We start from the raw sequence: 72,089 nt of genomic DNA, 5'->3' as shown, positions 1-72,089 counted from the left end.
CCTAAAAAACAATCGACAATTGAATTTTCTACTGGACAGGGTGGGGAAGCGTCTAGCCTGCACATAAGAGCAAGAAGCTATTAGATTACAAAAAAAGTGAATTGCATGTGTTCTACTGATAATAAACAGATTTTAGGCCGCATACAGATGAGATCAACAAATTAAAAATAAGGAATTGTGTTCTTGTTAATAACAAGATTTAGGCCTTATTTTCATAACTCGTTTGTTTTCTTTGTTTTTATAAAATTTTAAAGTTTAATTGGTTTTATTAGTTTTTAGTTTTCATTATTTATTTCTAATTGTATTTGTACTTCTATTATAATTATAATTATTATTATTATTATTATTATTATTATTATTATTATTATTATAATTATAATTATAATTATTATTATTTTTATTATTATTACTATTATTATTACTATTATTATTATTATTATTATTAATTTTTATTTTTATTTTTATTATTATTATTATATATAATTTTGATTTGTATTATTATTATTATTTTTATGCAATACACCACTGACCACCTCCCACGTACCACCACCTCCCTCCCACGTACCACCACCAATGACCACCTCCCTCCCACACTGCCCACCACCACCTCCCACCACCACCAATACAACTCCCTCCCACTGACCACCTCCCCCACTCCCACCACCACCGAATCAACCAACGCACTACCACCACAAGAACAAAACCGATCGACAAAGCAATTTCATATTAAATAAGGGTGTAATGTAACTGAATTATGCAATTAAACCATACCTAGGAACATCAACCACCTAATATGGAGAGAATTGAGTGGTGAGTGCAGAGAATTGCCGCCGGTACGTGAGAAGGAGCAGATCGAGGAGGCGCCGCGTAGGGCTTTGTCGCCAGTGAACATGAAAGCCTCAGAGGAGGCCGGTGAATAGGAGGCACCGGTGAAGAGCCTTGTCGCTAGGCCGTGAGAAGAACGTGTAACAGAATTGGAGGCCAGCTGCGCGCGAAGAATGACGGTGAGGATGGTGCACGGTGATGGTGGCCGGAGTTTGAGTGCGCGGTAAAGAAGAAGGCCCGAACGTCGTTGGTGATGGTGGCCGGAGTTTGAGTGTGGACGAGAGAGGAAGCGTGAGTAGTACGGAAGGGGTTGAAGGCTGTTGTACGTATTGCGTGAAAATGAAATAGTTAGGTTTAAGTTGCCCTTGTTTCAAATTGGAGGGAAAGTAATATTCATTTTTTTTCTAAATCATTATAAGTTGCTCTTGTTGTATAAGGGCAACTTATGTTGAGCAATTTATAAGCTTTATTCCTCTAGTGTACTATGTTGGTTAGATTTTAAGTGAACTAAAATCCTTAATCATGCAACATAATCAAGCCACAATCTCATGCATAATTAAGACATATTTAAAGCAATAAATAACTTAAAGCATGCATAAGATAAATGTGATCTAGTATGGCCCGACTTCATCTTGAAGCTTCAACTTCAAAGTCCGTCTCGAAAATGGAAACTTCGTCATGAATTTCACCGTGGGAGGCGCCATTTTCTTCAAATAGGATAAGCTATAATTAAACTAATTGCAACTATTTGATGGTACGCAGACCATATTTGAATTGAAAAACAAATTTAACCATGTTTATGCAATTTAGATTATGAAAATAATAAGAGGCTCGTGATACCACTGTTAGGTTATGATACATATGAATAAACATAAATCATGAGGAAAAACCATAAAGCCAGGAAACATATTATTAACACATAATCATTTAGCATAATTCAGATGCATACACTTTGTAGCGTGCCCTCCCTAGCTGCGCCCGAACCGAACAAGAACAAGTCTTTAGGACTCCAAGTGTCGTCCCTCCATAGATAGTCCACAGCACGTCCGGATCCGCCTTAAGCTTGGCTTGCTGGGCGACGGCCTGGCTTCGTGCTGGGCCTTCGTCTAGCAAGCCTCGTCCGATGCTAATTCGTACGATACGCTTCCGATTAAATTCCCGATTCCGGAATTCATTTCCGATACGAACAATATTTAATATTTCCGATTCCGGAATTAATTTCCGTTTCGAACAAATATTTAATATTTTCGTTTCCGGAATTATTTTCCGATTCCGATAATATTTCCGATTCTGACAATATTTCCGTTTCCGGCAATATTTCCGATTCCGGTAATATTTCCATTTCCAATAATATTTTCCGATATGTACCATGTTTCCGTTTTCGGCAACATCTACGACTTGGATAATATTTATATTTCCGATACGATCCATATTTCCGTTTCCGGCAATATCATCGTTTCCGGAGTATTCATTTCTTGCTTGTGACGATCTCAGCACCCACTGAAACCAAGATCCGTCGATTCTGAATATCCATAGATGGAGTATTTAATGCCATTAAATACTTGATCCGTTTACGTACTATTTGTGTGACCCTACGGGTTCAGTCAAGAGTAAGCTGTGGATTAATATCATTAATTCCACTTGAACTGAAGCGGCCTCTAGCTAGGCATTCGGCTCACTTGATCTCACTGAATTATTAACTTGTTAATTAATACTGAACCGCATTTATTAAACTTAACATTAAATGCATACTTGGACCAAGGGCATTATTTCCTCCAGTCTCCCACTTGTCCTTAGGGACAAGTGTGCATTTCCTAATTCCTTTGTCGCTCGATGCTTGCTCTAGAACATAAGGTAAGAGTTGTCATCCTTATTATGTCCAGAGGTGTTTCTCGGTTTCAGAGTTCAACTGATCAAATAAACAAGTATTCATAACCTATGATTCATCTGAGCACGGCCATGCATTTTACATCTTCTAGTTCTCCGAGTGGCCTTGTACAACTTGTAGCATCTCATCCCGATTTATGGGAGGACAATCCCAATCTTGCGATCTTCAGATTAGACTTCGTTTGATAGGTGATTACCTGAGAGTTGCCTTTATAGCCTCCTTTTACGGTGCGACGGTTGGTCAACGTCAAAGTAACCAGTTCTCAAACAAGTAATCTCAAATCACTCAGGTATTGAGGATTTAGTGTCTAATAATTTTGATGAAATTTACTTATGAAAGATTTTCATCTCTTACAGTAAAGTTTCATAGGTCTGTCCGATACTAGTCTTCCCAAAGTAAGTATCTATGCAAATGATTATGATATTGCCATGTCCACATAGTTCAAGAAACAGAACTACTAGTCATCTTGCATTCTAGTCGTCTAGGGTTTTCTATGCGTCCAATTTTATAGAAAACTCCGACCAGGGACCATTTTCAATTTTTGACATTCAAGTTCACTTCATAGACATTTCTTAGTCACAGGACTGGTCCTGACAGTCTATCTTGAATATATCGTCAAATTGAAGGGACTCATCATTTAATAATCCACAAATTAAATGGAAAAATGAATTCTATTCATTTATTGTGAATGATTAACCAATAATGTTTTACAAAGAATTAAACTCTAAAACTTTTAAAACATTAAACAAGGACATAAAAGCCATTCTCCAATATGCTTGATTCACATAGCTGCAGTGTGCGAGTTGTGCTTCGCCTACGGCAGAGGTTTAGTCAATGGATATGAGATGTTGTCATCAGTTCCAATTTTGCTTATCTCGACTTCTTTTCTTTAAACGAACTCTCGTAGAAGGTGAAATCTACGAAGTATATGCTTGACTCTTTGGTGGTGTCTAGGCTCCTTTGCCTGTGCAATAGCTCCGTTATTATCATAATATAGGGCTATTGGTCCTTTAATGGAGGGGAATACACCAAGTTTGCCTATGAACTTCCTTAGCCATATAGCTTCCTTTGCTGCTTCATGTGCAGCAATGTACTCCGCATCAGTTGTAGAATCCGCAATGGTGCTTTGGTTAGCACTTTTCCAGCTTACTGCACCTCCGTTGAGGCAGAAGACAAACCCAGACTGTGATCTGAAATCATCCTTGTCGGTTTGGAAACTTGGGTCCGTATAGCCTTTAACAATTAATTCATCATCTCCAACATAGACCAGGAAGTCATCTTTGTGCCTTTTCAGGTACTTCAGAATGTTCTTGGCAGCAGTCCAATGTGTCTCTCCTGGGTCTGACTGGTATTTGCTCGTAGCACTGAGTGCGTACGCAACAATCGGGCTTGTACATATCATAGCATACATTATTGAACCAATCAATGATGCATATGGAATCCCATTCATTTGTCTACGCTCATCAAGTGTTTTTGGGCACTGTGTCTTGTTTAGAGTCATTCCATGAGACATGGGTAGGTAGCCTCGCTTGGAATCTGCCATCTTGAACCTTTCCAGCACCTTATTGATATAAGTGCTTTGACTAAGTCCAATCACCCTTTCAGATCTATCTTTGTAAATCTTGATGCCCAATATGTACTGTGCTTCTCCTAGATCCTTCATCGAAAAACATTTCCCAAGCCAAATCTTGACAGAGTTCAACATAGGAATGTCATTTCCGATAAGTAATATGTCGTCGACATATAATACTAGAAAAGCAATTTTGCTCCCACTGACCTTCTTGTATACATAATATTCGTCAGCGTTCTTGATGAAACCAAAGTCACTGACTGCTTCATCAAAACGTATATTCCAGCTCCTTGATGCCTGCTTCAATCCGTAGATTGATTTCTTTAGCTTGCATACCTTTTTAGCATTCTTTGGATCCTCAAAACCTTCAGGCTGTGTCATCAACACAGTTTCTGTTAAAACGCCGTTTAAGAAAGAGGTTTTGACATTCATCTGCCATATTTCGTAATCGTAATATGCAGCGATTTCTAACATTATCTGAATAGACTTTAGCATTGCAACTGGTGAAAAGGTTTCATCGTAATCCACACCGTGGACTTGCCTGTAACCTTTTGCAACCAATCTAGCTTGAAAACTTCAAGTTTTCAATCCTTGTCCTTTTTCAGTTTGAAAACCCATTTGCTTCCTATGGCTTGGTAGCCATCTGGCAAATCGACCAAATCCATACTTGGTTTTCTGACATGGAGTCTAATTCAGATTGCATGGCTTCTTGCCATTGCTTGGAGCTAGGGCTCGTCATAGCTTGTTTGTAAGTCGCAGGTTCATCACTTTCAAGTAATAGAACGTCATAGCTCTTGTTCGTCAAAATACCTAAGTACCTTTCCGGTTGAGATCTATATCTCTGCGATCTACGCGGGGTTATATTTCTAGATTGACCATGATTCTCACCAGATACTTCTAAAGATCTATGAGTTTCATCCTGAATGTCATCTTGAGCATTCTCTAGAGTTTGTTGTTCGACTCGAATTTCTTCGTGGTCTACTTTTTTCCCACTTGTCATTTTGGAAATGTGATCCTTTTCCAAAAAGATACCATCTCGAGCAAAAAACACCTTGTTCTCAGATGTATTGTTGAAGTAATACCCCTTTGTTTTCTTTGGATAGCCCACTAGGATACATTTGTCAGATTTTGGATGAAGTTTGTCTGAAATTAATCGTTTGATGTATACTTCACATCCCCAAATCTTAAGAAAAGACACTTTTGGAGGCTTTCCAAACCATAACTCATATGGAGTCTTTTCGACAGCTTTAGACGGAGCTCTATTTATAGTGAGTGCAGCTGTATTTAGTGCATGTCCCCAAAATTCTATTGGAAGTTCGGCCTGACCCATCATTGATCTAACCATGTCTAGCAAGGTTCTGTTCCTCTATTCCGAGACACTATTCCATTGTGGTGTTCCAGGAGGAGTCAATTCTGATAGAATTCCACATTCTTTCAGATGGTCATCAAATTCATAGCTCAGATATTCACCGCCTCTATTAGACCGTAGTGCCTTAATCTTCTTGCCTAATTGATTCTCTACTTCACTCTGAAATTCCTTGAATTTGTTAAAGGTTTCAGACTTATGCTTCATCAGGTAGACATAACCATATCTACTGAAGTCATCAGTGAAAGTGATAAAGTAGCTGAAACCACCTCTAGCATTTGTACTCATTGGTCCACATACATCTGTATGGATTAAACCCAATAGTTCAGTTGCTCTTTCTCCAACTTTAGAGAAAGGTTGCTTTGTCATTTTGCCAAGTAAACATTGATAGAAAACCACCTATGCAAACAATATTTATAAAACCACTTCAACTACCGGCAAGCGGTAAGCAAAGGGATCGTCCCAAAGAAACGGTGAATTATTGAGTTGGAAGTCAATCTAGTTCGATCAAGGATTTGTTTTGAGTTGTCACTTTTTAAGAGTCCAAAAACAAATAAAGAACTATGTAAAATTGAATCAAGAAAGGGAAACGTTAGGTAGTCGGGGATAGCCTAGGGAAACCGGGGGAAATCAATTCAACTATTTAGCAATGGTGATCATGCAATGAAATGGTGATTAGGCAAATGGCATCTAAAGACGAACCCGCCACCTCTCCGATAGGGAACGCTAAGCGTCTATTCCATGGAAGAGCTTTCGCCTAATCCTAGACTAAACTAACTAGCATATAATAGGTACCGCCATTTGATCAACACAAGATAGGCCCACAATGTCTTGCCAAACCTATCCTATGGTTCCACGGAACTCTAATCGAATAGCATTTGCAACTACCACTCAACTAGCATGGATTTCCTATCATCAAATCTTATTTAATCACATGAATTAACCAACAATCAATAATCTATTTCCCCTAATTCATCCCCTAGTTTCTCCCCTTTCCCTAACCTAAAACTACTCACTAATCATCCTAACAATCAAGCTATCCATTAGTTCAAAACTAGCTAACATGAAATTAAAGGAGAAGAAGTAGAGAATTGGAAACTCAATTGCACAATCAAATCAAAAACTGAAAATCGAAGTAACAAGCAAAATTGAAATCAAGAACTCAAGGTATTGAGGAATTGCAAAACAATTATCAACTAAGCAAGTGCAAGAATTAAAGAAATAAGAATTCACTTGCATAAAGAAGAGAAGAGTTGAAGATAATTACTGAATTGATGCTTGGAATTAAAGAGTTTCTCTCTCTAGCTTGAAGAACAAAATCACAAAACCTCTAAAATGTATTTCTGAAAATGAAAGCGTAAATTGAAAATAATGAAAATCCTATTTATACTAAACCCCAAAAATAAGAGATTTAAACTCGAAAACTGAATCCCGCGCAGCCGTGCGAACGGGCAGACCCAGGTGCGATCGCATCGGTGCGATCGTGCTGTGCATCTATGCGAATGGGCCCTGCGACGATTCTTCTCCTTCGTGCCGTGCGAACGTGCCCAACAACCGTGCGATCGCACGGCTGTAACTTTGCTAATTCTCAGAAAATCCTCGTGTACTCGCACAGGAAATCCGTGCGAGCACACGGAAATTCCGTGCGAGCACACGCTTCTGCGGTGCGAATGGGCTACATCCCTTGGAGTTCCTGCCTCCTTTTTGCGGATTCGTGCGAACACACACATTTGGGGCACGGGCACACCCATTGCCTTGGAGTTCCTGCCTCCTTTTTGCGGATTCGTGCGAACACACACATTTGGGGCACGAGCGCACACACTGCCTTGACTTTGGAGCCAACTTTGTAGACCCGTGCGAGCGCACGTAAATTCCGTGCGATCGCACTGGACCTGCTCGAGCAACTCTCAGCTATTTTCCATCATTTTCAACATTATTACCTGAAAAGCACAAAGATGGAAAAGGGAATAAAAATGCAGCAAAACTATATAAAACCATCAAAAAAACATAATAAAACTCTATAAAATCCTAGCCTAGAGCGACATAAATGCCGCTCATCAAACTCCCCCAAGCTAAGCGTTTGCTAGTCTCTAGCAAACAAAACTCAACTAGGGAAGAATGAGCAACCTATCAAGTTGTAAAAATTTACCGAAATCGAAATCTAGCAAATCTAATCAAGGCAAGACTAAAAATGGAAAACGCAACCAAGAAAAGAAAGAAAGAAAGGAAGAAGAAAAGAAGAAGAAAAGAAAAGAAAAGAAAAGAAATTAAACTACAAAATCCAAGATGGGGGCTTTATTATGGAACAAGTATAGAAGAACACTAATATTACTAATCAAATAAATGAGTACACGCTAACTAATGTCCTAAATCGAGTGAAAGATTCGAGCCTCAAGCAAAGCGAACTAAGGGAAAACACTAGTCAATCCCCCTACATCCGGGCATACCACGTCAAAACTCTAGATCTTATTCACCTTTGAGAATAGCGTCTCAAGACACCGCGAAGGCGCCAGAAAATCAATATTAGGCTACCCGACATCTTAGCATGACAACCTTGTTCCTTAAGCTTGACCAAATCCTCCCTCCACTGACAATGACTCAACTCTAAAGGGTCAAGAGGGCTTTTAGGGCGTAACGTAGGCTAGGGGTAAGGTGTGGAATAAATTTGGCAATTTGGTGCTCATACCTAAAGTGAAGCGCAATGAGAACTCAACTCAAGCATAATCAACCAAAAACAAACTTTTCCACTTATTTGGGGTACCCCCAAGCTTATTCAACAACAATTCTAAACTACAACTCTTTTTGCATTTTTTTCTTGATTTGATTTTCCTCTTTTTTGCGTTTCAAATGAAACTTGTCATGCCTTGTTTTTCTCTATTTTTGGCTTTTTCAAAATTTAATTCTATATTTTTTTTTGCTTTTTGCATCATTTATTCACTATGTACAATATTCTTCCAAAACTTTGCCATTCACACCAAACAACATTCATTCCTCAACTTTGCATATTCAATCCAAAACATCAAGCATCATAACTCTAAGCTTCACTATCACTTCTAAGGGTGAAAACAAAACAAAGGCTATTAGGTTTGTATTTTGCTCATAAGAAATGAAGGGTCAAGGCTCAAATGGCTAGCAATGGGTGTGAGGGGGTCGAAAAAGCACGAGGCTAATGCGTGACCTCGTCCCTCGTGGGTGTGACGATTCTTTTTATTCAATCAAGTGTAATTGGATTTCCTGTGAGTTTACACCCAATTGACTAGTAATATAGGAGTCGTCATTCAGTTTTTAACGACAATGAGAAAAACTGACAAAACCCGGTTATCGTGACATAAAGGGAGTGCAATTATGTTTGACCACGACGGCCGTAGGTTCCCTTGTGATCCCTGGTGTGGGGATCTCTCAACATACACCCGCAAGGTAGAGATTGAGGGTTCGGGGGACTGTAACTACCGAGAGGAGTACTTCGCTCGTCGATAACTCCAGAGGCAGGATATCCTTACTAGCTCAGCATAAATAATTGAAGGGACATGCGTTAACTATTAAACTAATCTGAGTTGATTTTAGCAATATGCAACATATAATACTAGATCGATCGTGATTATCTGATTTAAATAGTATTAAGGGACCTAGCATGATAATCCAATTTCCGAAAAATATTATATTTGTTAGGCGTGATAGAACAATCAGATTTAGTTAGTTTAACAGTTCATAAAAAGGGCGAGGAAAGCAATTAAATCATCGAAAAGGGACACATTACGACGCACCCTTGAGAGGTGCATCACGGTTCTCAGAAAACTAACCACTTTGACTTTGCTATTTCTCCTTTTTATTTAACGAATCTCAATTATGGGACAGGATACGTTCTGTTCGATTTATGGATCGATTGCGACAGAACGCGTGAACAATTTTGCAGCGAGAGGCTTAGGCTAAGGGTTGGAGTCAATACTCAGAATGTGAATTGTGTGTTGTTGTTGTTCTTTTCACATCGAATTTGGGGCTGTATTTATAGGGAAGAGTTCGTGGAAAGATAGAATTGCAGAGTTCTAATCCACAAAGAATTAGGAAAAAACACGTCCCAGGTATTTTCAGCGCCCAGGGCTGGGCGTCAAAGATTTCGGCGCCCAGCTCTGGGCGTTGAAAATAGGATCCAGGCAATTTCAGCGTCTAGGGCTGGGCGTTGAAATTGCTGTTTGGGCCGTGTCTTTGTCAGATTCGGATTCCTAGAATCCGGAGTGTTTGAGACTTAATCGAGTATTTTAGTGCGTATCAATTTCATGACGGAATGCGTCTGGGCCCGTTACGAACTCTAGGCTCGTTAGGATTTTAATTAATACGTAACTCTTAGTTCCGAATCATATTAGGAATAGGATTCTTGCAGTTTTCTATCTCATTTAGGATTTAAGTTGGAGTGCAACACCTAATTCTGACAGGTTTCTATCTTTTATTACTTGCCACTTTTCGAAGCTACCCTTTACGGCAGTTACTATTTTTAGCGGGTTTCCATAAATAGCAGGTTTCTATAAATAGCAGGTTTTGGGTGAAATGAAAAGGGGAATTGAGATTCGTTATTTTATAGGAGATGCGTTGTCAAGTGGAGATTTACGCTTTCATCATCGAACCTTTCCCTTTCGGGAATGGGGACAAAAGTAGGTGTCTACAGTTAGCCCCCACTTTGACTGAGTCTCGGGATGAGACGATGGTCAAAGTATTAGACGGAGTGCGTCACACAAGGCATGGTGTATGTGACCCGTTTTGCGAGGGTCTCACGAGCCCCCGAGTGATAACATTTGACTTAAGGGTCATCACTTGAAATGTCGACATATCCCTCACGTGTCATTGGGATTTGTCAACGGATAGTATAGAAACTTCCTCACTTTGTCATTGGAAGGATCTAAAGAAGTGTAAAAACTCCCTCACTTTGTCATTGGGAATAGCTACAGATGTTTTCGAAATCAAAGCTGTAAAGTGTAATTGGGCCTGGCCAAGCCTAACCACGAGGTAAAAATGTTTTTAAAGATTCTCATTTTCAGGGCTAGCTAAACGAGAAAACCCCCTTTGTTTTTATGGGACGTAAAACGAAGGAAAATCCAGCACATCGCTCTTTTTTGGAAAAAACGGAAAACCAATCCTTTTAATTTTTGGAAAAGGGAAAACCAGAAAAAGTTATCGGTGCAGCGACTAAGGCCCTGCGCGGTTAGTGGCGCAGACCCCGCCGGCTAAAGATGGTGAGCTTGTCCGCTAAGGGTGGACACCCCGTCCGATAGAAGTGGACGAATCTGTTTTTGAATTTTGAAAATAAGGACCTACGCGGTTTGTGACGTAGACCCCGCCGGCTAAAGATGGCGAGCATGTCCGCTAAGGGTGGACACCCCGTCCGATAGAAGTGGACGAATCTATTTTGAAATTTGTTTGTGCTTTTTGAAAATAAGGACCTACGCGGTTTATGACGTAGACCCCGCCGGCTAAAGATGGCGAGCCTGTCCGCTAAGGGTGGACACCCCGTCCGATAGAAGTGGACGAGTCTGTTTTGAAGTTCGTTTGTTTGTTTTTTAAAATAAGGACCTACGCGGTTTGTGACGTAGACCCCGCCGGCTGAAGATGGCGAGCCTGTTTCATTTTGTCTTTGAAGATTCCATTTTTCGAAAACTGAGGACCTGCGCGGCTAGTGACGCAGACCCCGCCCGCTGAAGGTGGGCGAGCCCTGTCCGCTAAGGGTGGACGTCCCTGAATTCGTTTTTTCGATTTGGGAACTCGCGCGGTTTGTGACGCGATCTTGCCCACTGAAGATGGGCAAGTTCCTATTTTTTTGTTCTTTGTGATTTCTTTTGAGAATTTCTTTTTATTTATTCTTGCAAGAGCGAATTCTTTCGAGCGATGCTCGAATTTAGTTGTAACTTGAACGTGGGTTGACAACGTGTTTAGACGGACCATTGTCTTGTGGTCATCATCTTTCACGGTTTTGAGCTAGTCTTTATGGCTCAATTTTTCCACTACCAAGGTCCTTGATTAGGGGACTATGTGTAAGTATCAACGGCGACCTTTGTCTTTGAGGTCGTAATCCGGTTTTATTTTTTGAGGTTATCCAAACACGGGACTTCGTACAGTGTAGTCTAGGAATACCGTTTTAACTTTGCACACTTTTGTTTGAAATATATATTTTCTTTCGAGCCCCCAAGCACTCGTGCTTGACGGTCATTTTTTGTCAAAGAGGTTCCTACGCATTTTGTAATGTCTCTGATCGTGTTTGGGATCGTGCTCGTAAGTGCGAGCGATCTTTGTAGTGGTGTGCTACTTTGACAAAGTCGTGAGGTGCGACTTTTGGCAATTTTCAAGTCGAATGAGTATGGCAGGGCCCACTAGAAGTTAGGGCCTTTTTTGAGCCTGGGTACATTTTCGGCGCCCAGGCCTGGGCGTTGAAATAATTCACGCCCAGGTGGGGCGTTGAAAGTGTTGTTTGGGCTAGTCTTTTGACGACACAGTTGGCCTCTTGTTCATTCGTTTATTTCACTTGGAAGTTCTATGTATTCTCTTTTCTTTTGTTTTTTTTTTCTTTGTTTTTAGAACGTGATGATTTTCTTGAGAAGCCGTAGCCGATTGGTGGACTACGGTGCTTGTCGCTTTGGGGCGATTATTTTAAGGAATTGTTGCTCTTAAGGCGTACAGTTATTTCGATAGTTGGGCGAGTCTATATGGCCCGAGTAACATACCTTGAGGCGTAAGACTTTGACCCCCCTTGTTGTTGTATATTTTTCCTTTTAAACGCGTTCGTGAATGTTCGATACTTAGAATGATGATATGTACGTGCGAACGAGCGTTCATAGAATGGTCGTTGTGTGCGGTTCCATTAATCAGTTTGCTTGAATTATATATTTTTTTTTTTGAGCAATGACTGATTTCGAATACTTTGCTTAGAAGCTTAGTAGGGTTCAGGCCCATTCATGAAGTGGGCTCAAACATCGTGCCCTTTCGATTGTTCAAACATTTGCTTCGAGATATTTTTTTTATTTTGCTATGGTTGTTTCGTAGCATGGAGCCCCCAAGTATGCATGTTGGGATGCTTCCTTTTGGCGTACGATTTTTGTAGGTTCTTTCGAGAAAGATGCCCTGGGGTTCCGCTCGTGTAGGTGCGAGCTATCCCTTTTGTGGTAGGTAATATTTTGCTACCTTTAATCCTTAATGTAGAAGTCGTGTGGCTTGCATTTTGAATTTGGGCGATAAGTAGTCTTTCCCTCTTTTACACGTGCTCTTGGTCGTGCCTACATTAGTGCAATATGCCTTACTCTTTTTTAGACTTGTACCGTGGGATGGTTGAACTTATGGTGCGACGTAGGCTTGTGTGGCCTAACGGCGTGTATTAGAACATTTCTCCAGGTGCTGGGATATCACTATTATTTTTTGGATTGGAGTACTTCATCACGCCTCGTTCAGGTGCTCGAACAAGTGTAGCACCTTCTGCGTGGGTTTGCACGGCTTATTACTTCGTTCGATGCGAGGATTCATAGATGTTTATTTCTTGTTTTTATATCTGGGCAAAATATGGCTAGCAGAAAGATTCAGCGCCCAGGCTGGGGCGTCAAAGATATCGGCGCCCAGCTCTGGGCGTTAAAAAAGGATTTCTGGGTATATTTTGACGGTTCTTATCCTTGAATTTTTTTCTTTCGCATTTGCTTTGGAACGAGGTAGGCTGTGTAACGGGCGCTTATAGGGCGAGCGTTAGGTGCAGTAGTTTGATCGGAGTTTTGGTGACTCGCGATTTTCAGTTACCCTTGTTATTGGGTGACTTTATATATTCTAAGTAGCGCTTAGAACTTGGGAGGGGTTGTAGCCATTCTAAGGTTCGTTTTACACGATCAAAGCTTACGATTGTGCCACTATGATGTATGTATAGCATTAGCGTCGAAAATTTGCGATAAAATCGTCATTTCGAGCATTTTTAGAGTGTTTTTCTCAAGCCTCCAATTGTAGCTACGGGATTGGCTTGGTGCTATAATGCTTGGCATACGTTTTTATGCATTCATGGTGACATGGATCATGAATAGTTTTAACCAGACTCGTTTAGTGCGAGGTACGTTCGAATAGTGACCTGCTACTTCTCTTGTAAATGTAGTATTATGCGACATCGCCATGGTCAAGGTAGTAACATGTGGAAGTGTGCCTTGACCAAAAGTTAGGTGCCTTTCTTTACCCATAATCATATTTAGAAATTTTGTGACTCACTTGCAACATCGAGATAAACGCATACTTAGCTTAAACCAACGACACTTTATTATGTTCGAAGAAGTCTTTGAAAATTATTTGAAAATTATTTAAAATCCGAGTCCTACTGTGTACAATCCGAAGTGTCCTAAGTAAGTTTGACTTATAGAAGGGTTCGTATAGGATTACATGAGTGAATCAAAATACTGTTACGATTTTTGGAATGCTGTCTAAGGATTTGCTGGAAGCCAGGGTGCAGGCGTCAAGATATTACTTGTGCCCGTGCGGCACGTGCTTTGGGCTTTTTAGGGCCATCTTTTCCAGAATTGCGGGAATATAAACCGTTTTCAAATTGACTTAGATTTACTTGGTGTATGTCTGTACAAAAGGTCAAGGTATACTTAGTTCTTTCCCTAGCTCTTTCATTCCAATTTTTTAGCCCCCAGTTGCTATTATGTCTTCCCATTAACGATGTTTTTAGATTTCGATCTTAGATGCCCGTGTCATATGTCTGAGTAGGGTGAGCCTTGGTTAAGTGCCGAGTCCTATTGACAATGTCTGATTTTTTTTTTTTTAAAGGAGATTCGCAAGCATTTGAATTACCACGAACGGATACCCTGAGTTCGAAGGAACGATGGGGCGATGCCGTAGAACAATCCTCTTTATTGCAAGCTTACTGCCTTTACTACTTGTTGGCGATTATGACTGTGTCTAGTGAAAGAAGGTCTTTAAGCGAACGACTATGTCTAGTGGTGAAAGAAAGTCTTTAAGTGAGTTAGTTCTCTTTAGGGAGGGTCAAGTCGAGTACTTTTAGAGGTCATGGGCGCTTGCGCTAGCCCCCATTCAATTGAGGCAAAGCGATCTTTTGAGTCTTGGCTAAGTGCCTAGGAGTGTGAGTGCTCCTTCTGGCAAGGGTACGTGCCCTTATCATTTTTCGATGTGTGCTCATTTTGGCATCTTGATGACTTGGATTCTTCTCCGTGCTTTCAATTTTTCTTTCGACTTGGATAGCAAGTAACTAAGTTTCAATAAGGGACTTCTATTTTTTATTCTTTTTTTTCTATAGGCTTTAATATTTTTGCAAATTGGTTGGACCGAATCATGGATTGCCTACGTATCCGCCTTAAATAGATTTGATTTGGAATCAGGTCTTGCGTAGTTCTTAGCCTAGAAAATGGTTTCTTAGGATGCCGATTCTAAACAAGTAAGTTCTGAGGTGGAAACATATTATTTGAAACGGTAGAATAAGTGAAGTGTATTATTATTTTAATCTGCTGCCTTGCTGTAAGCCAAAAATTTGTTTTATATATATTTTTTTTGAGTACATGTATTTTTTGGTGGTACGTATATCTGAATACGTGCTGTACCCCCCAAGTGTTCGTTATTTTTCCGTGTATGTGCGGATAAAATGATGAGCACTTCTGGACAAATTTTAGCAAGCAGAGAAATTCAGCGCCCAGGCTGGGGCGCTAAAGATTTCGGCGCCCAGCTGTGGGCGCTAAAAATAATTTCTGGGCGGATCTTTTTTGATGCGCTAAATGCTTATTTTTCTATTCATACTAACTTTAGAGGCGCTTTGCAAAGTATTTTTTTTTTATTATTATTTTTGTTAAGCGTTAAGTGTAGAATGTACTTTTCATTTGTCTTTTTTTTTAATTCGTGACTCAAGACGGTTTGAAAGATGGGTTGAATGAGATAGGATAATTTGTATAGGTATTGGTTAAGCATGAGGATTATATCTGCTAGGACTCACCATTTGCAGCCTCAAACTAGTGTCATGAGTTTATATCAACCAAGTCCAATGAGTAGCATGGGGATGGCTCACAGGATGTATCCACACAAATTATATGGTCATTATGCTAATGGTGGTATAAGAGCAGGTTTTGGAAATAATGGGTATGACGCACTTGTCAATGGCCGTGCGTGGTTTGCGGTTGACAACGAGTTCAAGAACAAGAGTCGAGGTAATGGTTTCTTGGGTCATGGCAATGAGAACATGGATGGGTTAAATGAGCTGAACAGGGACCCCAGAGCGAAGGCGTCTAAGAGCATAAGGATTGGAAAGGGTAGACATCGTAGAATTTTATGATTTGGATTGGTTGACTCAATTCTCTTCCTTCGTTTACTTGGGTAAATTTCGCACTTTGGGAGGTACGGGCTAAGTATTTCATGGCTCGCTCTTTTCGCTCTCCCTTTTCTCTTTCTATTTTTTTCTTTTTGCTTGGGATTTCTCCCCAACATAAATCCTTCAATCAATTTGGGCTAAAAGGTAGATGGTTGTGGTCTTTGAGTCACGAGGCGAGACTGAGTGAGCCTCGTTTGGTAGGCCTATAGTGGACCTCTAATTTTAGTAGGCCTAGGTTGGACCTTTAAATTGTCTTACTTTGCAAGCGTATTTAGTCGTTTCTTAAAATGTGCAAATAGCGTAGATTCAAAATGTTGTTTTTACCTTATTGAATTTTAACGAAAGAATTACATCGAAAGTAATTTTTTGTTTCTTTTCAGATTCCAGTTTCTGGGATTTAATTGGAAGTTGTGATTTAGACTCAAACTTTCATTAATCTTTCTGATTATAACCCGTGTATGAATACAAGGAGGTGGCCTAGACTCAAAATAATGACGTGGCGTAAGCCTATAATACTTTACCAAGCAACTTTCGGGTTTAGATTTATTGGACCATAACTTTTGTTGGTTGACACTTTAGATTTTAACCCTTGGGTGTTCATTTGTCATGCGCCATTTGCTTAATATTGGCAAGGTAGTCAGTTGAGGAGATCGAATTTTTATTTTTGCAAGACTAGAATCATTAGTGCGGCTTCTCTCTTAGTGTGTATTGCTTTACCCCAATGGTAGCCTCATGGTATGCCGATTTGGGTATTTTCATGGTTGGTCATGTTGCATTCATGGAAAATCTTTTAGTCCGTACTTAGGAGTATTTAAAGGAGCGAGTGGCTCGAGAGGACTATGATAGTCGTGACCCAATGTGATCATAAGCCTTGAGGCCATTAATTTTTTTTGCTAACGGTATTGACACCTTAGGTTCACTTTGGGGTTGTGCGACTATGGGGGAATGATTTCCAGAATGTGACCGTTTCCATTTTGCAAATACTATAATATATTCTTTTTATTGGTGAGAGAGTATTGAGGCCGTAGACTCTTAGCAAGGGATGACAATTACATATGGGTGCTTATTGATTTAAATGTTAGGAAGGGAGACTCAATATGGTTTAACCTTTTAACTTGCAGAACGACACCAAGCATTAGGACCGATTCTATGGATAAGACAACTAAGACTTAGGATTTAGATTGTACTTTGGCATAGCCTAGTCTAGACTCGGATTTATTTTTTATTCGAACATTATTTTTCTTTGAAAACTTCATTTGAACATTATTTTTTGAATACTTTGCCCATGTGACATTAAAGGTTTAATTAGCATGCTCGGTTTTGGTGCCGAACATCGTCGTCGTAGGAGGTCTAACAACGACACAAAGAGTTATTTATTTTTTTATAAGTCGCTTTTAGAATCGAGTGCTTTTCATACGCCCTCGTAGCAAAAAAAAATTCACGAAAAGTTTTTTTTGCTATGTATTTTCTTCATTCGTGGGCACCGAGGCTGCTGTGCCTGACCAGAAGGCCAGGCAGCAACTTCAGCGCCCAATAGTGGGCGTTAGAAACATTGGCGCCCAGACAGGGGCGCTGAAAATGCGTCCCTGACTGGTGCTCGATTTCTGTTTGAGTATATTTCTTGTTTATGCGACTTGATTTTGCGCGCTTGCCTTATAACGTCCTTTACGCGTTGTGCAGCGTTTGTGGGATTCGTTACGGGCCATCCCAAGCGTCGCTTATTTTTGTGGCGATCGTTCGGGTTTGCGGAACGCCTATTTCAGTATAACTCTTTGGCAAATTGGTTTATGAATGTTTGGGCAATTTTTTAAGGTCGTTGGTTTTCTAGGATAGTTTGTCACACACAATCACATATTTCGCTACACATAACTACATTACAAACATGGATTTGAAAATTAAATATGTCACGTAGTTTATGATAGGCTTCTATCGGTAGTTTATTTGCGCCTGGCTTGGTACCGCTTCTATCGTAGATCCAACACATGCCCCGGTCGAGGTAGTGTCTTCAACAGACGAATTTCGCCCAAGAGGCCAACCCGCAAGTGCAAGCCAAGGGGGCATGCAGGCGAGAGGGGCCTAATGAGCGAGCGATTGGGTTCGGGATAGGTGTACTACCTGCACAAGTACCGAGTGGGCAACATGCGCGGCGTATGCACCCCCCTATTGGCGAAAAAGGTATCCTTAGTCCCAACTCCCGAGGGAGCCGAGATTCGTTATGCGGTTCTGCCCGTTCACATTAATATGCTGATTTTCAGGTCGTCCCAACTTGATGGGGAAATAAACGCGGGGTAGGATCGTTTCACCCTTCGGCTATTTTGATTACCTACAAGCACGAGTATTTCCTTCACTATCCCCAGTGGAGTCGCCACTGTAAGGGGGTCGAAAAAGCACGAGGCTAATGCGTGACCTCGTCCCTCGTGGGTGTGACGATTCTTTTTATTCAATCAAGTGTAATTGGATTTCCTGTGAGTTTACACCCAATTGACTAGTAATATAGGAGTCGTCATTCAGTTTTTAACGACAATGAGAAAAACTTACAAAACCCGGTTATCGTGACATAAAGGGAGTGCAATTATGTTTGACCACGACGGCCGTAGGTTCCCTTGTGATCCCTGGTGTGGGGATCTCTCAACATACACCCGCAAGGTAGAGATTGAGGGTTCGGGGGACTGTAACTACCGAGAGGAGTACTTCGCTCGTCGATAACTCCAGAGGCAGGATATCCTTACTAGCTCAGCATAAATAATTGAAGGGACATGCGTTAACTATTAAACTAATCTGAGTTGATTTTAGCAATATGCAACATATAATACTAGATCGATCGTGATTATCTGATTTAAATAGTATTAAGGGACCTAGCATGATAATACAATTTCCCAAAAATATTATATTTGTTAGGCGTGATAGAACAATCAGATTTAGTTAGTTTAACAGTTCATAAAAAGGGCGAGGAAAGCAATTAAATCATCGAAAAGGGACACATTACGACGCACCCTTGAGAGGTGCGTCACGGTTCTCAGAAAACTAACCACTTTGACTTTGCTATTTCTCCTTTTTATTTAACGAATCTCAATTATGGGACAGGATACGTTCTGTTCGATTTATGGATCGATTGCGACAGAACGCGTGAACAATTTTGCAGCGAGAGGCTTAGGCTAAGGGTTGGAGTCAATACTCAGAATGTGAATTGTGTGTTGTTGTTGTTCTTTTCACGTCAAATTTGGGGCTGTATTTATAGGGAAGAGTTCGTGGAAAGATAGAATTGCAGAGTTCTAATCCACAAAGAATTAGGAAAAAACACGTCCCAGGTATTTTCAGCGCCCAGGGCTGGGCGTCAAAGATTTCGGCGCCCAGCTGTGGGCGTTGAAAATAGGATCCAGGCAATTTCAGCGCCCAGGGCTGGGCGTTGAAATTGCTGTTTGGGCCGTTTCTTTGTCAGATTCGGATTCCTAGAATCCGGAGTGTTTGAGACTTAATCGAGTCTTTTAGTGCGTATCAATTTCATGACGGAATGCGTCTGGGCCCGTTACGAACTCTAGGCTCGTTAGGATTTTAATTAATACGTAACTCTTATTTCCGAATCATATTAGGAATAGGATTCTTGCAGTTTTCTATCTCATTTAGGATTTTTGTTGGAGTGCAACACCTAATTCTGACAGGTTTCTATCTTTTATGACTTGCCACTTTTAGAAGCTACCCTTTACGGCAGTTACTATTTTTAGCGGGTTTCTATAAATAGCAGGTTTTGGGTGAAATGAAAAGGGGAATTGAGATTCGTTATTTTATAGGAGATGCGTTGTCAAGTGGAGATTTACGCTTTCATCATCGAACCTTTCCCTTTCGGGAATGGGGACAAAAGTAGGTGTCTACAATGGGGCAAATGCAAACAAAAACAAATGAGAAAAATAGAAAATAAAGTTCTAAACTAAAAAGAAAAATAGTCACCGAAAGAAATGCCTCTATCGTCCCCTAAAGTAGTTCGGTCGCGGTCTCGGGAAGGAAATGGTCAAACTCGGGAGACAAGAAAGTCAATGCTAAGGATCCATGCCACTCAAATGAATATATATGTGTTTGGGCTTATTTTTGAACATGAATCTCACAAGGGAGCAAATACCATTCTCTCCGGCTTCAAATCACTAGAGAATTCAACACCATCTTACCACAAGCCAAGAGTTCATGACGCATGCTACCCAAAGTTCAACCAACTTTCTTGACACCAAATCCTAGACTCGACCCAAGACATTAAGAACCGTGTAAAAATCTACCAACTAGGAATAAAAGCATTCTAATCTACAAGTTCCAATTTTATATGCCCCAATCAAGAATATTGCCTAAGAAAACCTAGAAAAACTTGCCTTGACGAAAAAGAAATTAAAACAAAAAGAAAAGGAAGAAAATAAGAAAACACACCAAAAAGGAAACAAAAAGAAACAAACACAAAGAAAAATAAGAGAAACTAAAAATCAAGCTAAATCAAACTAAAAACAAAGAAACAAGCATGTAATGGTATGATTTCAAAGCAATGAGCATCAACAAGTAGGCATCCACAAACAAAACTCCCCCCAACCTAGAATTAGGCCATGACCTCAAGGCCGAAAACTAAGCAAGGAGGGGCACAACTACCCATCCAACCAAATGCCCCAACATGATGTATGCCCGTCCCCTAAAGAATGCAATAGAGTTAGAAGGATGTTACCGGAAGTATCGTGGGAGCAAGTCCGGCAAAGAACCGTTAAAACCCGAAAAACTCACCGAAAATGGACGGACAAGGCACAAGGTGGAAAGTGAGAACCCACCACAAAGAATCATACCAAAATAATGCTCAAAAACAAGCAAGAAAAATTGTTAGTAGACAAGGGCCAAATGGCCAAAACACACCAAAAACATCATCAAAAACTCATCCTCATCATATATACAACCACATGAAGTGGCAAGAAGACCAACAACACCCACAAGCTGCAAAAGATCCCAAGCAAAACCCCCACTCCGCAATTCTCCCCCAAGCTAATCGCAAACATACCATCACATCAAGATGGGGGAGAAACGGAGGGAACCCTAAGAAGAAGGACCCGGGGCATGCGCCTTACCCTTTGTATCATAAATCCTCCAAAAGTCATCCCTCTCAAGGCGATGGGCACGAGCCGCATCGTCGGTGAAAGGGGTGACATTGTAGGTGGGGTCCACGTCGGGCCCTGAAGCATCGGTGTAAGGCGGCCAACCATATTCGGGCCGAAGGGGGTAGTTGCCATAGGGTGGCTCTCCTCGGGGACCATCCCAACCTCCCATGTACCCCCTAGGCCACCCGGTGAAATCCTCGGGCCAACCATCTTGTCGATCAACCGGTGGAGGAGTGGGATACATGGGGTCACCTCGGTAGTCACTCCCGCCCATCATGGTATAATCATAAGGTGGAAAAGAGGGAGGAGTGACTCCGGGTTGGGATGGGCCCGTCCAATACGGGTAGGTGGGTGTACGCTCCTCATTCCAACTAGGGATGGGCCCTTGTTGGGGAGGGTGATAGGGATAGTTGACATAGGGGGAAAAATCCCCTTTTTCAACATGGAAATCATACACCCGCCTACTGTAGTAGGACGAGTCAAAATCGGGATAAGAATCCCCCGTGCGGCTTCCTTGTGAAGCAAGAGAAGCCAAGGTGTTAGCTTGGTTCTCTTGTCCTTGCAAGATAGCCGCAAGGGTGGATTGCAAGCCATGGAAATCAAAAGGAGAGGAGGAAGAGGACAAACCACCCTCATTAGGGGAAGGCTCCAAGATAGGAGGACTACGGGGAGGACCATGGGGAGGAGACTCCGGATTGGGTTGAGGAGGAGGAAGCCGTTGTTCTTGGGCAATGAATCGCGGGTCACGGGGAAGCAAGTACCGGACATTAGGAGTCCAAGAAGTGATGGCGGGATTGGGGAGGATGCACCAATCTCGCTGCTTTACCGTCCAAATATACTTGTCGTCCTTGGTGGCCTTGATCCACTTGGCATTGGAGAGTGTCCTCAAGGAAAGGAACTCCCCTCCGGGAACCTCATCCAACTTATCTAGGGTGTGCTGATAGGGATCACCGGGGAGTGCCCTCAAGAGAAGAGTGAGCATCCCTCCTAAGAGAATATCCCCACTAGTCGACTTCCCGTCCCGATGCTCAATGATTCGGGTGATCAACAACTGCCCAAAATCCAAGATCCCCTCATCCTTTTCCGTGGCTAACCATAGGGCGCCAAGTTCCCCACTTGACAAGGATCCGGTGGCCCCCTTTGCAAAGACCGCATATAGGAGCATGCGGTTCAAGTAACGGACAGCGGGGTGATGAAAAGAATAAGATTTGGCCGAGGAGGAAATGAACTTCCTCTCCTCTCCCGTTAGCTCTCCCCACCAAATATTCTCATCATAGGAGTCCACACACTCCGCCACCGGATTAATGATCAAGCCCCGGTTCGGGTAGATGGTAAAGAAATCATTGATCGCCTCGTCGGTGAGCACGTGTTGATTATTGAAAGCTTGGAAATGAAGCTCGACCGACTCCTTTCAGTTGTCATGGACTCGGCGCCTCCTAGCCGAGGAAAGAACCTCGAGAGTGACCCTCCTATAAGTCTTGGCATTCATGGTCACAAAATCCTCAAGATCGAGCCCCGCAATCAAAGCGTTTAGCTCCTTCTCAAACCCCAAGTCCTGAACGGTCTTCTTGTGATAGAACTTTGTCGGGCGGATGTTCCGCTTAGACAATTCCTCATAGTAACTCCAAGACCGTTGCTCCGGAAAAACAATTCCGTAGGTCTCGAAGGCCGGAGGAGTGATAGCCTTTCGCTTGTTCGCTTGGGAGTTGGGTCCCTTCTTTGATCGCTTGGTCATCATGATGAATCTTAGGGAGCAAAAATCTACACACAAGCAAGAAAAGAGACACAATGCAAGGCAAAAGGAAAAACTAAGTTAGTCAAAAAGGCTACAATCTACTATCAAAATTATCACCAACAAGTATTACTTCATCACTCAAGTTCAATCTAAACAATCCTCATCAACCAATCCTCATCATCCAAAAAAACAACCCACCAAGAATTCCACCAACATTTCACCAAAAATCGACCAATAGACTAGTCTTTACAAATATTCACAATGAAACATGCATAACAAGTGTAGACTAGCAAGGAACAAACACAAAAACAAACATGCAAATCCAAACAATCAAAATCAAAGATTTCAGAATTTCACCCAAATAGTATGAACAATGAGCTTAGATGTAAAGAACAATGAAGAAAGAAGGAAAATAAATCGTCACCACAAGTAAGGGAGGTAGACAAGATCACCCAAAAGCAAACTCCAATTCTCCAATCACAACAAGGAATCACAAAATCAATGTTCACCCAAACCCTAGAAATTGGGGGTTTTTGAGAATAATCTGAAATTATGGGTTTTGAGGTGAGGGATGAGGATGAATTTGTGAATTTGAGTGGTTTAGAGTGAAATATGTGAGAGAGATTGAGTAGGAAATGGAGTTTTGAGGAGTTGGAGTAGAGAGGAAAGTAGAGAGATGGTGAAGAAATGAGAAATGAAGTGAAGAAATGAAAAGAAGGGGGACAGATTTTCCAATAAACACGATCGCATAACAGCTCTGCCCGACCCGTGCGAGCGCACAAAATATCTGTGCGATCGCACGGTTTGAGCCAGATCGCACGCCCAGCATCGCTCGATCGCCCGAAACGGCTGGGAGCTACTGCCTCGAATTTCCAGTTTCGTGCGACCACACGAATCAACCGTGCGATTGCACAGAGCTGGAATAATATTTCTTGGCTTGCTCGACTAATGCACACCCATCTCATCATATTCATTATTAAAAGAAAATTAAAAAGATGAAAACGCACAAAAATAAATTAGTACAAGAGTTAGACAACCAGGTTGCCTCCCGAGAAGCGCTCGTTTAACGTCATTACCTTGACGACTCCCCCCAAAGCTCAAGGGGGGACAAGAAGGAAATCAATACACGGGTTGCCTCCCGGTAGCGCTCGTTTAACGTCATTAGCTTGACGAACCCCCCCAAAAAGGTCAAGGGGGGTCAAACACGACCAACTTTGGGTCAACACTAGTCACCATTCACTTCTTTGCCCCTTTGGGCCCAAAGATCTTACCGATACCACCTTTCAAGAGGCAAAAACCAAACGATCCACCAACATGCCCCTCCTCGGGATTTGATGGATTCTTGACCTTCTTAGAATGCTTGGCTTTCTTAGCCGACCTATGGAACACCTTGGAGTGTTTAGCTCCATTAACATCTTCATCATGCATCTCAAATAACTCGGGGATGGTTATAACATCATCAAACTCATCCCCAAGCGCCTTTGGGTCTCCATGGACTTCCTTTTCACCGAGAGAGGACCTAGCAAGCTTATTAGCACACTTAGAAACATGAAAATGGTTAGAAGAATTAGCACAAGTGTGGTTGTTCTCAACACAAGCAAGAGTGTCGATTTTCATGCAACTTTTCATTTTGGGGCAACATTTATCATCAATAGTGAGCTTGAAGCTAGCTTTGGCATCTCCCGCCTTCAAGGTGATAAGTCCCCCTTGCACATCGATAAAAGCACCCGCAGTGGCCAAGAATGGCCTCCCCAAGATGATGGGGGTGTGGGCATCCTCATCGATGTCCAAGACAACGAAGTCAACAAGAAAAGTAAGCTTGCCAACCACGAGGGGAACATCCTCAATCCTACCCAATGGAAACATAACCGATCGATCGGCTAGTTGCAATGACATAGCGGTAGGAGAGAGATCACCAAGATTAAGCTTCTCAAAAATCTTATATGGCAAGATGCTCACACTTTCCCCCAAATCACAAAGAGCATTTTCAAATTTTAGCTTTTGAATGCTACAAGGGATAGAAAAACTCCCGGGATCCTTGAGTTTTGGGGGAAAGGAGTGCTGAATTAGAGTGCTACAACTCTCCGTGAGTTGAACGGTCTCCTTGGGTTAACACCCTCTCTTGCCACTAAGAATGTCCCTCATGAATCTTGAGTAGTGAGGCATTTGTTTGAGTGCCTCGGTAAAAGATAATGACACATAAAGTTTGCTAATGGTTTCCCAGAATTTGTGGAATTGGTCATCCATCTTCTTACCGGAAAATCTTTGAGGGTAGGGGGGAGTAGGAGTTGGGAGAGGAAGAAGGGTAGTCTCTTTCGACTTATCACCATCACTCATGTGATCGACATGAGACTTCCCTTCCTCATCATCATGGTCCAAGGACTCATCGCCCTTAGAATTTTCCCCCCTAGAGCATTGAGCTTCAACATGCGTAACACCATCATCTAAAATCTTCCCACTCCTTGTCACAATTGCGTAGATTTGCTTAGGAGGTTGACCTTGGGGTTGGGAGACTTGCGTGCACTTGTTGCTCCTTGATGGTGCTAGCAAGTTGAGCTAGTTGGGTCTTAATCATCTTAAGATGAGTATTGGATTGTTTGAATCCATCCTCATATTCAACGTTTTTCTTGGCTTGCGCCCCCACAAACGACTCCATGAGAGCCTCAAGATTCGACTTGAGAGGCGGGAGTGGTGGAGGTGCAACGCCATAACCACTTGGGTTGGATTGATATTGGTTGCCAAAGGTCCTCGGTCCATTGAATCCGGGAGGTGGAAAATGAGATGCACCATAAGGAACTCCCGAGTTCAAAGGATAACCCCCACTTGAGGCACCCCTAAATTGCCCATAAGAGTAGTTATAACCCCCTCCACCTTGATGGTTGGGATTATAACCCCCTTGGTTGTATTGGCCTTGATTTCCAAAACCTTGAGATTGACCGTAGGGCACTTGGCTTTGATAGCCTTGTGCTCTATAGCCACCTCGGCCTTGATTTTCATACCCACTTCCTTGGCCATAGCCTTGGTGGGGACCATACATGGAGGGCCCTCTAGGTTGCCTAGCAAAATTAGGATTGTTAGGGTTATCATTCCTAGACCTCTCAAACTCTCCTTCATACGAAGGGCCATAATCCACAAATGACAAGTTATGAACTAAGGGGCATGCATTGGGGGAATGACTATAGTCTTGGCAATTTTCACAAAAGAATGTGCCCGGAGGCATTGAGCCATAAGAACTAACCTTGCCCTTCCCCTTATTGAGAAGATTTGCCGAAGGAGGTGGAATTGTGGACGGTGAAGGAAATATGTCCTTCACCCAAGGTGCATTAAGTATAATACCAAGGTTCAGATTAATTGCGAACAATTAATTCAGTGAGATCAAGTGATCGGAACAGCTAGCTGGAGCAATGCTTCCGATCAGTGAGTTCTAATGGATATTGAACTCACAACTTACTCTTGACTGAACCTACAAGGTCACACCAATGACACGTAACAGATCACCAGATTAAATGAATCGGAAATTCATTTAATAGATTTTCGGGAATTAGTTGGAAACGTATTATACGATACGACCTTTGTCGAAGTCGTATATCGTATCGCGAATATTCGTAAGCTGAGGGACACGAATAAATCGTACGTACGACGGTGATTCGTCGCATACGAAACGATAAATAATATATCGGAAATATATTAAATCGCGAATACGATTGGCATCGGAGTTGCCGGCCCGTCGAGCCAAGCACGTAAGCGTGCAAGGCCCAATGAGCCAGCAAGCTCGCGAGCAAAGGCGAGCAAAGCCAGCCCATTGGGCTCGAGCACGCAACAGCACGCAATGGCGCACAGCAGCGACGAGCGAGCAAGGCCCACGGCCCAGCTGCTCGGCGCGCGCGCTGTGGGCTTCGGCCTGCAGTGTGTCGCTGGGCGCGGGCGTGCGGTCCGTGTGACTTGGCGTGCAAGGCTTGCTAGCCGGCCTTGCCTCTTGGCTTGGTCGGTTAGTAAGGTTATGTAAATAACCTTACAACCTAATTTCCAACCAAGCACAATTCATATTACTCAAACCCTAGAGACATAGAGAACCCTAATTCTCTCTGTGCCTCCAAAGTGAGTTCTTCCCAAAAGCAAAGTATCTTGATCAATTGTCTAAGCTACGATTATCAAGACGGATCTGATCGTGTCGGTGAACCAAGTAGAGGAACGACAAGTGGAGTTCTTTGTTCGTGTTCGTTGACAGATAATTGTGGAAAACACGCTTCGAATGTAAGTTTGCTTAATCTGTGCTTTATACATGTTTCCTGGCTTTGGGGATTGTTCCGCACATGTTATTATGTTTAACTGTATTCCCCTACAGACGGAGATGGTGGCTTGCTTGCTGCACTTCCCGCAAATGGTGTATTTTCAAGCTTCTCTAATCGCGATCTAAGCTTCTCTATCATCCGTGCTTGCTCTATGGCGTACACCGAACCCTTACCATCCTCATTCCTACTTTTCCCATCATAAATCCTTGCACCTACATGCCAAGATTGGTAGTTTTGAACTACATCTTCAATTATCTCCTCAATTTGATCTTCCGTTTTGTTCATGATTGGGCCTCCCACGCCCGCATCTAGACTTGTTTTCGAGCTTGGACTCAATCCTAAGTAAAAGGTTTGTAGCAACAACCACTTTGGAATCCCATGATGAGGGCACTCCCTTTGGTACTCCTTAAATCGGTCCCAAGCCTCGAAAAGCGATTCATCACGCCCTTGCTCAAATGATTGAATCTTGTGGCAAAATTCCGCCGTCTTCCCATGAGAATAGAACTTGTTCAAGAAGGCACTAGTTACTTCGTTCCATGTGCGAAGTGAGTTGGGCTTGACCTCCTTGTCAAGCCAATCACTAGCACGCCCAAGCAAATAGAAGCGGAACAAAGTCAACCTCACATAATCCGAGGTTACACCGTTGTGTTTTATTGTGTCACAATAGTGCTCAAACTGCTTGAAATGCTCGTGAGGCGACTCATTGCTTTTCCCACAGAAGGGATGAGTTTGCACCAAGTTGATCAAGGCGGGCTTGATCTCAAAATTATTAGCACATGTAGTTGGTGCTTGAATCTCACACGTAGCCTCAAATGCTCCCGGTATTCCCAAGTTCTTAACCGGAAGAGCCATGTTCTCACTAGCTTGCTCACTCACTTCTTGTTCCGTGTCGACACTCAAAGCTTCAAACCGATTATGATTTGACGAGCTAGAACGAGCACGCCTAAGTCTCCTTAGAGTCCTTTCCAATTCAAGGTCAAGAGGATGGAGGATCCTTTGACGAGCACGTCCCCTATCAAGCATAAACACTCAAGAAAACCGTGAGCAATGCAAAGGAAAAACTAAAGCAAGAATGAAATATTTTTGTATTTTCAATTAATGAACTAGTCTCAACTAAACTCAATAACAACGACCGTTCCCCGGCAACGGCGCCATTTTGATAGACGTATTTTCCGTCGTTGATAGAAAACCACCTATGCAAACAATATTTATAAAACCACTTCAACTACCGGCAAGCGGTAAGCAAAGGGATCGTCCCAAAGAAACGGTGAATTATTGAGTTGGAAGTCAATCTAGTTCGATCAAGGATTTGTTTTGAGTTGTCACTTTTTAAGAGTCTAAAAACAAATAAAGAACTATGTAAAATTGAATCAAGAAAGGGAAATGTTAGGGAAACGTTAGGGAGTCGGGGATAGCCTAGGGAAACCGGGGGAAATCAATTCAACTATTTAGCAATGGTGATCATGCAACGAAATGGTGATTAGGCAAATGGCATCTAAAGACGAACCCGCCACCTCTCGGATAGGGAACGCTAAGCGTCTAATCCACGGAAGAGCTTTCGCCTAATCCTAGACTACACTAACTAGCATATAATAGGTACCGCCATTTGATCAACACAAGATAGGCCCACAATGTCTTGCCAAACCTATCCTATGGTTCCACGGAAATCTAATCGAATAGCATTTGCAACTACCACTCAACTAGCATGGATTTCCTATCATCAAATCTTATTTAATCACATGAATCAACCAACAATCAATAATCTATTTCCCCTAATTCATCCCCTAGTTTCTCCCCTTTCCCTAACCTAAAACTACTCACTAATCATCCTAACAATCAAGCTATCCATTAGTTCAAAACTAGCTAACATGGAATTAAAGGAAAAGAAGTAGAGAATTGGAAACTCAATTGCACAATCAAATCAAAAATTGAAAATCGAAGTAACAAGCAAAATTGAAATCAAGAACTCAAGTTATTGAGGAATTGCAAAACAATTATCAACTAAGCAAGTGCAAGAATTAAAGAACTAAGAATTCAATTGCATAAACAAGAGAAGAGTTGAAGAAAATTACTGAATTGATGCTTGGAATTAAAGAGTTTCTCTCTCTAGCTTGAAGAACAAAATCACAAAACCTCTAAAATGTATTTCTGAAAATGAAAGCGTAAATTGAAAATAATGAAAATCCTATTTATACTAAACCCCAAAAATAAGAGATTTAAACTCGAAAACTGAATCCTGAGCAGCCGTGCGAACGGGCAGACCCAGGTGCGATCGCATCGGTGCGATCGTGCTGTGCATCTATGCGAACGGGCCCTGCGATGATTCTTCTCCTTCGTGTCGTGCGAACGTGCCCAACAACCGTGCGATCGCACGGCTGTAACTTTGCTAATTCTCAGAAAATCCTCGTGTGCTCGCACTGGAAATCCGTACGAGAACACGGAAATTCCGTGCGAGCGCACGCTTCTGCGGTGCGAACGGGCTACATCCCTTGGAGTTCCTGCCTCCTTTTTGCGGATTCGTGTGAACACACATATTTGGGGCACGAGCGCACCCATTGCCTTGGAGTTCCTGCCTCCTTTTTGATGATTCGTGCGAACACACACATTTGGGGCACGAGCGCACACATTGCCTTGACTTTGGAGCCAAATTTGTAGACCCGTGCGAGCGCACGTAAATTCCGTGCGATCGCACTGGACCTGCTCGAGCAAATCTCAGCTATTTTCCATCATTTTCAACATTATTACCTGAAAAGCACAAAGATGGAAAAGGGGAATAAAAATGCAGCAAAACTAAATAAAACTATCAAAAAAGCATAATAAAACTCTATAAAATCCTAGCCTAGAGCGACATAAATGCTGCTCATCAGTCGACTTCACCCTTGCTTAACTTTCTACTTCTTCTTAGTCCCTGTGAATTGGAACATAAGTGTGAGCCACAACCTGTATCTAATACCCAAGAAGTTGAATTAGCAAGTATACAGCCTATAACGAAAATACCTGAAGATGGAACGACTGTTCCGTTCTTCTGATCTTCCTTTAGCTTTAAGCAATCTCTCTTCGAATGCCCCTTCTTCTTGCAGTAGAAGCATTCAGATTCAGAAGTGGGTTGACTGGGCTTCTTCTTTTCAGATTTGGCGCCAGTTTGCTTAGTTGGGCTGGCCTTGTTGCCACCTTTCTTAGCATTCCTCTTCTTTCCAGATTTCTTAAACTTGCCCCCACGCACCATAAGCATATCTTGCTTATCACTTTAGAGCGTCTTTTCTGCGGTCTTCAGCATGCCGTGAAGCTCAGTGAGCGTTTTGTCCAGACTATTCATATTGTAGTTCAGTTTGAACTGATCATACCCGCTATGAAGAGAATGGAGGATGGTGTCTATAGCCATTTCCTGAGAGAATTGTTGATCCAGCCGACTCATATTCTCAATGAGTCCAATCATTTTGAGAACATGTGGACTTACGGGCTCGCCTTTCTTAAGCTTGGTCTCAAGAATTTGCCTATGAGTCTCGAATCTTTCGACTCGAACCAGATCTTGGAACATGTTCTTTAACTCACTGATGATCGTGAAAGCATCTGAGTTGATGAACGTTTTCTGCAGATCTGCACTCATGGTGGCGAGCATTAGACATTTCACATCCTTGTTGGCATCAATCCAACGATTGAGGGCTGCCTGAGTGACCCCGTCGCCTGCGGCTTCGGGCATCGCCTCTTCCAGGACATACCCCTTTTCTTCCTGCATAAGAACTATTTGCAAGTTCCTTTGCCAGTCAAGGAAGTTTTTCCCGTTCAACTTCTCCTTTTCGAGAATTGACCGAATGTTGAATGAATTGTTGTTTGCCATAATTAAAACTACAATTGAAAAGAATAAACAAATAAATAACCATTCACAGTTTCTCTTAATAAATATAAATTCTAGCATACATGCATAATTCAATGTTCATTAAGCATTTTATTCAAGTTATGTGTTCCGGCAGGTGTGAATAAAATGATTCCAAGACCCTAAAACCATTGAAGAATTAAGCACATTATGTATTTTGACTCAATTCTAAAACATTTTAGGTAAGCAAAAGTCTTTTGCTAATAGTCTAGAAACTACTCTTGGTTGATAGGTACGTCTAAGAACTTAAGTAAACCTATCGATTTTGCCACGACATAAAAGGACTCCTTACTTAAATCGTTGAGTTTCACCAAAAATAACATGTACTCACAATTATTTGTGTACCTTACCCCTTTAGAATTGATAAGTAACACCTCTCTATGGCGGAAACCTATTACTAAGATCGATGTAAAGGATATCCAAGTAAGTGTTATTTTGGCATGGCACCTTTTAACTCAATTTTTAAGTTTGGAACTTTAGCCTCTTACTATGTTGGTTAGATTTTAAGTGAACTAAAATCCTTAATCATGCAACATAATCAAGCCACAATCTCATGCATAATTAATACATATTTAAAGCAATAAATAACTTAAAGCATGCATAAGATAAATGTGATCTAGTATGGCCCGACTTCATCTTGAAGCTTCAACTTCAATGTCCGTCTCGAAAATGGAAACTTCGTCTTGAATTTCACCGTGGGAGGCGCCATTTTCTTCAAATAGGATAAGCTATAATTAAACTAATTACAACTATTTGATGGTACGCAGACCATATTTAAATTGAAAAACAAATTTGGTGCATTAGACCAGTTACATTCAAATTAATGGTACGCAGACCATATTTTATATCCTATTTGGGCCATACTAGTCACTTCATAACCTGCAAAACAGTACATATACAATTTATACCATTCATCCATTCATTATCATGAATGGCCCACATAGCTGTTTAGTATAAACACGTTGTATGCATCACATAAATATTTGCAGCAATTATTCAAGGGCACCAATAATCTACAAATTATTCAGTCCTTATTAATTCTAATAAAGTTGTTTAACCTTAAAGGATTTGTAGACCTAATCAAGAGTTTATGACTAAAAAGCTCCCACTTAAACCAATAAATTCATATGGTTTACTAATTTTAAACATAAAAATGTATTTCTGGTCTAACCGGAAACATACAATTTTAATTAAAATTTAAAGCTCATATAAATTTATAATTGAATCCACTTAATTTATTTTCAGTTGAATTTAAACGAATTTAAATTCATTCAAGGTTTAATTTTAGTAAAATAATTAGTATAAGTAAAATTTATAATAATTATAATATTCAAAATTAAAATCCGAGAAAACAATTTAAATTACGAATTTTAAAATTAATTAAAATGTTTCCGAACTGAAAATTCAAAATTAAATTTGAAACGACTCAATCGAGACACGACGAGGCACTTGGGCTTGCGCCCAAGCCCCGTCGAGTGCACGAGGCTTAACGCCCCTCGACCGATCGTCCAGCACCACGCAAGCAGGCCACACGCAATGCAGCAAGCCTAGGCCACGCTGCGCGCAGCCCGCTCACCCGTCGCGCCATCTTGCTTCGCGTCTGCTTGCTTCGCTGGGTGTGGCAGCGCGCGCTGTTGCGCAGCAAGCTTGCTGCCCACACGCGTCTGCTCCCAGGCTTGCGCCTTGCCCCCTCGCCCTTGCCACTCGCCCACGCGGAGAGCGTGCTGCCTTGTGCTCGTGTGCCATGGCCCTTGCTCGCTGCATTGTACCGCATGGGCGACGAGCTCCCTTGCTCGTCGTCGCATGCCCGCACTATACAACACCCCTTAAGGGTAACACGTAGCGTCCATTGCTTTGTGCGTGCAAGTTTTATGAGCGAATTTCATAAAAATTAAAACATTTATTTCTAAATTAATGACAAATTAATAAATCATATTAATTTCATAATTTTAGGGCGAAAAATCGAAAATTTATTAATCAATTAATTTCCGATTAACATGGATTCAAATCTAGGTCATAAAAATTTAAAATTTAACATAAATTAACAATTTTTATGGTGGTTTTTAATCATGGGTACCTAATTAAATTATTAATTAATTATGAAAATCAAATCAATTCTAAATTATTCGAATTTCAACAAATTAATCATAATTACAAATTAGGTTGTATAATTAACAAGCATAGGCATTCAAACTTGTTAAACATACACTGTAGGTCAATCAAAGATTCAAGATTTATCAACAAGAATCGCAAATATTCAATTTAACATCTTAAATTTACAAACTTTTGCGTTCGTAAAACTAAAACCTCCGAAAAGTCATAGTTAGGCTTCGAATTTGGGAATTCTGGGTTTCGGCGAAAACTACTATTCTTGTCAAAATTTTAGAATGCCTTTTACATGCGGAATCGACACAAAAATCACTCGATTTGGTTGAGTAACGAATATTCTGCCGAAAAACTGCGTACATATAATTAAATAAACGCAATTTGCAATTAATTAACAATTAAGAAAATTAATCACCCCTTTTAATTCCTTGCAAATTTGTGAAATTTAACCATGTTTATGCAATTTAGATTATGAAAATAATAAGAGGCTCGTGATACCACTGTTAGGTTATGATACATATGAATAAACATAAATCATGCGGAAAAACCATAAAGCCAGGAAACATATTATTAACACATAATCATTTAGCATAATTCAGATGCATACACTTTGTAGCGTGCCCTCCCTAGCTGCGCCCGAACCGAACGAGAACAAGTCTTTAGGACTCCAAGTGTCGTCCCTCCGTAGATAGTCCACAGCACGTCCGGATCCGCCTTAAGCTTGACCAACTAGAATCGCCCTTAAGGTTAATTACTAGGATTTTCGGCTATTTGGGTTACAAGTGTTTGGCTGATTTTGCTTAAAAAACTTACCTTTGAATACTTCAATTGTATCTTTAAATTGTGACCCTAGGCACCTATTTATAGAGATATGGAAAAGGATTTGTAATCCTACTAGGATATGGATTTATTAATTAGAATCCTTTTAGAACTCTAAATAATAAATTTAATCTATTAGGATTAGGATTTAATCAATGCACGAATTCCAATAGGATTAGGATTCGTTACGAACACGAGTGTCGCACGACCACGAGGGACGTACGCACCCGCGCAGGCCTTGCGGCCCACACGAGTGGGCGCTGCCTTGCAGCCCACGAGCACACGCTCAGCGCGCGCGCCTACGGCCTTGCTGGGCCTGGCCTTGCGCTGGGCCTGGCAAGGACGTGGCCTTCGTGTTGGGCTCTTGGCTTGCTGGGGCGGGCCTGGCTTCGTGCTGGGCCTTCGTCTAGCAAGCCTCGTCCGATGCTAATTCGTACGATGCGCTTCCGATTAAATTCCCGGTTCCGGAATTCATTTCCGATACGAACAATATTTAATATTTCCGAATCCGGAATTAATTTCCGTTTCGAACAAATATTTAATATTTCCGTTTCCGGAATTATTTTCCGATTCCGGTAATATTTCCGATTCTGACAATATTTCCGTTTCCGGCAATATTTCCGATTCCGGTAATATTTCCATTTCCAATAATATTTTCCGATACGTACCATGTTTCCTTTTCCGGCAACATCTACGACTTGGATAATATTTATATTTCCGATACGATCCATATTTCCGTTTCCGGCAATATCATCGTTTCCGGAGTATTCATTTCTTGCTTGTGACGATCTCAGCTCCCACTGAAACCAAGATCCGTCGATTCCGAATATCCATAGATGGAGTATTTAATGCCATTATATACTTGATCTGTTTACGTACTATTTGTGTGACCCAACGGGTTCAGTCAAGAGTAAGTTGTGGATTAATATCATTAATTCCACTTGAACTGAAGCGGCCTCTAGCTAGATATTCAGCTCACTTGATCTCACTGAATTATTAACTTGTTAATTAATACTAAACCGCATTTATTAGACTTAACATTAAATGCATACTTGGACCAAGGGCATTATTTCCTTCAACAACCACACACTAAAGCACCTGAAACAACTTCGTGCTTAACCATGAAAAATTGAGAGTCGAGTATTAAACAAACCAAGCAACACGCTTCCCTTCTTATCATTCTACATAATCACTTAAACCAAAATGCAGGAAGCAAGTTATGTTCATGTCTGATCAACCAAACACAATTAAGTAAATAACAGAGTGTTCATAGTTCATATAAACAATCAAACTACCCAAAATCTAAAAACCATCAAAAAAAAAATTAACATGTTCTGTATAAATCAAGGAAAAGAAGGATTACGAAAAACAGGTGAATAGCAGCTTACTCTTGCAATTACCTGTGACAGGAAACTCTAAAAATGAACAGACATGAACATGTTACAACAAACCCCAGATCAGATTACTCGGTCAACAAAAATGAACATGTTCACATCCAAAAATCAAATTACAGCAACCCCAGATCAGATTACTCCATGTTTGACGAAAATAAGAACTCATAGTTATCCATTAAATTCCAAAATTTGTATTGAGTCACCCAATTATGCAAAACCTTTGCTTAACTAAAACGAACGAATTCTAATTGAATTTGAGGAGACAAATTAATACTTTTCATAGCATTATCATGAGGCATAATTTCAATTACCCATGAATTTCCTAAATTAGCACAAAAAATCGAGTCACCCATTTGTACGAAACCTTCAGTTGACTAAAATTCAGTAAAATTCCAGACAAATTTGAAGAAATAAATTCAAGATAACTTCAATTATCCCACATTAGGCAAATTTCCATCACTCAATAATCAAATTACAGCAAAACCCAGATCACATTAACTCCATTTGTAACAAAAATATGAATTATTTCAATAAAAAACGACGAAATTCAAAGATGAAGCGGGTAACGTACGGAGGCATTTGCAGGATCAGAAGGGCGGAGTTGTGAGGTCGTGTGAAGGCCAATCGCCGAACATGGAGTACATTTATCAAAATCATTGAATCGTGAAATTGAAGGATCAAACAAATCGACAAACTGAGCAAAATAAACGATGCGGGAAATCATAAAAATCGTTAAATAGAATAGAATATTCAAGGAAGATCGATTGAGGAATAATTAAAATTAACCTTGAGAAATGCAGAAAGATCGATCGAAAGAGGGGAGAGAGATAGATGAGAGAGAACTGAAGTTTGAGATCGTCCATTTCATACTGACCATCGTCGTCGCCATTGTCGGAGAAGACAGAGAAGTCTCTCGACTTGAGGGGAGTAAAGAGGGGTGGTAGGCGGAGGAGAGAGAGAGGTGGTGGGCAGAGGAGAGAGAGGGTGGTGAGTGAAGAGAGGAGAAAGAAAGATGAGTGATGCAGCGAAGATGAGTGAAGTGCTTAGGGTTCAAAGTTAACGATTTGGGGCTATTTTAGTCTTTTACATGGTGGACACCAAAAGTGGTGTTACTATAATGCCCTCAGGAGCTGGCTTATATAATAGAGATTGGACGATATTCCTTGATCGATGAGAATGACATAAGTCAACATATATACAAACTAATCTACGTAATTATAGGTTATAACTTAGGTAACGAATAATCACCTATCTAATTACATGAGATACGAAAGGATTACAAATCCTCACATATTTACATTAATTTCATTAATAGTTATGCTTAAATAACATAGAAGGTAGTTTAGTAAAATCCTTGGGGGACACCTGTAGACACCTACTTTCGTCCCCATTCCCGAAAAGGAAGGTTCGATGATGAGAACATAAATCTCCACTTGGCAACGCATCTCCTATAAAATAACGAATCTCAATCCCCCTTTTCATTTCACCCGAAACCTGCTATTTATGGAAACCTACTAAAAATAGTAACTGCCGTAATGGGTAGTTGTTAAAAGTGGAAAGTCATAAAAGATAGAAACCTGTCAGAATTAGGTGTTGCACTCCAACATAAATCCTAAATGAGATAGAAATTGTGAGAGGAATCCTATTCCTAATATGATTCAAAAATAAGAGTTACGTATTAATTAAAATCCTAACGAGCCTAGAGTTCGTAACGGGCCCAGACGCATCCCGTCATAAAATTAATACGCACTAAAAGACTCGAACAAGTCTCGAACACTCCGGATTCTAAGAGTCCGAATCTGACTAAGAAAACAGCCCAGACCCTATTTTCAACGCCTGGCTCTGGGCGTCGAAATCTTCGGCGCCCAGCCCTGGGCGCTGAAATTACTTGGGACGTGTTCTTTCCTAATTCTTCGTGGATTAGAGCTCTAAAATTCTATCTTTCCACAAACTCTTCCCTATAACTACAGCTCCAAATTCGACGTGAAACCAACACACAATGATTATTCTGAGTATCGAGTCCAACCCATAAGCCTAAGCCTCACGCTGCGAAATTGATCACGCGTTCTGTCGCAATCGATCCAAAAATCGAACAGAACGTATCCTGTCCCGTATCTTGAGATTCGTTAAATCAAAGGAGAAATAGCAAAGTCAAAGTGGTTAGTTTTCTGAGAACCGTGACACACCTCTCAAGGGTGCGTCGTAATGTGTCCCTTTTTCATGATTTAATTGCTTTCCTCACCCTTTTATGAACTGTTAAACTAATTAAATCTGATTGTTCTATCACGCCTAATAAAGATAATATTTTTGGGAAATTGGATTGTCATGCTAGGTCCCTTAATACAATCTAAATCAGATAATCGCGCTCGATCTAGTATTATATGTGCATATTGTTAAAATCAACTCATATTAGTTTAATAGTTAACGCATGTCCCTTCAATTATTTATGCTGAGCTAGTAAGGATATCCTGCCTCTGGAGTTATCAACGAGCGAGTACTCCTCTCGGTAGTTACAGTCCCCCGAACCCTCAATCTCTACCCTGCGGGTGTACGTTGAGAGATCCCCACACCAGGGATCACAAGGGAACCTATGGCCGTCGTGGTCAAACATAATTGCACTCCCTTTATGTCACGATAACCGGGTTTTGTCAGTTTTTCTCATTGTTGTTAAAAACTGAATGGCGACTCCTATATTACTAGTTAATTGGGTGTAAACTCACAGGAAATCCAATTACACTTGATTTGACAAAAAGAAGCGTCACACCCACGAGGGACGAGGTCACGCATTAGCCTCGTGCTTTTTCGACCCCCTCACCGTGGCGACTCCACTGGGGAGTTAACAAAATACTCGTGCTCGTAGGTAATCAAAATAGCCGAAGGGTGAAACGATCCTACCCCGCGTTTATTTCCCCATCAAGTTGGGACGACCTGAAAATCAGCATATTAATGTGAACGGGCAGAACCGCATAACGAATCTTGGCTCCCTCAGGGAGTTTGGACTAAGGATACCCATCGCCAACCGGGGGGTGCATACGCTTCGAATGTTTTCCACTCGGCACTTTTGCTAGTAGTACACCCGTCCCAAACCCAATCGCTCGCCCATTAGGTCCCTCTCATTGGTGCATGCCCCCTTGGCTTACATCGTGATTGGCCTTTTGAGCGAAATTCGTCTGTTGAAGACACTACCTCGACCGGGGCATGTGTTGGATCTGCGATACAAGCGGTACCAAGCCAGGCGCAAACACTACCCATAGAAGCCTATCATAAACTACATGACATATTATTATTTCCTCATGATGTAATGTTAGTTATGTGTAGCGAAATATGTGATTGTGTGTGACAAACAATGCTAGAAAACCAACGACCTTAAAAATTGCCCAAACATTCATAAACCAATTGGCCAAAGAGTTATACCAAGATACGTGTTCCGCAAACCCGAACGATCGCCACAAAAATGAGCGACGCTCGGGATGGCCTGTAACGAATCCCACAAACGCTGCACAACGCGTAAAGGACGTTATTAGGCAAGCACGCAAAATCAAAGTCGCATAAACGAAAAGATATACGCAAACGAAAAACGATCACCAGCCAGGGACGCATTTTCAACGCCCCTGGCTGGGCGCCAATAATTTTCACGCCCATCGCTGGGCGCTGAAGTTGCTGCCTGGCCTTTTGGTCAGGCACAGCAGCCTCGGTGCCCGCGCATAAAAATACGTAGCAGTAAAAAATTCGCAAATTTTCTACGAGGGCGTATGAAAAGGCACTCGATTCTAAAAGCGACTTATAAAAACAAATAACTCTTTGTGTCGTTGTTAGGCCTCCTATGACGACAATGTTCGGCACCAAAACCGTGCATGCTAACTAAAATAACCTTGGATGTCACATGGGCAAAGTATTCAAAAAATGATGTTCGAATAAAGTTTTCAAGAAAAAATAATGTTCGAATAAAAAATAAATAAATCCGAGACTAGACTAGGCTATGCCAAAGTACAATCTAAATCCTAAGTCTTAGTGGTCTTATTCATAGAATCGGTCCTGGTGCTTGGTGTCGTTCTGCAAGTTAAAAGGTTAAAACATATTGAGTCTCCCTTCCTAACATTTAAATCAATAAGCACCCATATGTAATTGTCATCCCTTGCTAAGAATCTACGGCCTCAATACTCTCTCTCACCAATATAAAGAATATATTATGTAATTCAAGTATTTGCAAAATGGAAACTCTCACATTCTGAAAATCATTCCTGCATAGTCGCACAACCCCCAAAGTGAGCCTAAGGTGTCAATACCATTGGCAAAAAAAAAAAATTTAATGGCCTCAAGGCTTATGATCACATTGGGTCACGACTATCATAGTCCACTCGAGCCACTCGCTCCTTGAAGTACTCCTAAGTACGGACTAAAAGATTTTCCATGAATGCAACATGACGAACCATGAAAATACCCAAATCAGCATGCCATGAGACTACCATTGGGGTAAAGCAATACACACTAAGAGGGAAGCCGCACTAATGATTCTAGTCTTGCCAAAATAAAAATTCGATCTCCCCAACTAACTACCTTGCCAACATTAAGAAAAATGGCGCATGACAAATGAACACCCAAGGGTTAGAATCTAAAGTGTCAACCAATGAAAGTTATGGTCCAATTAGCCTAAGTCGGAAAGTTGCTTGGTCAAGTATTATAGGCTTACGCCACGTCATTATTTTGAGTCTAGGCCACCTCCTTATATTCCTACACGGGTTATAATCAGAAAAATTAATGAAAGTTCGAGTCTAAATCACAACTTCCAATTAAATCCCGAAAACTGGAATCTGAAAAGAAGAAAAAAATTATTTTCAATGTAATTCTTTCGTTAAATTTCAATAAAGTAAAAACAACATTTTGAATCTACGCTATTTGCACATTTTAAGAAACGACTAAATACGCTTGCAAAGTAAGACAATTTAAAGGTCCACCCTAGGCCTACTAAAATTAGAGGTCCACTATAGGCCTACCAAACGAGGCTCACTCAGTCTCGCCTCGTGACTCAAAGACCACAACCATCTACCTTTTAGCCCAAATAAAAAAAGGGGAGAAATCCCAAGCAAAAAAAGAAAAAAGAGAAAGAGAAAAGGGAGAGCGAAAAGAGCGAGCCATGGAATACTTATCCCGTACCTCCCAAAGTGCAACGTTTACCCAAGTAAACGAAGGAAACGAATTGAGTCAACCAAACCAAATCATGTCACAAAAACTACATAAAGTTCTACAATGTCTACCCTTTCCAATCCTTATGTTATTAGACGACTTCGCTCTGGGGCCCCTGTTCAGCTCATTTAACCCATCTATGTTCTCATTGCCATAACCCAAGAAACCATTACCTCGACTCTTGTTCCTGAACTTGTTGTCAACTGCAAACCACGGACGGCCATTGACACGTGCGTCATACCCATTATTTCCAAAGCCCAAACCTGCTCTTACACCACCATTAGTATAATAACCATATAACTTATTTGGATACATCCTTGAGCCGTCCCCATACTACTCATTGGCCTAGGTTGATGTAAACTCATGACACTAGCACGAGGCTGCAAATTGTGAGTCCCAGCAGATGTAATCCTCATGCTTGACTAATACGTATACAAATTATCCTATCTCATTCGACCCGTCTTTCAAGCCGTCTTGAGTCACGAATAAAAAAAACAAATGAAGAGTACGTTCTACGCTTAACGTAAAAAAAATAAAAAATTAAATAATAATTATAAAAAAAAAAAAAAAAAAACTTTGCAAAAGCGCACAAAAAAAAGAAAAGAAGCATTTAAAAAAGCAAAAGAAGCATTTAGCGCAAAAAAAAAGATTCGCAAATATTTGGCACAAAACGAAAAGGAGCAGCGCAAAAAAGGCAGCCCAGAACGAAGTTTCAACGCCCAGCCCTGGGCGCCGAAAATAATAACGCCCAGCCCTGGGCGCCGTTCTTGCTTTCAACTCCCAAATCCTAAAAGTGTTCGTATATTTTCCTATATACATGCGGAAGAATAACGAACACTTGGGGGGTAGAAGATCGTATAAAATACGCAAAATACGCACGCTCCAAAATTTTCGTACACTTATTTCACCTTATTTCAAACATCACGGTTCCACTCGAACGTACTTGTTTAAAATCGGCATTCTAAGAAACCATTTTCTAAGAACTACGCAAGACCTGATTCCAAATTAAATCTATTTAAGGCGGATACGTAGGCAATCCATGATTCGGTCCAACCAATTTGCAAAAATGTTAAAGCCCATAGAATGAGAAGAATAAAAATAAAGTCCCTTGTTGAAATTTAATTACTTGCAATCCAAGTCGAAAGAAAAATTTAAGTCAAAGGAAGAATCCAAGTCATCAAAATGCCAAAATGAGCACACATCGAAAAATAATAAGGGCACATACCCTTGCCAAAAGGAGCACTCACACTCCTAGGCACTTAGCCAATACTCAAAAGATCGCTTTGCCTCAATTGAATGGGGGCTAGCGCGAGCGTCCATGACCTCTAAAGTACTCGACTTGACCCTCCCTAAAGCAAAGTAACTCACTTAAAGACCTTCTTTCACCACTAGGCACAGTCATAATCGCCAACAAGTAGTAAAGGCAGTAAGCTTGCAATAAAGAGGATTTTCCTACGGCATCGCCCCATCATTCCTTCGAACTCAGGGCACCCGTTCCTGGTAATTCAAATGCTTGCGAATCCCCTTTTGAAAAAATCAGACATTGTCAATAGGACTTGGCACTTAACCAAGGCTCACCCTACTCAAACATATGACACGGGCATCTAAAATCGAAATCTGAAAGCATCATTAATGGGAAGACATAATAGCAACTGGGGGCTAAAAGATTGAAATGAAAGAGCTAGGGAAAGAACTAAGTATACCTTGACCTTTTGTACAGACATACACCAAGTAAATCTAAGTCAATTTGAAAGCGGTTTATATTCCCGCAATTCTGGAAAAGATGGCCCTAAAAGCCTAAAGCATGTGCCACACGGGCACAAGTAATATCTTGACGCCTGCACCCTGGCTCCCAGCAAATCCTTAGACAGCATTCCAAAAACCATAACAGTATTTTGATTCACTCATGTAATCCTGTACGAACTGTTCTATAAGTCAACATACTTAGACACCTCGGATTGTACACAGTAGGACTCGGATTTCAAATAATTTTCAAGAACTTCTTCGAACATAATAAAATGTCGTTGGTTTAAGCTAAGTATGCGTTTATCTCGATGTTACAAGTGAGTCAAAAAGATTTCTAAATATGATTATGGGTAAAGAAAGGCACCTAACTTTTGGTCAAGGCACACTTCAACATGTGACTACCTTGACCATGGCAATGTCGCACAATACGACATTTACAAGAGAAGTAGCAAATCACTACTCGAACATACCTCGCACTAAACGAGTCTGATTCAAACTATTCATGATCCATGTCACCATGAATGCATAAAAACGTATGCCAAGAATTATAGCACCAAGCCAATCCCGTAGCTACAATTGGGGGCTTGAGAAAAACACTCTAAAATTGATTGAAATGACGATTTTATCGCAAATTCTCGACGCTAATTCTATACATATGTCATAGGGGCACAATCCTAAGGTTTAATCGTGTAAAACGAACCTTAGAATGATTACAACCCCTCCCAAATTCTAAGCACTACTTAGAATATATAAAGTCACCCCACTAACAAGGGTAACTGAAAATCGCGAGTCACCAAAACTCCTATCAAACAACTGCACATAACGCTCGCCCTATAAGCGCCCGTTACATAGTCTACGTCATTCCAAAGCAAAAGCGAAAGAAAAATCAAGGATAAAAAACTGTCAAATTCCGCCCAAAAATCATTTTCAACGCCCAAAGCTGGGCGCCGATATCTTTAACGCCCCAGCCCGGGCGCTGATTCTCTCTGCTTGCCAAATTTTTCCCAGGCATAAAAACAAGAAAGAAACATCTATGAATCCTCGCATCGAACGAAGTAATAAGCCGTGCACACCCACGCAGAAGGTGCTACACTTGTTCGAGCACCTGAACGAGGCGTGATGAAGTACTCCTATGCAAAAAACAATAATGATATCCCAACACCTGGAGGAATGTTCTAAGACACGTTGTTAGGCCACACAAGCCTACGTCGCACCATAAGTTCAACCATCCCACGGTACAAGTCTAAAAAAAAGAGAGTAAGGCATATTGCACTAATACGGGCACGACCAAGAGCATGTGTAAAAGAGGCAAAGACTACTTATCGCCCAAATTCAAAATGCAAGCCACACGACTTCTACATTAAGGATTAAAGGTAGTGAAATATTACCTACCATAGAAGGGATAGCTCGCAACTAAACGAGCGGAACCCCAAGGCATCTTTCTCGAAAGAACCTACAAAATCGTACGCCCAAAAGGAAGCATCCCAACATGCATACTTGGGGGCTCCAAGCTACGAAACGACCATAGAAAAAATAAAAAAATCTCGAAGTAAATGTTTGAACGATCGAAAGTGCACGATGCTTGAGCCCACTTCATGAATGGTCCTGAACCCTATCAAGCTTCTAAGCAAACTATTCAAAATCAGTCATTGCTATAAAAAAAAAAAAAAAAATTCAAGCGAACTGATTAATGGACCGCACGCAACGGCCATTCTATGAACGCTCGTTCGCACATACATCATTTTAAGTATCAAACATTCACGAACGCGTTCAAAAGGAAAAAAATATATACGTTCAAAATAACAACAAGAGCGATCAAAGTCTTACGTCTCAAGGTATGTTCCTCGGGCCATATAGACTCGCCCAACTATTGCAATAACTGTACGCCTTAAGAGCAACAATTTCTTTAAATAAACGCCCAAAGCGACAAACACCGTAGTCCACCAATCGGCTACGGCTTCTCGAGAAATCATCACGATCACTCAACTCATTGTTATCTCCAAATTCTACGTTCCAAAAATAAAGAAAAACAAAAGAGAAGAGAATACGTAGAATTTCCAAGTGAAATAAGCGAACGAACAAGAGGCCAACTGTGTCATCAAAAGACCAGCCCAAACAACATTTTCAACGCCCCACCTGGGCGTTAATTATTTCTGACGCCCAGGCCTGGGCGCCGAAAATGAGCCCAGGCCCAAAAACAGCTCTGGCTTCTATAGGGCCTTGCTGTATCCGTTCGACTCGAAAATTACCGATTTCTTTACTGAAAGTCGCACCTCACGGCTTTGTTAAAAGTAGCACACCACTACAAAGATCGCTCGCACTAACGAGCACAATCCCAAACACGATCAAGGACATTACAAAATGCGTATCCCCAAGGAACCTCTTTGACAAGAAATGACCGTCAAGCACGAGTGCTTGGGGGCTCGAAAGAAAATATATGTTATGCAAAGTTAAAACAATATTCCCAAACTACGTTGTACAAAGTCCCGTGTTTGGATGTCTCAAAAGATAAAACAGATTTCGACCTCAGAATAAAGGTCGCCGTTGACACTTGTACATGGTCCTCCGATCAAAAGACCAAGTGGTGGCAAAAATCGAGCTGTAAAGACTAGCTCAAAACCACAAAAGAAGACGACCACATGACAAAGATCCGTCTAAGCCCGTTGTCAACCCACATTCAGGTTACAACTAAGTCCGAGCATCCCTCGAAAGAATTCTCTCTTGCAAGAATGAATAAAAGAAGTTCTCAAAAGAAATCACGATGAACAAAAAATAGGAACTTGCCCATCTTCAGTTGGCAAAGTCGCGTCACGAACCACGCGAGTTCCAAATCGAAAAAACGAATTCAGGGACGTCCACCCTCAGCGGACAGGGCTCGCCCACCCTCAGCGGGCGGGGTCTGCGTCACTAGCCGCGCAGGTCCTCAGTTTTCGAAAAAATAGAATCTTCAAAAACAAAATGAAACAGGCTCGCCATCTTCAGCCGACGGGGTCTACGTCACAAACCACGTAGGTCCTTATTTTCAAAAATGCACAAACAAATTTCAAAATAGATTCGTCCACTTCTATCGGACGGGGTGTCAACCCTTAGCGGACAGGTTCGCCATCTTCAGCCGGCGGGGTCTACATCACAAACCGCGTAGGTCCTTATTTTCAAATTTCAAAACAGATTCGTCCACTTCAATCGGACGGGGCATCCACCCTTAGCGGACAGGCTCGCCATCTTTAGCCGGCGCGGTCTGCGCCACTAACCGCGCAGGTCCTTAGTCGCTGCAGCGATAACTTTATCTGGTTTTCCCTTTTTCCAAAAAATTAAAGGATTGGTTTTCCGTTTTTCCAAAAAAGAACGATGTGAGTAGTTTTCCTTTTTTTCAAAAAATTTAAGGATTGGTTTTCCGTTTTTCCAAAAAAGAACGATGTGCTGGATTTTCCTTCGTTTTACGTCCCATAAAAACAAGGGGGTTTTCTCATTTAGCTAACCATGAAAATGAGAATCTTTTAAAACATTTTTACCTTGTGATTAGGCTTGGCCAGGCCCAATTACACTTTATAGCTTTGATTTCGAAAACATTTGTAGCTACTCCCAATGACAAAGTGAGGGAGTTTCTATACTATCCGTTGATAAATCCCAATGACACGTGAGGGATATGTCGACACTTCAAGTGATGACCCTTAAGTCAAATGTTATCACTCGGGGGCTCGTGAGACCCTCGCAAAAACAGGTCGCCATGACTTGTGTGACACACTCCGTCTAATACTTTGACCATCGTCTTACTCCAAGACTCAGTCAAAGTGGGGGCTAACTGTAGAAACCTACTTTCGTCCCCATTCCCGAAAGGGAAGGTTCGATGATGAGAACATAAATCTCCAGTTGGCAACGCATCTCCTATATAATAACGAATCTCAATCAAGGGCAGACCTATGTAGACCCCATGGGGTCCATAGGGACCCCCATTATTTTTGGGAAAAAAATTGTAAATTTGATATTGGGGTAATTAATTACACTTGAAATAGTTAAGTTATATATAATTAACTTACATTCATGACAATGAAATATACTTGTAGCATAATGGTTGCTTGACTAGTATGTTACACAATTGGTCTTGGTTCGATTCCTCCCAAAAAGATGTTAAATATTTTTTTCCCCTTCTTTTTGTCTTTTAATTCTTTTTTATTCCCTATGGTTCATGATTTTGCTTTCACCAAAACACACCAAAAAAAAAAAAAATCACTTTTATAGACTTATAGTTGCATGTTTCTTAGACTTAGCGGCTTAATTAATTCCCCAACCCGTATACAATAGCATAATGCCCCATAACCGTTAAGAATGATGTTCCTTTTTTTTTATTAGTGTCTTTGTGTGCTATGCGTTCGGGGGCAATTTTCGTAATAAAGTGAATCTCATTCAAATATGAAAAACTCGTTTTTTCCATTTTAAATCAGTATCCCCAAGTTATTGTTGAAATTTGGACTAGGTGTTGAGTTAATTTTATTGTTATGAAGACCCAAAAAATATGTTCTTAAATCCTATATATATTTTATTTTGGTGTTTTTAATATTTCGCCTACTTACGTCTCAACTTTAACCCCCTAAATAGAGCAAATATGAGAAATTAGAAAGCAAATCATAAATTTTTTTTGGACCCCCATTTATAAATTTCTGGATCCGCCCCTAGTCTTAATCCCCCTTTTCATTTCACTCGAAACCTGCTATTTATGGAAACCTGCTAAAAATAGTAACTGCCGTAATGGGTAGTTGTTAAAAGTGGCAAGTCATAAAAGATAGAAACCTGTCAGAATTAGGTGTTGCACTCCAACATAAATCCTAAATGAGATAGAAATTGTGAGAGGAATCCTATTCCTAATATGATTCAAAAATAAGAGTTACGTATTAATTAAAATCCTAACGAGCCTAGAGTTCGTAACGGGCCCAGACGCATCCCGTCATAAAATTAATACGCACTAAAAGACTCGAACAAGTCTCGAACACTCCGGATTCTTAGAGTCCGAATCTGACTAAGAAAATAGCCCAGACCCTATTTTCAACGCCTGGCTCTAGGCGCTGAAATTACCTGGGACGTGTTCTTTCCTAATTCTTCGTGGATTAGAGCTCTAAAATTCTATCTTTCCACAAACTCTTCCCTATAAATACAGCTCTAAATTCGACGTGAAACCAACACACAATGATTATTCTGAGTATTGACTCCAACCCCTAAGCCTAAGCCTCACGCTGCGAAATTGATCACGCGTTCTGTCGCAATCGATCCAAAAATCGAACATAACGTATCCTGTCCCGTATCTTGAGATTCGTTAAATAAAAGGAGAAATAGCAAAGTCAAAGTGGTTAGTTTTCTGAGAACCGTGACGCACCTCTCAAGGGCGCGTCGTAATGTGTCCCTTTTCCATGATTTAATTGATTTCCTCACCCTTTTATGAACTGTTAAACTAATTAAATCTGATTGTTCTATCACGCCTAATAAAGATAATATTTTTGGGAAATTGGATTGTCATGCTAGGTCCCTTAATACAATCTAAATCAGATAATCGCGCTCGATCTAGTATTATATGTGCATATTGTTAAAATCAACTCAGATTAGTTTAATAGTTAACGCATATCCCTTCAATTATTTATGCTGAGCTAGTAAGGATATCCTGCCTCTGGAGTTATCGACGAGCGAGTACTCCTCTCGGTAGTTACAGTCCCCCGAACCCTCAATCTCTACCCTGCGGGTGTACGTTGAGAGATCCCGACATCAGGGATCACAAGGGAACCTATGGCCGTCGTGGTCAAACATAATTGCACTCCCTTTATGTCACGATAACCGGGTTTTGTCAGTTTTTCTCATTGTCGTTAAAAACTGAATGGCGACTCCTATATTACTAGTCAATTGGGTGTAAACTCACAGGAAATCCAATTACACTTGATTTGACAAAAAGAAGCGTCACACCCACAAGGGACGAGTCACGCATTAGCCTCGTGATTTTTCGACCCCCTCACAACACCAAAAACGTGATTACGAAAATAACCCTCCCCTCTTAGCTTATATAATAGAGATCATTTAATTCTAAAACGCTCTCTCTAGCTAGTTATGTCTTTATTTCTACCAACATAACTACTTATTTATTTATTTTTTGGTATAGAAGGAACATAATTGATCAAGATATTTTATTTGATTATGCAAATCAAAACATTTTGCACGCACAAGGTGTACAATAAATTTATTGTACACCAAAATAATTTTTACTCAATTTTTTTTGTAACTTTTACCTAGTTTTTTTATATAACTTTTAATATGTTTTGGTTAAATTTTCTGTTATAAAAAATGTTGATAGATAAACATTACTCCCTCCGTATTTTTTTAAGAGATACACTTGCCTTTTCCGGCCGTATTTTTTTAAGAGATACACTTGCCATTTTTGGTAACTTATCAACCCCACCACCTAATTAAATAATATATCTACTACACTTTATGACCCACCATCCAATTAAAAATAATTTTACAACTACACCCACCCCAACATTACTACACTTTATGACCCACCATCCAATTAAAAATAATTTTACAACTACACCCACCCCACCCCCACCTCCACTTGTTCAAAAGGACATGGTCCCCAATGTACTTATTTATTAAAATATCTACCCCAACCCCACTTCTTTTATTATTCTTAAGACCCGTGCCCAACCAAGTGTATCTCTTAAAAAAATACGGAGGGAGTATAAGAGTTAAATGATTAGTTTTATACATTATTAGTGATTTTCAAGAAATAATTTTTATTAAAACGAAAAATTTTATCACCAAAAAAGAGACAACTTTACATATATAAGGTTAAATTTTAAGCATTTTAAGTTAACTCTTACTCCAGAATTCGTATATGCAAATAAACTCAGAATTTGTATATGCAAATAAACTCAAAAATATAGTTTAGTTTCTTGAATTTGTATGGGAAAAGTGAGAGATGTTATTAGACCATAGAAATAATAAAACTCTTAATAAAACTGCTCGGCGGCGAGACGTCTGCCAATCTCGAAAGAAAGGAAGGCGTCGATGGCAGCGTAGAGAGCCTGTGGTAAAGTCAAGGATGGTTGGCTCCAATCGCTCATAGTAATGTTTCGCGGCTTGGTATAATCCATGTCTAGAATACTGTTTGCCAAACTTGCCAAACCTGAATTCATCAAGGCGGGCTGGTTGCACCTACATTACCAAACAATACAATTTGGAGTTATAATCAATCATATATTAATGTAGGACAAGCTAGGTTCATCATGAAAGTGAAAAGAAAACTATTCGATCAATCAATACTATTTCCAATTTAAGAGTAATGACTGAGGGTAAGAGAAAGTAATAAAGTAGTGAAGGAAAGTAATAAAGAAAGGAAGGAGAGAGAAGATATTTTAATAAAGTAATAAAAATCATAAAACTGGGGTTGGATAGGTGAATGGAAAAATGTGAATGAATTAAATAAGGGATGGTGGTAGACCTGGTTATTGGACAGGGTAGTCCAATGGATATAGGGATAGGGTCAAGTTAATAGGGCTTTTATTGGGCAGGGCTCTTATTGGACAAGGCTTTTATTGGACAGAGTCATTATAGGGTCAAACTTATACTACAATTATTTTGAAAATTAAAATAGTAATGATACAAAAAATTACGTGTATAGCTTCGTATTTACTTGTACTTGCACATGGCTCTTTTGTTTTTCATTTTTCATTGCTCGTTTATTGACTCGCCCACTAATGACCCGCTATTGACCCGCGACCCGCTTTTGACCCGTCCATTATCGACCCGCTAAAAATGACCCTTTTAATACCCGACCCTCTTTTGACCCGCACCGACCCTGACCCGCCCCGCCCGATAACCAGGTGTAGATGGTGGGAAAATTTATAGTAAAAAGTCATGTCCAAAAATAGAAACGGAAAGAACATATAGGAACGCCCGAAATAGAAATGGAAAGAACAAAAATGAATGGAGGGAGTAACACCTAAAAAAAATTAAAACTTTTTTTTTACCACCTGAAAGCAGGAAAAAAAAATGAAATCGTTATGTGGGGCTTACTAATTCAATTTTCCTCCAATTTTATACAATTTCTCTGCGATTTTTTTTATCTCCTTCACCCATCTCTATTAATGACCCAAAAAAAAATCATGTGAATCAATTAAAAGATGAAGTAGGAGAAGTGAACAGAGCTAAATACATGAAATCGCAGAAGAAAAAAAAATATATTAGATATATTACCGTAATTAAGACCCTCCACATAACAATTTCATCTTTTTTTTCCATCTTTAGGAGGTAAAAAATAAGTTTTAAAATTTTTTAGTTGGTAAAACACAAGTTTTAGTTTTTTAAAGTGGTAAAAATTAATTTGTCTAAATAAATAACTTTTACATTAATCGGACAATTTTAAACATTTTGGATAAACTTTACATAATTCTTAAAGTATTTATGTCCTTATCTTCCTATCATGAGAAAATACAAAATAATCAAATGACCTTCAACATTAATTTGCTAATATCATTGTAAAAACTTCCCAAATTTTAAATTAGGTTTATCTCCTAAAATTTTTGTGTTTAGTTTGGATTGTTCATGAAATAATATTTCTATTGATCGATCACCATTCACCACACATAAAAAAATTACACTTTAGTACTCCATATACCTAGACTTCAGATATATATAATCCCCTATATAATACTTAAGCTTTTCAATTCTCTACCTAAAAGAAAACAATGTTTTTCTTAAGTATGCATAGTATAAAAAAAAATACATCAATAATGCGCAAAATAATGATCAAAGTTCAGAAATTTATTTCGAAAGCAAAATAATTTAAGCAACGGTATTACTATTACTAAAAAGGAAAATTTGCCAAATACAACCTAATAAAGTTCTCTATTTGCCAATTACAACCTCAAATTTGTATTTTTGTCAATTACAACTTATACATCCATTTTAAATTACAACCCGGAATTATTTTTCGGCAAAAAGATGATTTCATAATGTTACTCCCTCCATATTTATTTAAGAGATACACTTGCCTTTTCCGGCCGTATTTATTTAAGAGATACACTTGCTATTTTTGGCAACTTTTCAACCCCACCATCACTTCTATGTGAAGGAAATAATGCCCTTGGTCCAAGTATGCATTCTATGTTAAGTCTAATAAATGCGGTTCAGTATTAATTAAACAAGTTAATAATTCAGTGAGATCAAGTGAGCTGAATGCCTAGCTAGAGGCCGCTTCAGTTCAAGTGGAATTAATGATATTAATCCACAGCTTACTCTTGACTGAACCCGTAGGGTCACACAAATAGTACGTAAACGGATCAAGTATTTAATGGCATTAAATACTCCATCTATGAATATTCGGAACCGACGGATCTTGGTTTCAGTGGGAGCTAAGATCGTCACAGGCAAGAAATGAATACTCCGGAAACGATGATATTGCCGGAAACGGAAATATGGATCGTATCGGAAATATGAATATTATCCAAGTCGTAGATGTTACCGGAAACGGAAACATGGTACGTATCGGAAAATATTATTGGAAATGGAAATATTACCAGAATCGGAAATATTACCGGAAACGGAAATATTGTCAGAATCGGAAATATTGCCGGAATCGGAAAATAATTCCGGAAACGGAAATATTAAATATTTGTTCGAAACGGAAATTAATTCCGGAATCGGAAATGTTAAATATTGTTCGTATCGGAAATAGATTCCGGAAATGGAAATTTAATCGGAAGCGTATCGTACGAATTAGCATCGGACGAGGCCTGCCGGACGAAGGCCCAGCACGAAGCCGGGGCCATCGCCCAGCAAGCATGCGCGCCACAAAGCCCAGCCAAGGCAGCGGCCAGGCCTACCGCAAGGCAGGCCCAGCGCGCGCCAAGAGGCCGCGGCTGCGTGGGCCGTGCTACGCGGGCTGCTGCTCGCACGCGCATGGGCAGCCCTTGTGGCTGCCGTGTGTGTGTGAGTTTGTGCTCATGCGTGATTCCTGAATCTGCAAGAGTCAGTGTATGATTAAATGTCTATTCCTAATTGGATAAATTAATTAAATAGAATTCATGTAGGATTCTAATTCCAATTAATTCGCATCCTACTAGGATTACGATTCCTTTTCCATAACTCTATAAATAAAGGCCTAGGGGTCATAATTTATACACAAGTTTCAAAGTATTCAAAAGTGAGTTTTTGAGAGAAAATCAAACACACATCTTGCTCAAAAGTGCCGAAATTTTCTAGTACCTTAAGGGCGATTCTAGTTGGTCAATCTTAAGGCGGATCCGGACGTGCTGTGGACTATCTACGGAGGGACGACACTTGGAGTCCTAAAAGACTTGTTCTTGTTCGGTTCGGGCGCAGCTAGGGAGGGCACGCAACAAAGAGTATGCATCTAATTATGCTATATGATTATGTGTAAATAATATGTTTCCTGGGTTAATGGTTGTTTCCGCATGATCTATGTAAATGTCATATGTATCATAACCTAACAGTGGTATCACGAGCCCCTTATTATTTTCATAATCTAAATTGCATGAACATGGTTAAATATTACAAATTTGCAAGAATTAAAAGGGGTGATTAATTTTCGTAATTGTTAATTAATTGCAAATTGCGTTTATTTAATTATATGTACGCAGTTTTTCGGCAGTTTCTTCGTTACTCATCCGAATTGAGTGATTTTTGTGTCAATTCCGCATGTAAAAGGCATTCTAAAATTTTGACAAAAATAATATTTTTCTGCCGAACCCAGAATTCTCAAATTCGAAGCCTAACTATGACTTTTCGAAGGTTTTAGTTTTTCGAATGCAAAATTTCGTAAATTTAAGATGTTAAATTAAATATTTGCGATTCTTGTTGATAAATCTTGAATTTTTGATTGACCTACTGCATATGTTTAACAAGTTTGAATGCCTAGTCTTGTTAATTATGCAATCTAATTTGTAATTATGATTAATTTGTTGAAAATTAGAATAATTTAGAATTAATTTGATTTTCATAATTAATTGTAATTTAATTAGAAACCTATGATTAAAAACCACCATAAAAATTGTAAATTTACGATAAATTTTAAATTTTTATGACCTAGACTTGAATCCATAACAATCGGAAATCAATTGAATAATAAATTTTCGATTTTTCGCCCTAAAATTATGAAATTAATAATATTTATTAATTTGTCATTAATTTTAAATATAAATTTTAAATTTTTATGCGATTCGTTCATATAACTTGCACGCACGAAGCAATGGACGCTTCGTGTTACCCTTAAGGGGTGTTGTATAATGCGGGCATGCGACGACGAGCAAGGGAGCTCGTCGCCCGTGCGGCACGAATGCAATGAGCAAGGGCGTAGTGCACGAGCACAAGGCAGCAGCCCTGCCTTGTGTCGTGTGCCACGAGCAATGAACGAATGGGCATGGGCGAAGGGCGAGCCAAGGCAGTCGCGTGTGGGCAGCAAGCGAGCTGCGCCACAACGCGCGCTGCCTCGCGCGCAGCGAGCGCAAGCTCGCGTGCCACGAGCGCTGCGCCCAGCACTGCTCGCGCGCGCAGCGCGCGATGTCGCTCGCCCAGCGAGCGATGTCGCGCCCCAGCGAGCGATGGCTCGCGCGCACAGCGAGCGAGCCAGCGCGCCCAGCGAGCGATCTCGCGCGCGCGCACTGCGAGCGATAGCTCGCGTGCGATGGGCGCTGTGCGGAGGCTTGCGATAGGACAGCAGCAGCTATGCTACGAGCGCATGGGCTGCGCGCACATGGCCAGCAATGGCTGTGTGCGTACGGCCCATGGGCGTGCAACGCGTAGGGTGTTTGCGTTACGATTAGATCGTTTTGAATGTTTAATTTGAAAATTTCAGTTCACGTAATTTTAATTAATTTTAAAATTAATAATTTGAATTAATTTCCTGGATTTTAATTTTGAATATTATAATTATAATAAATGGAATTTATTCTAATTATTTTACTAAAATTAAAATCATGAATTAATTTAAATGCGACTGAAATTAAATTAAATTTTTGGATTCAATTATAAATTTATATGAGCTTTAAATTTTAATTAAATTTGTATGTTTCCGGTTAGACTAGAAATACAATTTTATGTTTAAAATTAGTAAAGCATATGAATTTATTGGTTTGAGTGGGAGCGTTTTTAGTCATAAACTCTTGATTAGGTCTACAAATCCTTAAGGTTAAAACAACTCGATTAGAATTAATAAGGACTGAATAATTGGTAGATTATTGGTGCCCTTGATTAATTGCTGCAAATGTTTACGTGATGCATAATGTGTTTTACTAACCAGCTATGTGGGCCATTCATGATAATGAATGGGTGAATGGTATATATTGTATATGTACTGTTTTGCAGGTTATGAAGTGACTAGTATGGCCCAAATAGGATAGAAAATATGGTCTGCGTACCATTAATTTGAATGTAATTGGTCTAAAGCACCAAAGTTATTTTTCAATTCAAAATGGTCTGCGTACCATCAAATAGTTGTAATTAGTTATAGCTTATCCTATTTGAAGAAAATGGTGCCTCCCACGGAGATTTTCAAGACGGACTTTGAAGTCAAAGCTTCAAGATGAAGTCGGGCCATACTAGATCACAAATATCTTATGCATGTTTTAAGTTATTTATTGTTTTAAATATGTCTTAAAATGCATGAGATCAAAAGCTTGATTATGTTGCATGATTAAGGATTTTAGTTCACTTAAAATCTAACCAACATAGTAAGAGCCTTAAGTTCCAAACTTAAAAATTGAGTTAAAAGGTGCCATGCCAAAATATACACTTGCTTGGATATCCTTTACATCAATCTAGTAATAGTTTTCGCTCAGCGAGGTGTTACTTATTGGTCCTAAAGGGGCAAGGTACACAAATAATTGTGAGTACATGTTAGTTTTGGTGAAACTCAACGATATAAGTAAGGAGTCCTTTTATGTCGTGGCAAATTCGATAGGTTTACCTAATAAGTTCTTAGACGTACCTATCAACCAAGAATAGTTTCTAGACTATTAGCAAAAGGCTTTTGCTTACCTAAGATGTTCTAGGATTAAGTCGACAAACTGTGCTTAGTTCTTCAATGATTTTAGGATCTTGGAATCATTTTATTCACACCTGCCGGAACAATAAAATCGAATAAAATGCTAATAACTTGTTTGAATTGCATGGTTGCTTTAAATTCAAGTTATTATTCATGATAAATGTTTAGACTTTGCATGCTTCAATGTATGTTTTAATTATTGTTTATAATTAAATATCTTGCACTGCAATAAATCCTTTTAGAAAGGTAACAGTAAATTTCCTCGATTGGTAGTGAATCCAAGAACGATTCACGGAAAAGAGAGAAAATGAGCAATTTAAAATGTACGTTTCTTATACCGACTTTTATGGTTGTTTTCGAATATCAAAATCGAATGGCAAACCAATTGGTGCTTGTGAATTCAAAATACAATGTAGTTTTGAGATCATAAAGCATTGAGTTTAATACGCTCAGCTTTACCAATGGTTAACAACCTAATATCTTTGTCCATTTAATTCTCGAATGAGTCTAGTCCCTAGACATTCGAATAGATCGATGCTTAGAGAACTTTAGAAGCTTCTGGTAAGATCATCTAGTTGAAACAAAATATTCAACATAAATTAAAATGGTAAAGAACCTTGTTGGTGACATTGGACATGTCTAACAAAGTATAAAAGTCAACACTAAAGAATTCAATTCTTAAGACTATAAGAAAGGGTACAAGAAATAGGAAAACGAGGAACAAATGAAAGGAATTTACGATTCCGTTTCTACCTATAAATTTATGTTTAAAGAGAAGTGACCTAGCAATCAAACTTCCTTGGTATCATATACCGCTTGAGGTTCTTACTTCGGTAATAACTCAAATAATGGAAGCTAGGATACACTAATGACCTACAAGTGGGAAATGAAGCATGGCAATGCTACATTAGTTGTAGGGTCATCTAGTTTGTTTTGAGACCTTTCAAAGGCTGGAACTTAATGGCTATTTTGTTCCATAATCAGCATACCTAAATTTCTGCTTCAAACACAGAAAGACTCACATTCAGAAGAACAAAAACAATGCTTGTTTGTTTGTTTATTTGAATGAAATGGTCAATTACTGGTTGAGTCAATATGCTTGATTAAAACAAACAACTCTTTAAAGAACTTTACTAGGTTCAAATCAAACCCTTGATTTGAGTTCCATTAAATCTTTGGCATTGTTGCTTAGACCATATCAACAAGTTAACATTCATAAGCTCTATTTTGATGGACTTTTGAAAGTTGGTTGATTTCTAGATCAACTTAAGACAAGCTAGTCTTACTTGTTGAAAGTAACAAAGAATATGAACTATTGTTAGAACACCTAGACGATAGAGTTCAAAGCTAAAGAAAGGTTTTATGACTTTATTATTTCACATGGATTTGAGTGAATATAGGTTTATTTACTCAAATGTGATATAAGTTGAATCTGTTTGGCTAGTTCAAAGATTCAGAAGTATAAAATCCACTTGGCAAGAAATCATAAAGATCTAGGCTAGATCATGTTGATGATTACTTGAGACCAAATATGATCATCAATGATTGTGTGTTCACAATCTAGGTCCATAAGATATGGCATATCTACGTTGGAATGATCGAAGTCAATTAGTACTTGATTCGATCAATGATGAATCATAAAGACTTTTCCTATAATTTCTAAAACAAAATGCTCAACTACCACCAAACTAAACCAAATTCGTCAAAGCTATTGAAAAGTAATTCCAGAATATCTTTTCATAATATATCTAAAGAGTTCCTAAACTCAGTGGGAGCTTAGTGTTTGTTATTCAACAAACTAAGGCCCAAGCATAGATATATGTTTCATTGTGATTTATTCAAATGAGACACAAGGGTATTGTTTCTACCACGAATTTTTGAGAACACAATGTTTGTTTGCTCGAAATAATGTCCTTTTGGAGATTCGTTTCCAAAATGACAAGTGGGAGAAAATAGACCTCGAAAGTTTTCGAGGCGAACAACAAACATAAAACGGACATTCCGGAGGCTTTTCGAAGTGCTTCAGAAAATCCGAACTTATTCTTTAAGACTTTAGAAGTGGCTTTAAAGAATAGACATCTCTTAGAAGACTTTACAAGTGCTTCAAGGAGAACAGAATATTCAAAGGACTTTAAGTGGCTATTGATATTCTAATGTTTGATGTTCTATACCCAAGTAGGCATAGAATTCAAGTCACTGAAACTATGAGATTCTTCTATTAGATAGTAAAGAAACATAGAGATCAGGTCAATGAAGCTATGAGATTCTTCTATTAAATAGTGAAGAAACCTACAACTTGCAGTCAAACTATTATCATGTAGATTAATGAGTTTGTGACTTGTAAGAAAGCTATGACGAAACCCAGATTCCCTAAAATGGTTAGAGGCCATATATAGACTCAAATGTTTTTAAATGGTTAGAGGCCATAAAACATACTCAATGTTTTGATGACAAAATTGAAATTTTGTTGATTTGCAAGAATAGTTTCACACCTATTGGTTGCAAGTTTGTTTTAAGGATAAAAACCATCAAACATGGAATTGTGTTCACACACAAAGCTAGATTAGTTGCTAAAAGTTACAAGCAAATTCACAATGTGGATTGTGTTGAAACCTCATGCAAAATCGTAATGCTTCAAGTCTATAATTCAAGCAATGATTGCATATTGGTAAATATGGCAATTGGATGAAAAAAGTATTCCTCAATCAAATGTTGGAATAAACTATGTACATGGCATGTCATAGGATTTGTGGATCCAAATAGATGCTTGAAAAGGAAAGCTAGCTTATAAAATCTAAGTACAGATTTAAGCAAGCAATTGGGAATTGGAACTGTATTTTAAGTGAATCTAATAAGCATTTTAGTTTCATAAAATGTACATGATTCTTATAGATATATAAGAAGTTTAGTGGGAGTACTTAAAACTTAATTGGTCCTATGTGTATTACACACATATCTCTCTATTGTGAAATAACATTCAAATGCTAATGACTTAGATTTGAAATTATTCATCAATGATGGACCATGGCGAAACTTAGTACATACTGGGTATTAAGATCTATTTACAAAGATCTTATCATATTGTTTTAGATTAAGTAATGGCATTTACTAAATCAAACACGAAAGTCTCCATTGGAGATATTCGACCCATGTGAATAAATCTAAGTAAAGGATGTTTGAACTATGTATAAGCATTTACTAAGTTAAACATCAAAGAGTCTAAATGAGATTCTTAACCTATATTATATGTCAAAGAATTTAGCTGAATTTAGTATCTACTGAAACTAGATAAGCTAAAGTTACATGAATAGAATTCAATTGGGAATTATTCTGCAAAAGAATTTATCATGTATGATATAATATGAGGATCGCCAAAAACGTATCGTATGACTTTAGCCATGACGAACATATACCAATCTCTATTGATCTAAGTGAAGATCAACTAGATTGAGATCAAGAATACTTATGGTACTTGAAAAGGTACATAGGAATAGTTCTTGATTCAAGGAAATAAAGATATGCTAAATATTGATGCTACACGCAGAAACACTGGCAAAGGATCAAGCAAGACCCCTTTGGAGTTAACCATTGACAAGGACGAGCTATAGAGCATCGTGTTTTGAAATGGCAACATGGGTTGGAGACCATGAGTTGTTGCGTGGGAAATTAAAATAATGATTTCTATGTTCTAAGATATAGTTGAGAGTATTCCACATATCTGTGAACTGCTTGGATAAGTAATTCCAAACAAAGCATCACTAGCAACCTATAAAGTTGAAGTAAAAGTAATTATTGCCTAAGAAGCAATAAAACAGGGTTGTTTAAAGTTCTTCACTGAACTTGGGTAGATCACCTATCTGCTGGCTTGATGATTCTTCATTGAAAAATGCGTAGAACCACTCTTGAAGCAAGAAAAACGTCTGCTAACTTGATGGTTCTTCATTGCAAAGTGAGTAAAACCACCATCGAAGTAAGAAAGACTAGATCACATAATAAACAAACTCGAAAAGATCTTATCATCATATCTCGAAGAACATTCGATGAAAAGGATATTAAGATTGGCAAAGCATGATAACTAAACCTATGCAACAAGTGAGAAGCAACACTCACGTTGTAGCACTGGAAATCAAGCATAACTTTGAATTCCATGAATTGTTTTAGAAGATGGGTTTGAGGCCCATGGTTATAAAACATTGGGGTTGAACATTTATCATATATGAAATGTATTTTCATATTCCATTTAATCTTGGTTTAGTATTAAATGATGAGTCCCTTCAATTTGACAATATATTCAAGATAGACTGTCAGGACCAGTCCTGTGACTAAGAAATGTCTATCAAGTGAACTTGAATGTCAAAGATTGAAAATGGTCCCTAATCGGAGTTTTCTATAAAATTGGACGCATAGAAAACGTTAGACGATTAGAATGCAAGATGACTAGTAGTTCTGTTTCTTGAACTATGTGGACATGGCAATGTCATAATCATTTGCATAGATACTTACTTTGGGAAGACTAGTATCGGACAAGACCTATGAAACTTTACTGTAAGAGATGAAAGTCTGTCATAAGTAAATTTCATTAAATTATTAGACACTAAATCCTCAATACCTGAGTGATTTGAGATTACTTGTTTGAGAACTGGTTGCTTTGACGTTGACCAACCGTCGCACCGTAAAAGGAGGCTATAAAGGCAACGCTCAGGTAATCACCTATCAAACGAAGTCTAATCTCAAGATCGCAAGATTGGGATTGTCCTCCCATAAATCGGGATGAGATGCTTAAAAGTTGTACAAGGCCACTCGGAGAGCTAGAAACTGTGAAATGCATGGCCGTGCTCGGATGAATCATAGGCTATGATTATCTGTTTATTTGATCAGTTGAACTCTGAAACCGAGGAACACCTCTGGACATAATAAGGATGACAACTCTTACCTTATGTTCAAGAGCAAGCATCGAGCGACAAAGGAATTAGGAAATGCACACTTGTCCCTAAGGACAAGTGGGAGACTGAAGGAAATAATGCCCTTGGTCCAAGTATGCATTCTATGTTAAGTTTAATAAATGCGGTTCAGTATTAATTAAACAAGTTAATAATTCAGTGAGATCAAGTGAGCTGAATGCCTAGCTAGAGGCCGCTTCAGTTCAAGTGGAATTAATGATATTAATCCACAGCTTACTCTTGACTGAACCCGTAGGGTCACACAAATAGTACGTAAACGGATCAAGTATTTAATGGCATTAAATACTCCATCTATGAATATTCGGAACCGACGGATCTTGGTTTCAGTGGGAGCTAAGATCGTCACAGGCAAGAAATGAATACTCCGGAAACGATGATATTGCCGGAAACGGAAATATGGATCGTATCGGAAATATGAATATTATCCAAGTCGTAGATGTTACCGGAAACGGAAACATGGTACGTATCGGAAAATATTATTGGAAATGGAAATATTACCAGAATCGGAAATATTACCGGAAACGGAAATATTGTCAGAATCGGAAATATTGCCGGAATCGGAAAATAATTCCGGAAACGGAAATATTAAATATTTGTTCGAAACGGAAATTAATTCCGGAATCGGAAATGTTAAATATTGTTCGTATCGGAAATAGATTCCGGAAATGGAAATTTAATCGGAAGCGTATCGTACGAATTAGCATCGGACGAGGCCTGCCGGACGAAGGCCCAGCACGAAGCCGGGGCCATCGCCCAGCAAGCATGCGCGCCACAAAGCCCAGCCAAGGCAGCGGCCAGGCCTACCGCAAGGCAGGCCCAGCGCGCGCCAAGAGGCCGCGGCTGCGTGGGCCGTGCTACGCGGGCTGCTGCTCGCACGCGCATGGGCAGCCCTTGTGGCTGCCGTGTGTGTGTGAGTTTGTGCTCATGCGTGATTCCTGAATCTGCAAGAGTCAGTGTATGATTAAATGTCTATTCCTAATTGGATAAATTAATTAAATAGAATTCATGTAGGATTCTAATTCCAATTAATTCGCATCCTACTAGGATTACGATTCCTTTTCCATAACTCTATAAATAAAGGCCTAGGGGTCATAATTTATACACAAGTTTCAAAGTATTCAAAAGTGAGTTTTTGAGAGAAAATCAAACACACATCTTGCTCAAAAGTGCCGAAATTTTCTAGTACCTTAAGGGCGATTCTAGTTGGTCAATCTTAAGGCGGATCCGGACGTGCTGTGGACTATCTACGGAGGGACGACACTTGGAGTCCTAAAAGACTTGTTCTTGTTCGGTTCGGGCGCAGCTAGGGAGGGCACGCAACAAAGAGTATGCATCTAATTATGCTATATGATTATGTGTAAATAATATGTTTCCTGGGTTAATGGTTGTTTCCGCATGATCTATGTAAATGTCATATGTATCATAACCTAACACTATGCCCCACCACTTTATTAAACAAATAATTTCCCAATTACACCCCAACCCCCCACCCCCTAAAAGGACATGGGACCACTTGTTTTATCTATTAAAAAGTCTACAAACTTTTGTATAAGGCGGTCTTTCCTGTAAGACCACCTTATACCGAGTTTGTGTTCGCGGGTCAAGTCCAGTTCATTTCATTCGCGGGTCAAAATATTCGGACCCTATAAAAAGTCTTTTCACGCTTCTTTTTCCTCATTTCAATTTTCAAAATACACTGTTCACATTTAGGAGAGAGAAAGTTCTTCATCTTCTCCGCCGATTCTTCTTCTTCCATCTTCGTCTTCACTTCTGCTCGAGGTTTCCTACAATTCTGCTCTTTTTTCTTCAATTCTCGACTCAACGTCTCTGCTTCTTCTTCGTTTCTTCGGTTTTGTAAGTTTTTCTTTCGATTCAACTTTCATTTTGTGTTTTTTTTACATTTTCCTCTTTTGTTTACTTGAATTTAGTTTCGGTATTAGTTTTTTGGCCATTTATTACTACATGTTTGTATGTTAGTAGATTGTTAGGGTTTTTGTTCATGTTAGGGTTTTATTGTGACTTCTAGAGTTTCTCTAATTTCGCTGCTTGTTTTTGCGTGTTTTGTTCTTCATTTTTGCTATTTTTCGCCGATTGTGCGATTCTTCTTCATTTTGTGTTTGTGTTATGGTTTTGTCCGATTTTTGTTGTTTTTACCTAGTGTTCTTTCGTGATTTGTTCTTAGGCGATTCATTTCCTGTTGTGCGATTCTTCTGTATATGTGCTATATTGTTCGAATTTTCATTTTTGTACTTGTAACACTTCGCTCTTTGGATTATTTTTCGTTTTTGTTTATTCTAGTAGGTTTTCAGGTTGTCATATCATTTCTGTTGTTGTAGTTTAGAATTTTGGTTATTTAGTTATGATATCGGTAGTTTTAGTTTTTGTTTAATAACTTTCAGATGAATTAGTTGCGTATGCTAACTAATTAGTTACCTATTAACAGAAAATAGTGAACTATACAACCCAAACAGTTAGGGAAACAATGTGAACCTCTTCATTCAGGTGTTTGTGATTTTTGAATCCGTAGGTCATTGCTCACTTGGATTTTGTTGAACTTCTACACATTGTGTCCATTTTGTTAGGGAAACAATGTGAACCTCTTGATTTTGATTTCTCTAGTGTCCCGTCATGTTGGATGAAGCTCCTGCTTTTGATTTCTCTGGTGTTTTTCGCAATGTCGGATGAACCTCTTGATTTTAATTTTATTGATTTTGTTTTTTTAATGTGATTAATTGATTGGACATGTTATTGCGGTGTTTTTTAGGTGTTATGGTGCCAAATTCAGAGGAACTCTGAACTCTGGCTATGCTACTGCTGGTGGATCTAGTAATGTTGAATTGATGGAAGAATTGGACCGACTGGTGGCTTTCTGGTGGCTGCGACACAGAAGCCCCGCGAGGTTTGTGTGGGCTTGTGACGCTAGGCTTGCGCCACTAGGCGTGTTGTGCTGGTTGTCATTCCGGTGGCTGCTAGAGTTGACGCGATTGTGAATTGCAGTTGTTATGTGTTGCTGTTGGTGATGTGGTGAGCACACGCATAGGAGGTGCTTTGGTCGTGCTTTGCTGAGGTGCTTCTAGGCGGCATGGAGAGGAGTAAGAGAGGGCAGGGCAGGGCAGGGAGACAAAATTGCAAAGAAATGTAATTCATATCCAATTTTGTAACAATTTTGTTTCATTTATATTAGTCATGATTAAATAGGTTTTAGTTAAGAATAAATTCATATTAGGTACACATTTCACTACTACAGAAATATCATTTAATAGCGTTTATTTAATAGCGCTTTTCCCCCTTCCGCTGTCAAAAATGTCAAATATAGCATATTATAGCGCTTATAAAAAACACGCTGTCATAAATACACATATTATAGCGCTTGTCCGATATACCCTGTCATTTTTCATACATATGATAACGCTCCTTAAAAAAACGCTTTCAAATGTTATAGGAAAAAACTTAAAAAAATATATACACTTTCAAAATTGACTGAACGCGGCTTGTGAGTGCCTACCTTCTCTCCTTCTCACACCTTCCTCGTTATTTTTCTCTCTCTCTTCTCACCTACCTTCTATGCTTCTACTCTAACCAACTCCTCTCACCGGCCGTCGAAAACCAATGATCCGACATGGAAGGAAATCATAGGAAGCACAACTACACTGTTGTGTTCATTCTTGTCGGCATTTTTGGAATTGAGTTTAGGAAATTAGGGTTTGTGAATTAGGATTTGGGGATTTGGGACTACGCGAGCATGGCGCACCAGTGCTCCACCACGGAACCACTCCATCTGGTCTAGCGACGTGAGTGACTTCCGGTAGCCGGCATCGGTGATCGACGACGGAGCCAGATTTGTTTTTTATTTTAGTAAATTTTCAATTAAAATTCTAATTAAATTGTATTCAAATATTTTTGTAATTACGCATTATAATTTGTTAGCAGATTCGCATTGTCAATCGATCACAATCGGAGCATAGAAACCCACGGTAGCAATTTCCTTCATGTGGCGGGGCTTTCCTTCTCACAGCAAGAGTGGAAAATCGAATTTCAAGGTATACTCCATAAAATTTAAGGAGTTTTGCTGATTTATGTTTGGGTTGTTCTTAATTTTATGTTTTGAAATGTAGGGTTATAGTTAATTAATTTTCTTGAATTGGTTGTGTGGGGAATTGAAGGGGGGTTGAATTCAATTACAATTAATTAAATTATGGGTTTTGGTCATCTGAATTTGTATATGTAGGTTGTGAGTATTATGTGATTTCATTATTGTGTTCCGATTTTTAATTTGATGGGTTGTTGAATTGCCAAGGGTGGAAACAATGTCACTGGCATTTCAGGATGGAGGAGTACTGAGTTACTTTTTTTCAACTGGTTTTTATTAATCAAAATTTATATTTGCCTGAGATTTTTGATTTTTTTGTGGAACAAAATTTGTTCTTCTTGAACTGCTCTTAGCTGAAGTGATTTTTTTTTTATCATAGCTTATCTTTGTTACTGATCTGCAACTTGCTCACTTGTACTTCGTATAAGCATACAACCTTTAAGAAGATGCATGAGCCCCATGAGAATTTAAACATTCAGTTTGTTGTTCCTCTACAACTCTATACTTGTTGTTAGCTTTACATGACAAGTAAATATGGTAAATGATAAACTTTCAATGCTCCAACATAATTTATTTTTGAACAATAGAAGTTAGTACTTTTCTCAATAGTTGAAGCACCTCTAAGAGCTTCCTACAAAATTTAGAAAATTAAAGTTAGAATCATTCTAAAAACAATAACCGAAAGCTTTTTCTGACATCTGGAGGAGTTACAACAACAGGTAGCTCTAAACTATAATTACTCCTTGTGCTTATTCTTAATCTGTTAGTCAATTCAGTTCGATTGTTTGGCAGTGAACTGAAATTAGAGAATTGCAACACCAACCAGCATTCTAAAAGTCTATAGTTTGTATTTTCAGTTTTGTAATGAGCACTTGTAATTTGGACTTGCATATGCGGGTTTCATCTAAGATGGGTAACTTGCAGATTTCCCTTTACTGGCTTTATTTTAATGATTTACATTTGCAAATTTACATTTTAGATAGATTAAATTCTGTTCTGAGGTAATTAAATTGCTTGAGATTGTCCATTACTGGCTTTATTTTAATGATCAAAAGCTGCTTGTTTAATCAACTTATTTTCTTTTGTTATGCCTATAAAGAAATCAAATATGATCTGGGTTTTAAGGCCCTGCAGTCATAATGGAAGACTTATGGCCCGTTAATAGGCGAAGAGTGTGTTTTTCTGATGTTGCTGTGTTGATATATGATTCTGTACTGTTTGTTTTTTGTTTCAGAATGAATATTAAATTGGAAGGATGTATTTCGAAAATTTGGGGCAGTTTACTTCAGAACAATTTTTTATGCAAGAGCCTTAGAATGACAAGTAGAGAACACATACTGATGTTCAGTAGCACATATATCTTCAGGTCTTTGTTGATAAGATTACGATGAGTAAGCAGTTAAGTTTTGTTGCAGCTGATTACCAGAATGAAGCTGAGGTTAGGGAGGCACTTGCTGATGCATTTCAAACTGGGCTTGTTAAGAGGGAGGATCTTTTCATAACCACTAAGGTCAGTCTGTTTTCAAAGGGATAAATGGGGACAGTGTTTCTAATTTTGGGAGATATCTGGCTCACTAGCTGACTACTGCACTCATGTATCATATCTGATCCCAATTGCAGCTGTGGAACTCTGACCATGGACATGTACTTGAAGCCTGTAAAGACAGTTTAAAGAAACTTCGCCTTGATTATTTGGATCTGTACTTGGTTCAATTTCCTGTAGCCACAAAGAATACTGGTAAAATTAAAAATCTCGACTTTGAATCATAAATTGCAAATATAGTTATGCTAGGAACAACATCTGGCTGATATAAAGATGTTGGGTTTTTCTGATAATGCTACCGAATTGGTTTATAAATTGCACCAGTCTTATTGTGCCATGTTTGTGAAGAAGCTTGCTCGTGCTCGTGTAAGTATTATTTATTGGTTGGATATCTACAACCTCATTGTTACAGGAGTAAAGAGTTTAAGATAGGATACCCTGATAACTTTGCATATTCCTTGGTTTCAGTTGGTTTTTTTTATCTTAATGATTCAGTCATTCAGACAAGGCTTTACTTCAAAGATATGGGTAAGCAGCTTAATTGGCCTGGTTAATAGACGAAGCAATCTCAGCTTAATAGGCAGCTTAATTGGCCTGGTTATCGTATAATATTGGTTCAGGCAAGGCTTTGCCTGAGTAAGAATCATTGTTTTTATGTCACAATGTTACTGGTCTTAGGGGTTGATTTATGCTTAGGATCTTATTCACTGTCTGTGGAATCACGTTTTCTATAAAATGTTTTTGTTAATTGTTTTCTTTAAAAGAACTTGCAATCCTCTAGTGCTGATCTAAGTCAAAGATGAAGCTTTGCAGAATTGGAGATTCCATTAGTTATAGAAGTTGTTTACTTGTTGCTGCATTGAGCAATCATAATAATCAGCCTGTGGTTTATTTACGAGTCATTTGAATTCTCATTATAATAATTAGTCCCTACAGATTCTGTGTAGTTTAGTTTTAATGGTTTCTGAATGTTAATGTTATTGTTTTTTATTGCCGTTGTACTTGAGTTTTTGAGTAAATCAGATCACTAGATTCCTTGCTTGGATTACTACTGTCTTGTGTAACCGGTTACTTTGTCCCAGATTTGACATCCCAGATGCTTGTGAGAGACTTAATCCCCTCAGTGCCTTCTTTAGATTCACCTGGTCAAGTACAATTTATGATAGGAGATTGTGAAGCTGCAGGTAATGCCTTTCTCTTTAGTTAGATATTGCAGTACCTGCACAGCTTCAATCTTAACTAAAACCGAGAAAATCGTAACTAAAGCTAAGAAAAAGCTTAACTAAAACTAAGAAATTGTTAAATAAAATTAAAAAAATATAGAACTAAAAAACACATAACTAAAATAAAATTATTTTTAACTAAAATGGATTTTATATAAAGTTTAACTATTCAGTGTATAAGTATAACTATTTATATTACATTAAAACTAATTTATATAAAAGCATAACTATTTGCTCATAAAGCACAACTTTTGTGTTTTATCGTAATTTGTTTACACAAAATCATAACTAATTCTTATAAAACCTTAACTATTCTACTTATAATTCATATAGACCCATAACTAATTCACATAAACATTTAACTATTTTTTGCATTTTAACTAATTCATTTACAAACCAAAAAAATTCTTAAATAAGACAAATTTACTAGTAACTATACCAAAAATATTCTTAACTAAAACAAATTTAACTGTAACTAAACAAAATTAATCTTGACTAAAACAAAAATATCAAATTAATGGTAAAAACCCAAAATATCTTGACTTGTCTCCTTCTTCCACCGATTTGGTATGAGATCGCCAGCTCTTCTCTGTGGACTCTGCCTCCTAGTCCTTGCACGAAGCCTTTATACGCAATCAAAACACAAAACCATACTAAATCACATCACTAATTCGAAAACAAAATTCTTCGATCTACAAATTAAGGAGGTTGAGACGACGAGGTGACCGGGCCAGTCGGAATCCATGTCGTAAATGGAGTGACTAAGGTAGCCGGAGATTGAGGAAGGAGAATGAGAGTTTCTAGGGTTTTGGAAGGGACGGCGACGGTGAAGAGGGGGCGATGACGGCTGCAAGGATGGGAAGGTGAGGAAGAGACGGCGGCAGAAAGAATAGGACGTTGAGGATGAGACGACGGCGGCAAGGAGGTGACCGCCGCTACTCCATGTGGATCTGGCTCTTGCGTCGCCGTCGGCATCCGAAAACCTACTCTATCACTGTTGCTTCGCCACTATTTCAGCGGTGGTGTGGCGACGATGGAAGGAGGAAGAGAAGAGAGAGAAAATGAGGTGGGAGGAGGAGGAGAGAGAAAAAAGAAACCGAAGAGTTATAAGGATGAAGAATAGCGTTGCAGGAGAAGAATGAAGGAGAGAGAAAAAAAAAGCTACTTATAATGCGCGTGAGGCCACGCGCGCGTGGTTGACTCACCTAGTCTTTCCTACACGCGCCCGTAAGGCGGTCCTACCGAAAAGCTGCTGTAAAAAGTCTACCCCAACCCCACTTGTTTTATTCTTCTTAATACACGTGCCGGCTCAAGTGTATCTCTTAAAAAAATACGGAGGGAGTATTAAAGAAATAGTTACATATTTTTTATAAAAAAAATTAAAACGATAAATAAGAATTAAAACAAAACAAAATAAAATAATCGGAAAAAAAATATATATATATATATATATATATATATATATATATATTTTACAGATATTATGTACTTCATACTTTTTTTTTATAACGTTATGACATCATTTTCGGTGATTTTTGCCGAAAAATGGTTTCGTGTTGTAATTTAAAATAGTTGTACAAGTTTAAGGTTGTAATTGGCAAAATTAGAAATTTGAGGTTGTAATTGACAAATAAAAAAGTTGTATTTGGCAAATTTGCCTACTAAAAATCCAAAAAAAAGTTAGTTCTTTGAAATAAAAATTTAGAATTGAAAATATTTGGAGAAGGGAAGATGGAAATAAACCTGGAAGAGGCCAAAAGGCGAAGATCAACAGTTGTATTAACCTGAAGTCCGTAATCATCCTTAAGCTTTTGGACATCATCATGAATGCCGACACCAACAAATGTATAATTTCTGTTAGAGAGGAAGTCGGCGAGGACTATTGGTATTTCAGTAGCATACTGGATTTGATAGACAAGGCATTGGTGACTAACGCATAGTTGAAGGACAGAGACAGGGTGTCGGCTGCTGTTTCTGGTCATATTAGGGCACCACTCGACGTCGAGGCCGACAACGAAGTTTCGATGATAAGGATGGTAATTGTTGGTATATTCGATTCGATTGATCCATGAAACCACAGTATTAAAACATGATGTTACTGTTACTGCGATCGAGTGTTCGTACAAGTTTACTTGTAGGTTGTCCATGGTTTTTGAGAGGAAGAGAAAGCTGGAGCAAAAGGTCTTGCGCACAAGTTGTACAATAAATTTATTGTACACCAAGATAACTTTTATGTAGTTTTTTGTAACTTTAACCTACTTTTTTGTAACTTTTATATTATAAAAATAAAAACTTGATAGATAAACATTTTAAAGGGTTAAATGATTAATTTATACGTTATTATTGATTTTGAAGAAATAATTTTTATTAAAATGAAAAAATTTATCATTAAAAAATAGATAACTTTTACATATATAAATGTAACTTTTAAGCATTTTGAGTCAACTTTTACTCCGTTATACAATATTTATTGTACACCACTTATAAATAAGAATTTGTGAAGCTGGAGTAAGTTTTACCAATTTACTTTGAAGATCGAAAGACTTATTTATATGGTTTGGGACGTTTAAGGTTTATTAACCTAATTTTTGTTTTATCTGAATTTTTGCTTTTAAATTACCAACTCAACATATATAGATATCCTTTTTCCACAAGGGAACTCTTTGCTACCCAATACAAACTCGTGTACAATCAGCACAAGACATAAACCCGATTGCACCTAATATTTTTCAAGGTGGATATAAATTTACCCGAAATTGTATAAAAATTATCCGATGTAATATAAAAGTCGTTTAATTTTTAATGATAAAATTTACATTTTTAATATAAATGTGCTACCCATTCAAAATAACTTATAATGATTAAATGTAATTATATAATCCTTTGAAAATTTATCCATAAAAAATTACTTTATAGTATAAAAAGTTAATGAAAATATGTTAAAAATTACCATATTATACAATAAATTTATTATACACCGAAACATTCAAGACCTTTTGGGTACATAATCGTGCTAGACTAGCACACTGAACGTACATTCAAGGCTTTTTAGCTACATAATCGTGGTAGACTGGCGGCACACTGAACGTACTCATTGTTCTACTACATTATACTAATTGTTCTAAATATTTTTAGAATATCCACATTTTATAATTTTTTTCGCTACATATTTTAGGAATATCCACATTTTATAATTTTTTATGCTAAGGAATTTGAAATATTTTACATTTAAGTTATATTTTGGAGACCGGGAAAAGTCATGGAGCAATTTTTAAGAGGGACGAAGGAAATATTACATAGATGATTTCTGGCGTTTTGCCAGTAGTATTGCTACCAAAAGTTCTTTTCAATAGGTAATATTATCAAACGACCCTTCCTCATCATGCATTGCAAGCCTCGCAAATTAGCATCGTGCAAGTTTCCATTTCTGCTCCAACGCGTCACATACTAACCCAATGCAGGATTTTGCATTCAATTGATACCTAGAAACTGAATCACCAAAAATGGAAACACACGCATTAGCAATTGGAACACAACCAAACAGCAAGCCGAGTTATATATGAACTAAAAAGGCCACAGCGAAATACCATACTCACACATGAATGTTTCAATTTGCAAATGTGAGACATGAGTGAACTTTTCTAGTCGCACGACTTACACCTTAAGGTGCAAAAATTGGTTGCTCCTGCTGCTGCATGATTAATGTATGAGCAATAACAGAACTCTCATGCAGAAGCACAGGAGCTACCGAGATCCCACACTATAATACAATGCAATAGGCAATTAGAAACAAAAACAACTTAAGCAGACACAACAATCATTGGTGAAAACAAGAAGCACTTCACAAAGGACCCATATATGTGTGGGATCTCAACGCACGAATCAGAATTAAGGGAAAAAAATACCAAGATTCAACCAAATACGGTTCCAGATAAGTGTACATTGATATTAAAAATGGGGATGCATGTTTTTGCAGAAATTCTAGCCCACATACACAGGTTACTTTAAGACTGTTAGACATTCTCAGCGGCAGAGAAAAAGCTACAAATAAGATGGGAAAATGATTTTTGGCTCAGTCCATCCAAGCAACAACGCAGGTAACAAACAAACAAGGAAATGTTGTTGGATTCAAGCACCAACATTGAGATCTTTTAACTACAATCACCAATACAAATTTCCTGAAAGCTATATATCATCAAAAAATAGTGCAAGACTATTGATGCTACAGGATCATGGCAGGTGCAAACAGCTCAAGAGAGGCCTCGCAGGAAAACCAAAAGCCGAATTCCCTATTTTAAACCCAAAGCTAAAACTGTCTGCTTGAATTAAATTACCCCACTTTCTATGTTGTCCCATTTCAAACAAATCATATACAGTATATTCATATAAGTCTTAGCATTTAGTGCATAATTCCACTGATGGCAATTAGTATTGGTCATTTTTTGCTCTTCATGACACATAGACAAGGTGATACGGGGAGAAAAAGGGATTACTCTGCCGAGTACTATGTACAGGACTGTTAAAGAGAACTGCAGAGTTCAGAGTGCAGACATACTACTATAATTTACTATTGATGAACCAATTCTTTACCTTTTATGGTGGAAACACCAAAAACTAAAAACTGCAAAATATTACATATCACTTGTAGAAAAATCTTCTGAAACACTATTCAAATCCCCAAGAAAATTTGCTAAAATCAGAAACAAGCAACTTTCATTATTCCCTGAACACCCCTTACTATTTTGGAGAGCTCAACCTTATTTCATCTCAATCGAAATTTGGAGGCTGAAGGGAGAGGAAATTGCAAAACTTAAGGAGTTCAGCATAATGTTGGATTGTTGGATATATGTCACAAATCCAAATGACTTTCCTTATTTAATTATTTCCTTAGTCTCCAAGGCTTAAAGACCCTTGGCCTCCAAGGCCAAGGCTAACTCTTGTAGTATAAATACTCATTATGCTTCCCTTGTATCACTAACACACAGAAACCACA

The 72,089-nt window shown here is 39.2% G+C and overlaps 3 protein-coding genes and 1 pseudogene across 3 annotated transcripts in view; 3 read left to right on the top strand and 1 right to left on the bottom strand.

The window, feature by feature from the left end:
* Positions 1–27,487: 27,487 nt before the first annotated feature.
* LOC130466616 (uncharacterized) lies at positions 27,488–27,588 on the top strand (annotated as a pseudogene).
* An 8,513-nt stretch (positions 27,589–36,101) lies between these two features.
* Positions 36,102–63,245, top strand: LOC130463357 (uncharacterized). The gene is made up of 3 exons (XM_056832464.1): positions 36,102–36,234; positions 61,794–62,094; positions 63,005–63,245. Exons 1-3 carry the CDS (start codon positions 36,102–36,104, stop codon positions 63,228–63,230), a joined length of 660 nt encoding a protein of 219 aa, XP_056688442.1. The 3' UTR covers positions 63,231–63,245.
* A 926-nt stretch (positions 63,246–64,171) lies between these two features.
* LOC130463353 (NADP-dependent D-sorbitol-6-phosphate dehydrogenase-like) lies at positions 64,172–67,080 on the top strand. The gene is made up of 4 exons (XM_056832461.1): positions 64,172–64,280; positions 65,697–65,840; positions 65,951–66,068; positions 66,956–67,080. Exons 1-4 carry the CDS (start codon positions 64,230–64,232, stop codon positions 67,078–67,080), a joined length of 438 nt encoding a protein of 145 aa, XP_056688439.1. The 5' UTR covers positions 64,172–64,229.
* Positions 67,081–70,031: 2,951 nt separating this feature from the next.
* The window catches only part of LOC110774752 (uncharacterized), a 6,080-nt gene continuing 4,022 nt past the window's right edge, over positions 70,032–72,089 (bottom strand). Inside the window, exon 7 of the mRNA XM_021979332.2 lies at positions 70,032–70,585. Within this exon, the coding sequence (XP_021835024.1) occupies positions 70,500–70,585 (86 nt within the window). The 3' untranslated portion in view covers positions 70,032–70,499. The remainder of the gene's footprint in view (positions 70,586–72,089) is intronic.

This window comes from Spinacia oleracea, chromosome 1, assembly GCF_020520425.1.
Source record: "Spinacia oleracea cultivar Varoflay chromosome 1, BTI_SOV_V1, whole genome shotgun sequence".
Lineage (NCBI taxonomy): Eukaryota > Viridiplantae > Streptophyta > Magnoliopsida > Caryophyllales > Amaranthaceae > Spinacia > Spinacia oleracea.
Note: the sequence above shows the minus strand (reverse complement) of the source record. Positions and strands in the feature narration are given on the sequence as shown.

Excerpts from the sequence above, each read along its gene's own strand:
- LOC130463357 (XM_056832464.1), top strand. The coding sequence starts at position 36,102 with ATGCAGAAAGATCGATCGAAAGAGGGGAGAGAGATAGATGAGAGAGAA. Across the intron at positions 36,235-61,793 it reads AGTCTCTCGACTTGAGGGGA|GCGGTCTTTCCTGTAAGACC; the intron begins GTAAAGAGGGGT and ends CTTTTGTATAAG. Across the intron at positions 62,095-63,004 it reads TTCTTCGTTTCTTCGGTTTT|GTGTTATGGTGCCAAATTCA; the intron begins GTAAGTTTTTCT and ends GGTGTTTTTTAG.
- LOC130463353 (XM_056832461.1), top strand. The coding sequence starts at position 64,230 with ATGTGGCGGGGCTTTCCTTCTCACAGCAAGAGTGGAAAATCGAATTTC. Across the intron at positions 65,841-65,950 it reads ATCTTTTCATAACCACTAAG|CTGTGGAACTCTGACCATGG; the intron begins GTCAGTCTGTTT and ends TCCCAATTGCAG. Across the intron at positions 66,069-66,955 it reads TGTAGCCACAAAGAATACTG|ATTTGACATCCCAGATGCTT; the intron begins GTAAAATTAAAA and ends ACTTTGTCCCAG.